This window comes from Pan troglodytes, chromosome 6 (assembly GCF_028858775.2).
Source record: "Pan troglodytes isolate AG18354 chromosome 6, NHGRI_mPanTro3-v2.0_pri, whole genome shotgun sequence".
In the NCBI taxonomy this organism is placed as follows: Eukaryota; Metazoa; Chordata; class Mammalia; order Primates; family Hominidae; genus Pan; species Pan troglodytes.
Genome location: NC_072404.2, coordinates 59,476,479 through 59,548,567, shown reverse-complemented (window position 1 = coordinate 59,548,567; position 72,089 = coordinate 59,476,479). Strand labels below are relative to the sequence as shown.

Here is a 72,089-nt window from a genome sequence, read left to right as displayed (position 1 = left end):
TCTGGATTAGTTTTCATGTTGGTTGCCAGTATCCTGCAGTTTTTTACCAAATAAGCAAATTTTCCTACTTATTAGAACATCAAATTACAAAAAATTCCTTTGTGATTTGAAGCTATCTTTAAATTTTCTTGCCTGTTCTAATACTATGTCTGCTCCATAAGGTTTTAATCATTATTATTTCATAATTCATTTCAATATTGGATAGAGATATTTTCTCATCATAACTCTTGATTTTAGTCCTTCCTTAACTATATTATATTTTAATTTAATTTTGTGACATGTGTAGAAAATTTCTAGAGTAGATACCTGTTCACTATTGATTCTGGTTACATAAGAAATTCTGTGCATTTTTAGTCTTCTTTTATGCCTGTATATAAAATTTTATGGTTTTATTTTAAAAGATCTGCAAATTTTTATGTTTATAATTACATATTATTTATTTTTTTAACAGAAGCAATTTTCCAATGCAAATGCAAATTATATTTAATCTTCATAGTATATGTTCATATATATATGGAAATGCTAAATTAAGGCTGCAGTATAGCAAAAATGACCTAATCTGTTAAACCAAAAATTAATTTTTAAGTTTGTCCCATGTGGTAGAAAATAAGATAGTCAATAAAGTTACAGTGGGTAAATAAAATCAAGTTGTGCCCTCATAGATCTTACAGTCTAACAGGTGAAAGAGATAAAGAAGAAGTAAACAATGAAACATAAACACAAGACCTTATGAAAGAACTACAGCTTTTGTTGCCAACTCTTGAGCATTTTCAACTACTACACACATCCTCCCATTTCACAGCCATGCAGCTGGGTCTTGCAGTGCCCTGATCTGCCCATTGGAGTAGCCAAATTGCTGTCTTGCCCATGCTGCACACTCGTTAATTGAACTGGGAATGTGCCTCCATTTAAATTTACAGTATAGAGCAGAGCAGTGCACTATCATTCAGAAAAACAACAGCATTAGTAAAGATGTTGGAACAAAATGTTCATGATTTGAAGTGCCTAGGAAACTGACCAAATTTTTCAGTAGTGTTGGCTTAGTGTGTGCGGCTACAGAGAATGAGCCAGTGGAGACTGCCATGTTGATATAATCGAATGGATCATGAAAATGCTCATTGAAAATGCTCAACCCTTTTGTATGTGGGTAAGCTCCTCATGTAATTTGATTGGAGAAATAATTCATGATAAATTTTTAGAAGAGTGAAATGGAAAGCAATGCTGTGACTAATACTTTACCAGTATTCATAGTATTGATCTTTACAGTTTATTTAGAATTTTTCTACAGTTTAAAAAATTGAACAGGAAACCAAACACCGCATGTTCTCACTCATAAGTGGGAATTGAACAATAAGAACACTGGACACCGGGAGGGGAACATCACCTACCAGAGCTTGTCGGGGGGTGGTCGGGGGGTGGGGCAATGGGAGGGAGAGCATTAGGACAAATACCTAATGCATGCAGAGCTTAAAACCTAGACAAAGGGTTGATAGGTGCAGCAAACCACCATGGCACATGTATACCTATGTAACAAACCTGTACATTCTGCTCATGTATACCAGAACTTAAAGGAAAATTTAAAAAAAATTGGAAATCAGAACAAATTATTAAAGTAAAAACATATTTTATTTATATATTTAGTGATTAGAAAATTGTAGTTTAAAAGGCATAGTGTTTTGAATAAAATTCCCACTTCTATAAAGGGATATGAAAGTAGGATTTTTTTAATATCATAGAAGTAGTAACAAAACACTATAGTGTCAATGACAAAGCATATCCATTTTAGGTGTTAAAGGTCTTTCTTTGCTATTTCCACCACGTACACTGATAGTTCTTATGTTCTTCCTCTCTGATTCTACTTATGCAATTGATAATAGCACTATAATTTCTCAGCATTTTCAGATCAATAAAAATTAAATTTGTAAGACTTTTATATGTGATAAATGTGTAATCTTTTCTATGTATAAAATATTTTATTTGAAACACAGTGTTCATTGCATTTGAGGACCAACACTAAAGAAAATCCATACTCATATAAATTTTTATGTGCAATAAATCATACATTTCTATCTAAAAATCTATGAGATTAAGAAGACAATTTTCCAATATAGTAATAACCAAAATAAAACAATTTGCTCAATGTTTTGTTCTCATTGACTTTCATTTCTGTGGAATCCATAGAGCACTTTGAATACAATCAATTATAAAAGTAAATAATAGGGCAGCCTGTTAATACCTCTAACACTGTAGAAGTTATAAATAAATATCTTGTGTTCCAAAGCAAAATTGAATATTCTGTTTATTGTGGTACACAAAGCTGTCTAATATATGAAAAGAATCTAAAACAATGCATTAATATGGTGTCTATTTTGTATATCTTATCGGGAGTGTTGATTTATCTAGAGCAGAAAGTGAAATTTCCAATTTTCACTTCCAAGGTCATTCATGTTTAGATGTGCCCTTCCCTTTGAAATAATTTTTCATATCACAGTATAGGTCAGGACAAGGCTTTTAATTTGCAGAGGTGAAACATTTGTTTCTCAACTTAGTAGAAAGTTACATCTAACTGAAACCATTATTAGTGAAAGCATAACCTGAGAAATGAAGCCACATGGGCTCTTCCTGTGAGAGACACCTTAGGCATTTGCCAGAAATAATCAATCCAATCTGTACTTTGAGGCAGATCTTAGGTTTTGCAATGTTTATGGCATATATTTTGAACTGTATTTTTTTCTGAATTTTGTTAAGTGAAACAATGTCTAAGTCACTTATTTCTTTGTTTTTAAATGTTATGTTATTCTGGCTGTACTGTTGTTTGTTTCTGCCTATGCACTCAAAAGCTGCCTTCTATTTTTTAAATTTGTTTAGAAATTATTTATAGTAAAATAATAATAACCACTTATTTGCAAGACTAAGTGAAAAATTAGTCTCACCACCTTTGACTCAAGTCAATTAATTGACAGTGCCAGCCCCTGAAGGGAAGGGTCCCAGCTCACCAGCTTCCAGGCAGCCCAGGTGATCAACAAAACCAGGTTCAGACAGCTTCCCTGTTTGCATCACGACACTTCATTTTCTTCATTGTTAGAATGGTGCCAGTAACCTTACAGCATCATTGAAAAGATTATATGAGTTCATATACAAAGCAGGCAGAACAGTTCCTTGAATGTGGTGAAGTCTATCTGTGTCCATTAGAATTATTACCAATTTATTCTGTGAAACATATCAATCATCCCAGGAAATTGCCCAGTCAGTTTACATATAAAATGGATACAAATACCAGTGCATTTAATGGAATGTATTTTCTATATTTAAAGACAGTGAAACCATTGATCTATCAACCACACAGTAGAATATTTGTTGTAAATAGTAACAGAGACTGCATTTTAGTGAAATGAGTGGGGCTTTAAAGTTCAAGGGACTAGCATTGCATGAAGTTTGTGCCACCTACTACTCAAATGTCTTTGGGCAAGTTACTGAGACTCATTGTGAGTCTCAGTTTTTTAATCTTTAAATTATATAAGACTTACATTCTGAGGCAATTATGATATTATCTAATTTTACCATGATAATGACCTCAGGATATAAGAAGTAGAGAGTACAATGATGGTCACCAGAGGCTGGGAAGCATTGTGGGAGAGAAGGATAAAGATGGGATGGTTAATGGATATGAAATTACAATTAAATAGAAAGAATAAGATGTAAAAAAAAAAGAGAGATAAAACATCTACAAAATAAAATGTAGATGTTTGGTGACTAGAGTTAACAATAATAATTGTTTATTTCAAATAACTAAAGGACTAGAATTGAAATCTTCCTAACACAAAGAAATAATAAATGCTTGAGGAAATAGATACCCAATTGCCCTGATTTTATCATTGCATTTTGTATGCTTGTATCAGAATATCATATTTACTCCATAAATATGTATAACTATTATGCATCCATAATAATTAAAAATTAAAAAATCAAAAATTAGATAATACTTAAATGTTGTCTAACATATTATGGTTACTTACTTAATGCTAATTTCTTCCCCCATCATGCACAAGATGAATAGTCTTCTTATGTGTTAAGTTTATTGAAAACAAAAATTAGAATTTATTTGATTTTAAAATTGCTTAAGAAGCCAGACTCTTTGGCTCTTTAGTTGATTCAGCTGTCTGGTGGAGTTCCTTAGAATTAGAGTAGCATTATTGCTTGTAAATTTTTTATGAGATTGAACTTACTTACATAACAGACGCTGTGGCATAAAACTATAATGCTAATAGTGAATTATGCTCCATTTCAGAGGCATTCAGCAGATATAAGCACTTTTGAGTAAGGTGTTTTGTACTTGATAGCATTCCAGAATATTCAACCAAATCATCTAATGATTTCTGAACTTGTTAATTTTGGGGTCAGAACCACTGCTCGTGAAGCTTGAAGGGGATACCAAGGCACAGACCTTTACTGCACTCTATAGAGAACACTAATCCCCTCTTAAGGAAACATACACACACACACACACACACACACACACACACACACAGCCCAGTTAAAGGCTCACCGGCACGTGTGACAGCAGACTGTCTTCCGGGATGCCCCCTGGAGAAGTGCAAGCTACGATGGAGAATGGAGTCACTAAATGAGCACAGGGTTCTCTGTGGCTGGAGTTGCCCTCAATGCCAGCGCTGCACTGACTGCAGCCTTGAGCAGGTCTCGCCTGCACTGTGGCACAGGTCTCTGGCCTCCAGCCTGGTTTTGATCACATTGCCTTCACGTTGAGCTCATGTGCTGCCAGCCTCCAGCACTTCACTTTTCTTGTAAGACCAAAAGCATGTTCCTTCATGTAGTGGGATCACACAAATTAAAATTTAGGCAAAATAAAATGTAATCTCTAAATCAGGACACCATTGAGAGTAAAATAGGGTACTACCAAAAATCGCTCCAGGACAACAGGAGCATGCTAGGCTGTTGTGAGTAAACCTGGTCAGTGGTAATCTTACGCAGGGGGTTCCAGGACAGAATTGTGCCTACTTGCCCAATTTTATCTTTACTTCTTGCAACTCCTGGTCATTTTCCCATGAGTGTTCTGGACACACTCAAATTTTGTGAAAGAACTATGTGAAAGGAAAATATATCTTGGGGCCCCAAAATTACTAAGGTGAAGGGAAAAGTCAAGCGGAGAACTGCTTAGGGCAAACCTGCCTCCTATTCTATTCAAAGTCATCCTTCTGCTCACCAAGATAAATGCATAATTGCCTGCTTTGGAGAAACTAATCAGAAACTCAAAGAATGCAACTGTTTATCTCTCACCTACCTGTGACCTGGAAGCCCCTGCCCTGCTTCAAGTTGTTCTGCCTTTCCAGACAGAATCAATGTACCTCTTACATATACTGGTTGAAGTCTCATGTGTCCCTAAAATGTATAAAACCAAGCTGTGTCCTGACCACTTTGGATACATGTTGTCAGGACCTGCTGAGGCTGTGTCATGGACATGCCTCCTCAACATTGGCAAAATAAACTTTCTAGAATAACTGAGACCTGTCCCAGATATTGAGGGTTCATATTTTGACAACCATGACGGGATTCTGAGTGGAGGTGCCCCTGACCTTTGACAAATCTCATATCTATGCATGGTACCAGCTTGAGCTATCTTTATGGCTCAAACCAATAAGATAATTTGCTAAGGCCTGGAGGCAACCCCTCCAGAGAATCTCTGATCTCCCCAAATTTTATTGATATCTAAAGTTTATTTTGCTATACAACTCCTTTTTTTTGCAGATTTAGTTGCTTCCAACACAAGAAAGACAATTTTCCTGCCTCCATGATGATGTTGTTGTTTTGTTGTTGTTGTTATGTTTTGTTTTTGTTTTTGTTTTTGTTTTTCTGTTTCTCAGGTGGTAGAGAGTAGTCTTCAGCCTGAGACCTATCCCTAGGTAAGAATTGGGGTTTGTCTTGGCTAAAGTTAAGATTAACAACCAGCTGGTCTTCATTTCTCCTTACGATTAGAGTGCTCAGTAACCGTAGAACTTGTGCGATTGTTTGTTTGTTTTGCTTAACTGTTTGTTGTTGTTTGTTTCTGATTTTGTAGTTGTTTCAGTCTTTTTCCCATTGGGTTTGACCAAGTCTGTTCGATTCAATCAAATCTGAAGGAAAGTTCCAAATAATGGGGAAGAAGGCCTCTGAAGTGGCTAAATTCCCACCACATGCACACACAAAAGGTGGTGTGGTGGGGGGAGAAAAACAGCAGTAAAAGGGAAAAAAATAAAAACAATTTTCGATTTTGACTACTTAAGAGGCTTTATTTATGTAACAAGGCCAGCTTTTTACCTTTTTGCTAGCCATGTCAAACTGAAAGAGCAACAACTATCACCCCACACTGCATTTCCCTACCTAAAGTTCTGCCTTCCTTTTTTTTTCATCATGACAGCCTGGGTTTGATTCCTAAATTAAGCCCTTTCTGGTTTCATATTGATAATCCTGAAATAGCAGCAATTTGTCCTAGCTGACATATGGTAATGAGATAAAACATTTTTTTAGAGAAGCTCAATGGTTAAAACTCAGATTAATTAAAAGCTAACATCCAAAATGTGTGTCTATGTGTGCATGTTTGGATTTAAAAGGCCTTTATGTTTTTGTTTTTGTTTTTTTCTCCTAGGACTTTGTCTTTTTTGAGCAAATTTTTTTTTCTTCTCAGTTGACTAAATTCCATTTTCTTCAATTACTTCTGCTGTCTTTCCTTTCTCTTGCACCCTCTGCTGCATGAGGGAACTAAAATAGTTTAAAGTAGCCTGAGATTTCTTAAAGAAAATGGAGAAGGTGCCAGACTCCCTTTAAGGGACAAATCTCTGTTATTTCTTATGGGACCCCAAGAGTATAAACAGAGAAGTTCATCTCAGCTCTTAAACTGCTTGATTTTGTATTGTGTTACCTGAATTTTTGACTAAAACTGTTACTGTAACAGAGGCTACTCTTGGATTTTTAAGGGAGAGTGTAGTTTAGACACTTAGAAATGTCTTTGTTTAAAAAAAATTTTTAAGTGCACCGTAAAAGCACCACATGGTCTAGCCTCATAATAATTCTTCCCTTTTGGAGACCTAGGATTCAGTGTGGGCTCTGCCCAGAGCTCAGAGATCCAGTTAAAAGATAGGTAGTCCCAATCTAAATAAATTGATCTCATTGTATAATCCTATGATAGATTTCTAATAATTTTATGTTTGATTTGGTATCCATCTTTAATCTCCCTCTAGCATCACTACACTTCTTCTCTCTGTATCTTGAGAGATGCAAATTTTGCTATTTGATTTTTCACCTAAGAGTTGTTGCCTTCAATATGCAGATTTAGGGCTATTAGCTGACAACTGCCAGGGTAATGAAACAAGTTATCAAGAGTTCACTAGTCTAAGATCAGGAAAAAAAAAAAGGTCTTATGAATCTATAAGATGTACTTCTATCAGCATGCCTAAAACATCTATGTATTTATGTGTTGTGTACACAATGTTTCACTACTAAAACTATATAAAAGAGTTCTAATTAATTGGCTTGAAGAAAAATGAAAACACTTAAATCAAATACTTTCTCAGAGAAAAGGAAAGACTAGTCAAATGCTTTTCCAAGTTTATGTAATCTAAGTAAAATCTTTAATAAATAAGCTAGCTTTAAAATTATTGGTAAACTAATATTAGTGATCTATTAAGTATTGTCAGCATACATTTTTATTTGCATTTATTAATTAAGCAATTTCATACTTATCCCTGCCAAATACCATAGGTGTCAAAATTTGGCATAGGGGTTACAAAACTATAAAACCCAGTCCCAAACATAATGATCTATGCTTGTGTAATTTTTGATAAATAATATATTGATATTGGTTTAATAAAAATAGCCAAATCTAAAAAAAATAGCTAAATCTTGGATTATTTAATAAAATAATCATAACTTCTAATCTTGTGGCTTTAGACAGTCTAGTCCCCAGTCAGGAAGCGGGTTTGTTTTGGGAAAGGACTGTTATCTTCTTTGTTTCAAAGTTAAACTACAATTTCTTCCCAAAGTTAGTTCGGTCTACACCTAGGAATTAACAAGGAGAGCTTGGAGGTTACAAGCAAGATGGGGTCAGTTAGTTCAGATCTTTTTCACTAACTCAGTTACAAGTTTGCAGTGGTGGTTTCATAACTTTAATGATTATCACAGTTTTCATAAATAATCTAGGTAAATAATTAAAATAATTTGGTAAATGTATTGAGTAAATACTTGTAGACAAACTTTTCATAATTTAGAATCTAAAGTTATGTTAAATTAAATAATAGCTATTTCATTATTGGAGTATTTTCCAATAAAAGTATATGGTAGGAAAACATTCTTTCTAAAAACAAAGCATCCTTTTTAAAAAGATGAATAATTTTTGTCTACTTCAAAGCTTATTTAAAGGTTGTATATAAAATAAGGTAAAAGTAACCAGGAAATAAGAGATATATAAAAACAGTTATAAAAATAAAGGGGTATTTTTTGGTAAAAAGCTTAAACAGAAATAATTTTATGTGAGAAAGAATCTTATATGGGAATTTAGTCTTAGAATAAAATTACTGGTTGTTTAAGAAGGAGGGATGTTTGGGTCAAACCACAAAGTCCAAGCATATAATGAATGGTCTGTGTCAGTCACAATAAAGGGAGTTATTAAAAACAACCAAAGTTATTCTATAATCAAGTTGTCTATAATTAAATGGAAATTATAGTGGTCTTTCTAGAAATTGGATTTAATGTGAAAAAATTCACTTATAAATTAAATAATTGGTTAGAAAAATAAAATTTTCTTAAGGGATTGATTTACTCTTAATAAATTATAACAGGTTTAATGTTTTATTGAAATAATTTCTATGCCATTATTATAAAGTTTTGGTTTCCTTAGGAAAAAATTAGATTAATTTTTTTTCTTTAGGTTATTACACTCATGTAACTTTCTGTGTGTGCTTTTAAAGTCCTTGTCCCGTTAAGTTACAGGGTTTTGATGCCTGGGTCTAAAAGGACACCAAGTACTGCTAATCTTTACACTGATAGCAGTCAAAGCCTCATCTTCAGTCCCTATAGCAGATGCCAATCCAAGTAAACTGCGTTTCTGAGACACAGGGCCAGAAATTAAAGCTATTTAACTCCTCAAGGTCTTGGGACAATTGTGGAAGAGATGAGTGCATGAGATTGTAAGGACCGATTTTGAGACATAAGTAAGTTCAGTTTCTCTATAAATTAGCCATTAATGTGAAACGCACAATGATGCAAAACCAACATATGAGCCCCTGTGTCAGAATAACAAGGTTTTCTTGAAGCATTAACCAACTCCTTAATAAAAGTTAAAAAAGACTTACAGAAATTATCTCTTATGGTCAAGTTAATTAAAATTGTGTATATTGTTATATAATTTTGAAAAACAAATTTAATTGGCTTTATGCTGTTCTTATTAGGGCTTATTGTTTGGAAAATTGGAAACCCCTCTCAAAAAAAGAGTGTTTTTGCCTTTTCATGAAATCTTTGAGTTATCACTTTGGTTGAATGTATGACTTATTTCACAATAACCTGCAATTCTATTTTGTGATATCAAGTGTTATAAACCTTTGATATTTGACAAACTTTCCAAAATCAAATTACAACTTATGCCTTTTTCTGGCCTAATTGATCATTTAAGATATTAGGTTATCTAAAGTCCAAAAAGTATATATTTGGCTTATTTGGTATAAATATTATAAAGGAAGCATTGCCAAATAGGAAATGGTGTTTGACTTTCTTTGAACTGTATTTGTATAAATATGTTATTGGTATGTGTTCCAAAATTATGGGAAACTCCTGCAATTCTGATATAACTTAGTGTACGTTATCAGTAATACTTATAATTGTTATGTTAACTTATTGCATGCCACATAGGTAACAAATTTCCTTGTCAATTGTGTCTTTGGCAATAGCTGTCCTGAAACTTTTTGCTGGACAAACAATTGTCATCTACAGACAATTGTTGCCTTGTTTTGGTCTTCTTTCGAAGGTGGTTTTATGATCAACTATAAATTCTAACAGGTGTTCTTGAATGCAGGGTTCTGATAACTTTGGAGATTGTAAAATCAGAATAAAAAAAAATTTTCAAGACTCTCATGGAGAGTTGGAATGTCTGTGAATAACATGAAGAACAAGAGTTAACTGCATGGACTGAACTAATTAAAGACTAAAGTAATCTTTTGATTTTTTTGCTTAAGACATTGCTAATTCTTTGTTTTGTTTTTCAGAGTCAAGAAAACTTTTGAGCTACTTACCGCATGTAGCAATTGAGTAAAATATACTTCTGTGAACAGAATTTGGAGCATATTTGTTTCTCTCTACCTGATTTGTCCAGAATTTGTTAACTATTTGTGAGTATTCTTAACTTATGGCAATATAGTTATTTGTGTAAGTGCCAATAAGAATGTTTTCTTTTGCAACAGAACACCATTGGAGAAACTGGTCATTTTCTAAGGCTTTAACTGGATTGATGTGCTTTCCTTTAAGGAATCAAACTTGGCTTACAGAGTCAATAAAAGCTCCTTGGGAAAACTGGCCTCATACCATGTCTGCACAGTCTATGTACAGGGTTCCTGACCTGTGGTAAGCAAAGAATGTCACTTTCTGACAGGTCCAGGAGCCCCAGGTTATGTTGGGACCTCAAGAGGAGAGGAATTTAGCCAACTCATAGGCATTTAATGGTACAAAGCCATGGCTGGCCTCAGCTTTAAAAAAGTCTTATCTGAGATTCCTTCTATGGAACAAAGTTCCATGAAAGCCAATTTAAAAAGCTTACATAAAGCATAATTCTTCTTACCTCATTTTATACAAATAATCAGGCCAAGTGAAATAAAGCAAATCAGTCCTACCATGATTTGTCATAGTAAAAATGGGAAACTGGAGAGAGAAAAATTCTGTTTCAAAAACTGTAATACACCTGCTGTTAAATTCTAGTCTTGCCTAATGTTTCACAATTTTTATTATTTTCTACAGTTTGGATTGAATTTTAATTTTTCCTGGCTACAAGTCTCCAAAATAATGTTTTCAATTTTTTTCTTCTTTCTTTTCCTTTTCCCGTCATTTTTCCTAGTTTGAAATTACTGAAAACTAAGCTGTACTTTCTTAAAGCCCTGCAAACTGAAGCTAGACAACTTCAACTTCAGAAGAAAATAATAAAAACCTATCTATATACATAAGCCACTTTCCTACCTGCCTACTGCTATATTATGGACTTCAGAGTAATGTGGACTATATTGATTTTCCAGGATTGTTCCTTTTGATTGTTGTTTTTCTCCCCTCCTTCCCCTATTTTCTCTTTGTAGGTCATGAGACTTACAACATGCTAAAAGTGAGCTTTCCTGATAACTTGGGGACCTACCCATCTAAATATAAACCATCCTAGCCATGAGTGATCACATGAAGCTTCAGACAAGAGACTCATTTTATTCTAAAATGCTTTCTCCAAAAAAATTTTAAAAAGAAAGAGGGTGAAATGTGAAAGGAAAATAAATCTTGGGGCCTCATAACCACCAAGCTAAGGGGAAAAGTCAAGCTGGGAACTGCTTAGGGCAAACCTGCCTCCCATTCTATTCAAAGTCACCCCTCTGATTACTGAGATAAATGTATATCTGATTGCCTCCTTTGGAGAGGCTAATCAGCAACTCAGAAGAATGCAACTCTTTGTCTCTTGCCTACCTGTGATCTGGAAACCAGTCCTTGCTTCAAGTTGTCCAGCCTTTCCAGATGGAACCAATGTATATCTTACATATATTGATTGATGTCTCATGTCCCCCTAAAATGCATAAAACCAAGCTATGCTCTGACCACCTTGGGCACATGTCATCAGGACTTCCTGAGGCTGTGTCATGGCTGCACATTCTCAACCTTGGCAAAATAAACTTTCTAAATTATCTGAGACCTGTCTCAAATATTTGGAGTTCACAGCTACTTTCTCTCATTTTATCAGGCCTCTAATGAGGCTGAAACATTGTGTCCTCTTAGAGCAAATAATTACTTCTTCGGTCTCATCTAAGATACATTCCTTCAACTCTCATCCAGCTCCCGGGACCACTCACTCTGGGAAGTCCAGGCACACTCCTGCTCAGGGCCTTTGCACTGCTGTGGCCATTTCTGCCTGAGAGCTCTGCTCCTTCATTTCCTTTAGATCTTTACACAACATTGCCTTCTCAGTGAGAACTTTCCAGTTTGCTCCACTGAAAACTGTGATCCTTCCCCTCAGGACACAACATGAAGTGTCCTGCTGTATTTCTCATGTAGTATTTATTTTCAAATAAACCATACTTATAACAACATATGTATTTTTTATTGACTATTGTATTTCCAGCATCTACAATGCTTGGTGCATAGTGCATAATAATGTTTGTGAATAATAAATGTTTGTGAGTTTGAATGTCTCTATGCCTTTGCACATCCCTTTGTCTGTAACATCCCATCCTCCTTTCTTTGTCTGGGTACATCCTATTCCTTCCTTAAAATATCAGCTCAGTTGTAACCTGTTTTAAGAAGCTTTTCCTGCCCTCCAGGTCTCAGTTTTGTAAAGGATTTCAAGGACACCCATTGTCCTGAACTTGTGTCATTACTCATTATAATTGTCCTTTAACCTGCCTCCTTCAGCACTAGACTTGGAGCTCCTTTGAGTCGATGAGTGGCTTTATTGCTGTTTCTCTAATACAGTGCTGCAATCCTGAATAAATTATTAATTACACACATCCCATGTTAGAAAACTCATTACATTTAGAGCCAAACCATTTCATCATTAGATGATTCTAACGATATCTCATATTTGGTCAAAGCTTAGATTAGTTCTTCAACTTTCCCTTTCCTTATATAATAAGTTTCCTGAACTCATCACCACACTGTCCATCATGAGCACTTGTAATTCACTCTGACTATGTGCTTTCATTCTGTGAAATTTTAAAAAATATTTTTCTTAAATAGGGTACAAAGAACAAAATAGCTTGGATGAGGTTTAGTTTTGTCAGCTCATGGAAGTGTAGGTAGATCTTTTATTCTTTCCATACATGACAGAATGAGTCTATGATGTCCTAAAACTGTTGACAGCTTTTTTGAAATTCATATTTTGATCTGAAATGTATATACTAACTACCAACTTCTCTCAGTCTTATTTTATTTTTTGGAATTTTTCAAATTTATATCACAGGCATATTTTATAATCATATTTCCATATATGCTTTCAAGACAGAATATGACAGTTCAGCTACTACTACTTTTACATATATTAATTAAATTTTAAAAGTATAGTCATTTTACTAGTTGTCAACACCAACTTATCGAAAATCTATTATATTTTCCCCTTTGACCAGGGTCTTCAGACTATGCTGAATATTCTGCAACATGGGTGACAATTGACATTGGCAGAGCTTGTAAATCTTGCTAGTTATCGAGAGACTGGAGAGGATCATTTAGAAGCCGACAAATCAATCAGACAGAGCAGGCAAATTTTCTGAAATTTCTCTTCATTTTTGGTCATGAGTTCATGAGAAATATTTTCATAATTAACTGCCAATATTTGCTTTTTCTTACAACAGTAACAAGAAGGACATTTAAGTTATTTTCTGTAAATATTTCTTACTTTTCCACTTTCCAATGATAGGAATTGAACAATTGCTTATTTTATTTAGTCTTGATTTTTCTTTTTGTTTATTCATTACAGCTATATTGAGGTTTAAATTACATACCACAAAATTTGCTCATTGTAAGTGGAAAATGTAATGATATTTAGTAAATTTATACAGCGGTGCTGGAATCACCATAATCCATGATTACAATATTACTATATCCCCCTAAAACTTTCCCCAAGTCCATTTCCAGTCAATCTCAGTTCTCTCATCCAGACCCAGGAATCCACCGTTTTCTATTCTTGTAATATGCCTTTTCTGGATATTTAATGTAAATGGAATAATATAATATGTAGACTTTTGCATTTGCTTTCTTTTACTTAGCACAGATTGGGGCAAACTATGGGTTGTGGGCATGCTGTCTCTTTTTGTAAAGTTTTCATGGTACACGCCATGCTCATGTGTTTATGCATTGTCTATGGCTGCTTTTGTGGAACAATAGAATTGAGTTATTGACAGAGACAATAGGACCTGAAAAGCCTAAAGCATTTGCTATTTGGCCCTTTAAGAAAAAAGTTTTCCAATGCCTGGCTTAGTATAGTTTAGCTTTATCCATGTCATGGACTATGTCAGCAGTTCATTCATGTCATTTATCATGATTACCATTTCACTGCATAGATATACCACATTTTGTTGGTTCATTCATCAGTTGATAGACATTTGGAACGTTGCCATTTTTGGCTATTACGAATAATTCTGCAGTATGTGCTTATATCCAAGTCCTCGTGTGGATACACATATTCTACTGAGTAGATTCCTAGGAGAAAAATTGTAGGAATCTATGATAAGCTCATAGTTTACTTTTTAAGAAACTGCCAAAATGATTAATGATGTTGAACACCTTTTTATGTGCTTATTAACCATGCATATGTCTTCTTTGTTAAAAAAACCCTTTTGTCCATTTTAATATAGAGTTGTCTGTGTTACTGAGATATAAGAGTTCTTAATACATTTAAGCTGCAAGTATTTTATCAGATATACGATTTGGAAATGTTTTTGCCTGGTCTGTAAGTGGTCTTTTTATTTTCTGAATGGTATCTTTGGAAGTACAAAATGTTTTAATTTTATTGAAATATAATTTATTTTTTCTTTTTCTTTTATAGACTGTGTGTTTGCTGTCACGTCTAAAACTCTTTGTTTAACTCAAGGTCATATAGATTTTCTCTTGTGTTTTCTTTTAGAAGCTTTCTATTATTGGATTTTACATTTAGGTCTGTAATGCATTTTGAGTTCTTTTCTGTGTATGGCACGAGGAGGTAAGGATGAAACTTTTCCTCCATCCCCTCCTCCTCATCCTCCTTCTCCTTCTTCTTCTTATTTTTTTATGTAGATATTAAATTGTCTTGCCACCATTTGGTAAAAAGACAATCTTTTCCAAACTGAATTGAATTGGCACTTTTTTCAGAAAGCAATTGACCATGAATGTAGGGGTAAATTTCTTGACTCTGACACTGTTTCACTGATCTAACCTATTCCTTTATGTATATCATAATGTCTTGATTACAACCTTATAGTAATTTTTTAAATTAGGCAATATGAGTCCTACAACTTTGTTCATCTTTTTGAAAATGGTTTAAGCTTCAAGTACTTTCATTTCTGTATAAATTTGTTGGATCAACATTTAATTTCTACAAAAAAGCTCACAGCGACTTTGAAATGGATTCTGTTGAAATTGACAGATAAATTTAGGTAGAAATGGTATTTTAACATATTGTGACTTCCAACCATAAATATAGAATGTGTCTTGATTCATTTAGATTTTTAATTTCTCTCATCATTATTTTGTAGTTTTCAGCATACAAATGTTACACTTCTTTTGTTAAATTTATTCTTAAGTATTTTATTGTCTTTGATACTATTGTGAATGGGTTTTATTTATTTTTATATGTTCATTTTGTATTCTGTGATCTCACAAACTTGTTTGTTAGCTCTAGTTGGCTTTTTGGTGCTTTTATTTGCTTTATTTTTTAATATGTATTATGATAAATTTATACTGGATTTATCATTGGACTTTCTAATATCTGGATTTCCCTGCATATTTATTATAAACAGTTTGAGGCTAGCTTCCTATACCACTGGTCATAGCTATAAAGGATACTTGGACATACTGAATCTTTTCATTTATTTCAGCAAGAAATAAGAGAACATCATGAAAAAAGGACTTTTTTTATTCATGTATGTTTATTGCGGCACCATTCACAATAGCAAAGACTTAGAACCAACCCAAAAGTCCATCAACGATAGCCTGGATTAAGAAAATGTGGCACATATACACCATGGAATACTATGCAGCCATAAAAAGGATGAGTTCCTGTCCTACTTTGTAGGGACATGGATGAAGCTGGAAACCATCATTCTGAGCAAACCATCACAAGGACAGAAAACCAAACACTGCATGTTGTCACTCATAGGCGGGAACTGAACAATAAGACTTGGACACAGGGTGAGGGACATCACACCCCAGGGCCTGTCATGGGGTGGGGGAAGTGGGAGGGATAGCATTAGGAGATACACCTAATGTAAATGACGAGTTAATGAGTGCAGCACACCAACATGGCACATGTATACATATGTAACAAACCTGCATGTTGTGTACATGTACCCTAGAACTGGAAGTATAATATAAAAAATTCTTATTTTCTTAAGCCATCAACTATGCACTGAGTATCCTTTCCTTTTTGTCCCATTTTTTAAAATTGCTCTTATTATTTAAGTTGCTCTGTCTCCTTCATTGGCTCTGTTTGGTTGAACCCTCTTCATATTCTGTTTCTCTTCTTATTTCCCTTCAGGTGTTCTTTTAAATCTCTTTCTATTTAAAAAAAAAAAAGAAAGAAAGAAAAGCAAAATAAAGTCAGATTTGAATAAGGAATAGTAATATCTTTCAAGTGCCTTTTGTCCATGTATTGTTTTATAGTTTTTAGCTTGCTTTCACACATATTATCTGATTTGATTCTTACATAAACCATACGGCAGAAAGCAAGGCATGCCTACTTATTCTCCAACCCAAAGAATGGCAGGAAAAGTCTCAGTAGACAGTGCTCTTGAGAGCTTGGCAAAACCTGGGTAGAAATCAGCACTCTTTCACCTCTATCCAGAGTTCACTCCAGGTATCACAGAGTCCTCACTGGGGTGCAGCACATGAAACTGTATTCTGTCCTAGGATGTGGAAAACTGTCTCTCTGGCTGATACTTTCCTTCCTGATGAGAGTTGCAACTCACACTTCATCATCTGGAGTAATTATTCACAAATCAAAATTGAAATCAATGGTTGAGTCACGCATCCACTGCTGTCATTCCACAGTGAAAAATGTTAACAGTTCTGTTATTGACCATAAAAAAGTACCAACTTTTGGAAAGTACCATGGACTCTCCATAAAAATTCTCCTTGACTTTATAAAGGTTTATGCATTTATTTTTATAAGAGTCAAGTTTAGAAAACAGGCAATGCTTCTAATTTATATTCAACGTAATCATCTGTTATCTATTTAAGCCAGATAACGAAAATGAGATAAATGAAATAGGCACCAATTTATACTAGCTATTAACTTTCCCAGGGGTATGCTATTAGAACTAAAAAAAGGTTTGTTGAGGTTGTCCTTCAGTTTAATTTCACTCCGTAATATCACTAATGACCCCATTAAGGACATTAAAAGTTTCCTTTTCTGATCAATCTTTAGAATATTGAACTCCATAAAGTATCTACTGACTAACCAGCTAAATAATTCAAGGTCACCTTTAAGATGGCATCCTAAAGCTAATTGTGGGTATAAGACTCGTTATATAAATATCATACAGAGGGAGTTATCTCCCTCAGCACCAAGATTACACCAAGCAAATTATTTCACTTGCCTGTTCAACAATCTACTCAGAGGGCAAGTTTAGCCTGCAAAACTTATATTAAATAGGAAAAAAGAGTTGAGGTTATAACTTATTTCAAAATGCAGCATCCCTTATATAATTCGCAATCAGTATTTGTTTGGAGTCTTCTAGTTACAGTATAAAAGTGAGCATGCAAGAAATAAGAAGCCTCTTATGTTTCTTTCCTTGTCCATTTTTTTTCATAATTTTTAGATTAGAGTGAGAAGACTGGGAAGAAAAGGTAAGCTTTGTTTCAGGTGATTTATATCTACCATGTGCTAACACTGACTGCTAAAGTTTGACCATAGCATTAATGGTCAAATTAAAAAAATTAGTTTTTTGTCTCAAAACACAGTCTCTTCGTTTCCCTCTTTCTCTCCTTTTCATGTTTCTTATGTTTATTATCTCTTTTCATTTTGCAAAATCCTAAGTATTGAACAGACTATGGTCAGAAAATATGTATTTCTGTGCTATTATTCACATCCGCAGCTCAACCCTTTCCATATTTCATAACCAGCATATGCCATTATATTGGGCTTGTATTATTTGGGAGAAAAATATATGGAATAGCTATAGAATTGCTCAGTAGTTTAGACCTATAGGAGACCTAAACCAAATAACCAAGGAGTACAGACTTCTTTTTGTTGGGGAGAAAACTGTGGCAGAATATTCTATCAACTTTTTCTAAATATGATTGAACTGGTGGCTTAGATTGGACTTGAAGATATTTCTCCTGTGACTCAGAGTTTCTGGGAAAGTAAAACTGTGAGACTGATATTTGTGTGCAAGAAATGTATTGGGGGTGCTTTTGGGATGAACACATCTTGGGTAATGAAGGAACAAGGAGGACTGGGCAGAGGAGGAAGTAGAAAGCTTTCACGCTCTCACAAGACCTCAGCAGTCACACCGACCCACCCCAGCAGGCTCTGTCTAACTGGAAAGGCACTAGAGCATTGCCTAATGAAAACAAAAGGGATGGCCTTTATCCCCGCTGTTGTTTGGCATCCTATGTGTGCTGCCCCAAAAAGGAGGCATGGTCTTGGGGCAAAGTGGCTGTCTTTAGCAAAGGGAAGTTGCAGAGAGGGTCTCAGCTGAGAGCTGCCTGTGATCAACCTTCTGGGCAATTGGGCTATGAGCACTTTGTCCTCCAGGGGGCGGTGGGAGGCGCACCACCAAGTGCACTGCATTGGAAAGACAGGTCTCTTGTCTTAAGAGTGAGACACTCTTAGCAAGACACTGATGTTAACCATCACATTATAAATAATCCTTTGCTGTATATTTTTCATTAGAAATAAAAACTATGCTGAGTAATGTTATTGGAAGAAAATTAATTAGGTAGCTTGGGAAGATTATTTTTTAAAGTCTATCATATTATCTTGATTTAAAAATTAGATTATACAAAGTGTATGGGGAAATATGGAGGTATAGTTAACTTAATTAATTTTTAAGTGTAATCAGGATGTGCTATATTAGTTTCCTAGGGTTGCCGTAACAAATGGCTACAAACTTAAAATAGCAGAAATGTACTCTCAAAACTCAGAGGGCCAGGAGTCTGAAATCATGGTGTCAGCAGGATTGGTTCCTTTTGTAGGCTTTGGGAGAGTGTCTGTTCCATTGCCTCTGTGGTCATCTGGCCTTTCCTGTGTTTCTCTGTGTATCCTCCTCCTTCTTATAAGGAGGATACCATTCTTTAGATTTAAGGCCCACTTTAAAACAGTATGACCTCACCTTAACTAATTACTTCTGCAGAGACCCTGTTTCTAAATGAGGTCACATTATAAGATCCCACATAGGTATTTATTTCGGGAGGACACTGCTCAGCCCTCTACATATACATTCAGTGTTCTACTTATTATTGCAATTAACAATATTCACCATCAAATGTCAATTTTTTTCATTAATACAAAGTTATATTTTAGGTTCATTTCTGTCTGTATATGCACAATTGCTTTATCATAGATCCTGTCATATGTGTCATCATAGCAGATTCTGAAAATGATTAGACAGAAAACAAACACAAAATTGTGCTCTCAGTATCATTCAAAGGACATCAATATACTGAATCTATTGATCATATTTAAGACACCTTGTATTGCAAACGGGGGGTATAGAAAGCACATAAAATATGTTGAACACCGTCATACATTTGGTATGAAATGAATATGAAAGGCAAAATAAACTTCCATTTAAATTTAATCAAATGATCTCTTTTTTTGCCTTGTAAATAACAGAGGCTTGGAAAATTATTTAAATGAATCATATCTCTTTAAGATATTACACGCAGAAGTTTGATCTCATGTTTTCTTTTTCTGGCTAAGCATTTATTTTATTTTATTTTTTCTCTAGAAGCAGAGATATTCTAATGCATTCCATTGACCTTAGGGTTACCTCATAGTAATTATCTAGACATTCCATAAATGCTTACTTACAGTTGCTTCCGTCTTCACAAAGATCATGTTTTTCTCCATGAAAAAAAATTTTAAATGTAAGGTCCGACCCAGCATTTCTCTCCTTACTTACTCTCATTTCCTCAAGTTCTTCAGAACTGACCTCAATATCTGACCCATGAAGAGTTACTAGGAAACAGATACCTGCCACAGTGTTGACAAGTAATTCAGCCTTGTTAGTCATGGCACAAGTTACTACACCATTAACTCTTAAATATCAAGGACAACTGAAGCTTTAATAGATGGGACACGGGACAGAACTACCTAACAGGTTCAACAGGACTACCTAAGTCAATCAAAACACATTTACTTAGAAATCAAAAGGCCTCTCAAATGTCAAAGAACACATTTTAATCAGAATTTGGCTATAACATGCTACTGTCTGGTCTTCAGGTTTCTTTTTGTTTAGGTGTTCTTGAGTTCCTCCCAAAACTCTCTGCTTAAATGTAAGTGGATGACTTCTTCAAATGGAATCTACAATTTTTCCTTTAGATATTTAAATGTGGAAAGATAGACACATATAGAGATTTAGGTGCTAGATAGATGATTGATGGTTAGATAACCTTTCTATAAAAGTCCATAAAGGTAAAGAAGACAGGTGGACACCAAGACACAGAAGACTAAAATGAGCAACCTGAACTGACATTGTGAGTTAATGCCAGAAAAAATGGTATTCATCATAGTCTGTTTTCTGTTGCTTACAACGGAATACCTGAAACTGGGTAACTTACAAGAAACAAAATTTATTTCCCAAAGGTAGGCAGGTCCAAGATCAAGGGATCACATCTGATGAGGGCCTTCTTGCTGGTGGGGCCCCTCTGCAGAATACCAAGGCCATGCAGAGAATCACATGGTGAGGAGGCTGAACATGTTCGCTCAGGTCTGTCTTCCTCTTCTTATAAAGTCACTATTTCCACTCCCATGATAACCCATTAATTCATTAATCCATTAATACATGGATAGATTAATCCATTCATGGGGGCAGCCCTCATGACCCAGTCACCTCTCAAAGGCCCCACCTCTCAACGCTGCAAAATTGAGAACAACGTTGCAAGACGAGTTTCAGAGGGGATGAACATTCAAACCATAGCACAGTCACTCTTTTTGCACCTTGACATGTACCCTGAGATAAGTAAATGCTACTTATTTCTGGCAGATGAATGTAAAAATGAAGAAGGTTTTATCTGGTAATCCAAATCTGTAAGTCCTGGTAATCAGATCACAAACTCATTTGGGGATGTGGGCTTATCATTCTTATAAAATATATGTTTTTCCAGGAGAGTCCCGTACCCCAGTAAGGGGGCAAATGGACACTAGAATTAAGAGGTTGGGGGGTTGGCTAGTGCAGTCTGAAGTTAAGGGTGAAGTAGAATCCTATCCATGAAAGGGAAGTCAATAGCACTGAGCAAGAAGTATCCAGAGGATGCATAAAAGGGTGTCAAAGGGAAAGAGGTCAGCCAGATTTAAGTAGCTGCTTGGCCCAAAGAGAGTGAAGCCATCTTAGAGAAAGTGATACCTAAGAACGTTACTAAAGACTTCCCACTTCCAGGAGAAGGAGTAATAGAAACCAGATTTACCTTCTCTCCTGAAACAAACAAAATGTGGCAGTGTCTATGAAACAATGGGTTTTAAGACACTGGGCAAAAGGCAGCAAGGATAGAAATCCTGATAGGTGAGAAACAATGAGGTAAGTCTGATTTTTAAAAGAGCTTCCAGGGCAAAATATAAGTATAGTATATCAGTTATCACTTAGGGTTCTACAGAGAGACAGAGCCAATAGGATGAAGAGTGTGTGTGTGTGTGTGTGTTTGTATGTGTGTGTGTGTGTTTTAAGGCAGTAGCTCAAACAGTTGTTGGGGAGGACTGCTGGCAAGTCTGAAATCTGTAGGACAGGCTAGTAAGCAAGAAGCTCAGGAAGGATTTCTTACATTACAGCCTTGAGGCAGAATTCCTTCTTTGAAAACTTTAGTTTTCATCTTCAGTCCTTCATCTGATTGGATGATGCCCACCCACATTATCAACAGTAATCTCCCTTGCTTGAAGTCAAGTTTTTGTAAATGTTAATCACATCTACAGAATATTTTCACAAGAATATCTACACTAGATTTTGACCCAACAACTGGGCACTATAGTCTAGTTGAGTTGACCCATAAAATTAAAATTACCATTGGGGAGCCCATGCATAGCTTGGTGGACTCCTGAGGTTGAGGAGTTAGAGCTGAGAGGCTAGGAAAACCATGCAGTTCGGGTTTGCTGGGCACAGTGTCAGAGAAGAACAAACTGCTCAAGGACAGAACACCAGAGAACTAAAGAGGGTACTTGTGATTATTTAGCAAAGTTCTGATAAGCACATGCTTGTGAGAAGACTACCTGAGGCTAGAGAAAGAACTGCCCCCAAATCTGAGAGGTGACCGTTCTTCAGCCAGGTGGAAACTTCATCGGTCATGGAGCCTGCGGTATAGCATGCAGGAAGCCTTGCTCCAGAAATGGGACTTGACCAGCCCTTGGCCAAGAACTATCCTGGACTTATCTAACAAGTCATAAAAGTAAAACCTGAAAGAATCAAACTGCTCTCAAGCAATGTATCTTTATCCCACTACAAACCATAGGAAAAATTATTTGAATGCAAATGTATGTAGCATATAGAAATGTAAACCTCACCATAACTTGTTTTCAACTAAAAGTTAACAGATATACAAAAAAGTAAAATTATTATTCATAAGAATAATGAAAATTAATACGACTGAAAACTGGGATAGGTTTTAAAATTAACACAGAAGGATGTTAATACAGTTAAAATAACTGTGTTGCAAATATTGAAAATGATAAGTGGAACTATCTGACATATAAAAAGACCCAAATGAAGACAAAGAGAAGAAAATTATCACGTCTGAGATTTTTAAAAATATAATGCACTTCTGGTATTAACAGTAGATTAGACATTGCAGAAAATTAATCAAGTTAAAAATATAGCAATAGAACCTATCCAAAATGACACACAAGGAGAACAAAACAATTCAACTCAAAGTTAAAAATAAAAATAAAAATAAAAAAGAGGGCAACAGAGGGCTGTGAGAAATTAAGCAGTGTAATTACTAGATCAATTTGAACCAAGAGAGCCCCCCCAAATGAAGAAAATATTGATACATAAAATATTTGTAAAAGATTACTGACAATTTTCTAAATTTGATGAAAATTATAAATCCACAGATCACAGACACTGAATAAACTCAAAGAAAAAGCAATATGAAGAAAATGACAGCAACTTAAATCACAATCAAATTGCTCAAAACCAGGGATAAAGAAACAGTATTAAATGTTATCAGGAAAAATAAAACCTGCTATTGCTATGTATGGAGTAATGATAAAAGATAATGCCTGATTTCTCACTGTTAAAAATACAAGAGAGAAAACAATAGAAAAGCATTTTTAATGTACTGAAAGGAAAAAAAAATCCATAAACCTCAAGTTTTATACTTAGCAAAAATGTCTTTCCAAACTAAAAGTGAAATACGTACTTTTTTAGCCAAAGTGATTGAAAGACTTAGTCACAAACGGACTTGCATATCTGAAGTATGAAAGAAAATCTTGTAGAGAGAAGGAAAATGTATAAAATTGAAATAAGAATACAGAAAAAACAATGCAAAACACTGGAAATATGAACTACCTGAGCAAATATACACAATTTGCCATATTTAAAATTTTTAAGATAAAATTGAATGTAAGTATAATTAATAACAATATATTGTAACGTTTATAGCACATGTAAATGTATATGTATGTACAAATATATATAGATATAAGTGTATATATTGTGTGTATGTTGGGTAAAAGTATAACACATGAAGAAATAGCACAAAGAATGTAGATTAAAAATGGGAAGTACATAATTGTAAGTTTCTTATACTATAGGAATTGTTGGGATATAACATGAAAATCTGTGGTAGACTCTGAAAAGTTAAAGATGTATGCTCTAGACACTACAGCAAATGCTAAAATGGTGAAGAGTTGCAGCTAATAAGCCAGCACATTTTAACTGAATTACAAAAAGTAATTAATTAATCAAAAGAAGGAAGAAAATAGAAAATTAAAAACCCAGAACATGTGGGACAATGGAAGTAAAATGAAAAAATAGAAAATAAATATATAGTAAGATGATGGGTTTAAATGTAACTATATCAATAATTGTATTTAATTTAAATGATAAAAATTGTCTATTTGATTATTTAATTTTTACATTTTTATCTGAGGATTTTATTTTGAGAAGTTACCTACAATGTATTTACTAAACAGCATTCTCTCCAACCTCTGTAGATCTTACTTTATCATGTATTTCCTTTTGTAAAACATGACTTTCGCTCTTATTCTGGACTTTATTCTTTATCAAGATTTCTTTCTATTGTATTTTGCTCTATAATATATATTTCTTTTACTACTACGGAGGTATGCATGGGAGTAAAAAACGGCTTCCTTCTACCTTCCTAAGTTCTTTGACTGGACTAAAATTAAATTGCCATGGGACAGATTAATAGGGAAAATATTTTAATTATGTACACATGAGAATCCCATAATATATGAGACTCAAAGAATGGTCAGATGATTGAAGCTTATATAGCATCCTGAGCTGAGAGGCATAGAATTGTGGGGTTCTTGGGGGGTGGTGGTGACACAAGTTATGGAAGGGTGAAGGGAGGAAAGGTATGGGGCACAAAGATTGTCCTGTTATGCAGATTCAAAGTCTCTGCAGCTTTAGGGGGAATAAATGATTGAATGGGCATGGGGTGAAATTCTAATGTTCTCTCCAGTGATCCTTTAATCTTTCCTGGTCGAATGCCGAGGGAGGGTATTCATGACAGTTGAGTTCCTTTGGGAGGACCCTTCTTTGGACAGATGAGCAGAGCCCAGAGAAAGCCTCTGCCTGCACTGCCTGTGTTTGCTGTTTCCAAAGTGCCCTCAGTTCCAAGTAATCAGCAGAGCAAAGCATCATATTTTAGGGTGGCATTTTTGTAACTCTTTCAAATTCTTTTAATCTTCCACCTCCTTCTCCAGTTTTACACCTTTTGTCCTTTCAACTAGGCTTTTGCTCGATACTGGCTACAAAAACTGTTCTCTTGAAAACCCGTAGTAAACATATTAGATACATCCAGTGGCTTTTCCCATTCCTCAGTTTACTGCATTGTATCTTCATTATATGACAGTCTCCAATGCCAGAATATTTCTTTTGAACTCTGCCCTTTCTTTGATTTACATGACGTGGGACATGGGACAGCCAGGTTTCTGTCACTTTTTGAGTATTCCTCTTAGCTCCTTCACCAGACTTCTTAGAAAGTACGTTTTCAACCTTCTTTCTTTGATGCTGTGCTACTTTTTCTGAACCACTCTCTATGTGGAAAATTCTTTACCAGTAACTTACATATTTGTTCTCTCTTTCAAGCACTAGTCTCAATATTAATCACTTCCTATTCGTTTCTATGCTAACTTGATCATAAATCCAGAATGTTCCAGACCTATTAAACCTGTTCCCAATTTTAAATTATGTTTTATATTAACTGTATCATTTTCCAAACTTCACTACTAGATTTTATACTTTTCTATCATCAAATCAATTAATATCAGTTATTATTCCTGAGATCAGTTCTTATACCTGTGCCCATCTCTCAACAATCATATTCATTATGGTAGCAAGTCCAATATATATTAGCTAAACTATTGAAATAGCATTCCAATTTATATACTTGTTTCCATTATTTCTGCCCTCTGGCATATCTAATAAGCAGAAGTCAGATTAATATTTCTATGGCACAATGTTGGCTGTATGATTGCTGTCATCAATGGTATGATCTTCTTCAGCTGATGTGATGAGTAAAGTGTTCTATGACAGCTAGGACAGACCGCAGGAGAAACATATTGAACGTTCAGTTTTGAAAGTTTGAAAAAAAATCTGGAAACTTGGACATGGAACAAGTTCTGATGTCAAAGCAGAAAATATGAGGCAAAGTAAACAAAAATGGATGATTTGTCTAATTACTGGGGAATAGGCTGCATGTACATCGGTGAGGTCATTGTTCTTCATTGTCCTCAAAGGGCTCTGGCCACTTTTCATATTACATCAAAGAAATAAAGTATTTGTTCATTGTATTTGAGCAGTCAAATAAAAACTTCCACTTTGATATCAATCTTTTTGCCAATTCTTTATCACAATACTCCTAATACTCTTACTTGGCTCATTAGAGGGGAGATTATTTTAAGTATATTTTAGAGATTTATATATCCGGCCGATGGGCTTCTGGAATGTTAAATCTTTTATGATTAGTGAGTTTGAAGACATATCATAAGTGTTGAAAGCAGATGTTATCAAAGACAATGTTCAATATAATTTTTGAAATTATTAAAAATAGATTTTATGGTGGTAACTAACAACAAAAATGATAACAATAGTTGGCTTATATTATCCCCTACTATGGTCCAGTCACTATGCAAAAATTTTAATCTGCATTGTACCAAAAATCTTACAAAAATCCATACAGTGGATGACTACTGCCATTCTACAGATAAGCAATCATTTGGACTAAAAGGTTATGTAACTTGCCAAGATCACAGAGTTAAAGTAAAACCAAAATTTAAGCTCAGAGATTAAAGAGATTAAAGGATGTTTTTTGACATTTGGGGCTAGTACAGAAATGCTCCAATAGGCTGTGTTGTATGTATTAGAGGGAAAAACAGGTATACTGCCCCTCTGTGGCTGAGCCCCAGAGTGTGGTGAGGTCCATGCAAAGCAGTGCTCCCCATAGGCCAGGCTTCTTGCACAGGACAGCCTGCCCTTCTGGGCTGGCCCTGCTTATTCTCCACATAGCTTTCTCAGTTCCTACCTAGAAGTACAGCGTGGAAGAGGACAGCCTGGGTCATGGGTCTCAGAAGTTTTAAGCATATATGGAAAATGCGCCCCTGCCAAGAGTGATTGCCGGGCACCCTTGACTGTGTGTCTTATCTGTATTTCAGAGATGCTAAAATGAAAAGCTCTATGGATAAGCAAAACACAAGACATATTGCAAAAAGGCAGGTGAGTATACTGGGGTGTGTATGTGTGTATGTGTGTGTGTGTGTGTGTGTGTGTATTTCTCTCTGAAAAGAAGTGTTTCAGAGGCTATTCTCAAAATCCCTACCAAAGTAGTAGACAAGAATGTCCTTTATTCAGAACAAAGAGAATCAGTGAACAAGATGATTTTTGATGTGCTTTTTAAATTTTTATTTGAATTTGATTGTCCTCTAAGTTCTCGGGGGAAAATAATATGTTCGGAACTTGAAGAGGCAATGTAGATAATCTATTTTTAGATAGTGTGAGGAAACTTCATCTAACAGCAACCTTAACAACCTTTTAAAATTCAGCACTGGAAAAATCTGGCACACTAGGCAAAAGCGTCTTGCTGGTTTTTATGAATTTCTAAAGGTATTTTCAACTAAATTGTCCATTCCTTGATATTTCGAGACTTGTCAAATTAACCAAATTGATTAAAACATTTGTGCAAAAGAAGCATATTTCAAACAATATACTGAAAAGTATTAATGCATGTATTTTACTTGTATATACAGGCAATTTATGTAGTAAAATTATATTTGTCACTTTAATATTATCATTAATTAATATTTTTTATTAATGAAATACACTCATATTCATGGAAATCCATTTTTCTTCCATGTGACACCTAACTCATGACCATCTAGGAATAATATCTATTGTCAATCAAATATGGGAATGGCTGAAAATACGTAGAAACGTAGATTGTTGGTTTTAACAAAAGTTATAGAGAACTCCTGGTCAGCAAGTCCACAAATTCCATGAACGTATTGTTTTGGGCATTTCTCAAAGCTTCCAGCCCAGAACTGCACACACTTTAGCTGCCCAATAATTATTTTGGGGGTTGATAAATGAAAGAGCTAAAACTATTGCTTGAATGGTACTGCAACATACTTCTTAGAGTCTAAGTCAGTCTGTGTAGGGAAAAATCATATTGCCAGATCCAGGTGCCCCCATGTACCTTTTACTGGACATTCACAGGGCTGTGTTCTCGAGGTTCTGCAGGATGAGTCCATGAATCATCTCCCAGGATCACACCTGGCATTCACCTCACCATTTAACCTCTCTACTCTGCTTACCACTCACCCTCAAAGGCCAGCTATTCAAAACTTGGCTTCTGGAAAGTAATACTTTATTCATCTTTTGATTAGGCTCTGCGATATAATTTCCCTCAAAGAACTGGTCCATCAAAGTATTCTGCTAAACAAAAGACTATCTGGAGCTAGGCCACCACCTCGTAGGCTTTATTAGTACTGCTATTTATACTTTAACGTTTTAGCATTGTTTTTCCTTCTTTGCAATCTTATACCCTCCTCAGATTATTTCTCTTACATCGGCCTCCGTTTGTGTTAACAGTGCCAAGATCTAATCTCGTCTGTTATCTAGAACGAAGCTTTGATCTCAGATCCCTTTGACATTATACTGCTTTATAGTGCTGTTCTGAGAAGACTTGGTTGTTATCCCGAAAGACACACAAATGTGGAAGAATGTTAATAATGGAAATGAATCCAGCAGTTTTTCATTCTAGAAATCAGTAGGAAAATTGTATAATTACAGAACAATGAGAATAAAGACAAAATTGGAAGAGAGAGGAAAGGAGATATTTGGGCCATGTGGAGGAAGTTAAAGATCATCAGGATTCCATGACTGATTGGATGGTGAAACTGAATGAGAAGTTGTTGACTACTTCTCCAAAGTTTCAGATTTGAATGATGGGCTGGATGATGGTGTCGATCACAATGTTAGATCCTACAAGGGAAAGAATAAAACAAGTTAATGAGTCCAATTTTAGCCATTTTGAGTTTTGATTCAAGTAGAGGAACTGTAGCTCAGAAGAAAGAGTAGGACTAGGAAGTAAAGGCACATGTGGAGCCGGAAAGACACAGCTCTGGATCCTGGTCTGGTCTCTTCCCAGGCACATGGGGCTGCCCTTAGCAAGATGGCTGGGAGTCAAAGAAGCATACCTAGAGTGAAAGTGGAAGCTGCCAGGTCTTCGGGGCCAGGACTGGAAAATATCAATGTCACTTCCTTGTTCTATTGGTCCAGTAACCTAGACCCTGCCTCTCAATGGGAAAAGGGCCAAAACGTCAGTGGACATAATTTAGAACTCCCAAGTAAACACGCAGTTGTTCTTTCTCTTGATTAAATGTTCAGGTGATAAGCCCATAATGGACTTTTATATTTACACTTACTTAGAATTTCTAAAATGTATCCTGTGGCCTCAGATGTGTTTATCTTCCTAAAATGGCTTTTATAAAATATATTCTAGAGGGTTAGCCAATATATTTCTATTGCAACAGATTCTAGAGAATGTATAATAAAATATAGGAAATACAGAATATAACAGTTTTACTTTTGTGTATTATAACATATTATTCCATGTCTTTCAAAAGACCTCTGGTTTTAAAAAGGTCTACATTTCTAAACATGTGTTTCCATTTTAATCGATACCACTCCCACCATGCCTAATAAATCTCTAATAATGGCGCTTAAAATAACTAAGAAAGTCCTTGTGCTAAGACATAGTTTATGCGAAGTTGAGAATATTGGCAAAGTGAAAGGACTTCTTTCTCTCTTCGACAACAAGGCATCTTTGCCATTTTGTCACTGGTGGGCCACAGCTTGTTCTAGCCTCTTAGATGAACGTTATGTAGGGTCCATTCCCATTCTTCTGTGTGAGATTTCATGTTTTAACATCATAGAAGTGGAAAGAGACCATATGTTAAAGTAGTTAGAATGGGAAGAGAAATGTAATTTCAGTGCGTGGTGTTTGCATTGGAGGAAGCAGTACTGAAAATCTCACCATTCTAGTTTTTTTCTCCTGCAGATTAGAGGCCAGGATCAGAGTTACCTGGGGATTTTCATCATGGAACTGAGTAACAGACACTGCCCACACTGAGCCTTAATTTTGTTCTTGTTAGTAAATAGCCTGCTTGTAGTGGCACTTAGATATAAAATTCCTTAAAGATAAGCAGAACAGTATTACATGAAGATTTTAACAAGTTTTGATTCTTAAAAAGCCCCACAAATAATCTAACATGGTATTCCAAATTCCATTTTGTAAAAGTTTTATATAACGTAGCACAGGCTCATAAGGGCTCATAAAACAGATGCATATTTTAAAGAATAATAAAAGAACATCATGTTCCTGTCCCTCAGGCTGAAAAACATCTCATGCCTCTGCTCTACACATGGTCCTAAGCCTGTCCTGACTCCTGCCATCTTTGTCCCTTTCTCACCATGGTGATCTTGTTCCTGAACTGGCTTTGCTAATAAATCTCTTTATATTATTATTCCCTTTCTCTCTTTGTGTGGAAAATTTCTCCTGTTTTTATATATGTTTTTTTAATTTGGAAACACTCTGTATGTCTTGTATTGTGACTTCTCTCCCAGTATTTAGTACTTGAGATTCAACCATGCTGGTTGAGGTCATCTACGTATTCATTTCCACTGCCTACAATATTCCATTGTATGTTAACATCTCAATGTTGTTATCTGTTCTTCTGTTGATGAGGAGTTGAATTGTTTGGTGCACATATGGGAGAGTTATTCTAGGTTATAAATCCAGTAGTAGGCTTTCTGTGTCATAAAATATGTACACTTTCAAATACTTGATGTTGTAATGGTTAATTTTATGTGGCATCTTGACTGGTCCACAGGGTGCCCAGATATTTGGTCAAACATAGAATGTGTCTCAGAGGGTGTTTCTGGATGAAATTAACATTTGAATCAGTAGATAAATTTGACACAGCAGCTAAAGTGTGTGGGCCTCATCCAATCAATTGAAGGCTTGATTAGAACAAAAGCCTGGATAACAGAGAACTTTGCCTGCCTGAATGCTGAGCTGAGACATCAGTCTTCTCTTGCCCTCAGACTGAATTTACACCTTTAGCTCTTTTTATCTCTCAGGCTTTTGGACTCAGACTGGAACTACACCACTAGCTTTCTTGGGTCTCCAGCTTGCTACTGTATACCTCTGGATTTTTCAGCCTTCATGAGGTGAGCCAATCTCTGAAGAAGCTTGACTAATACACGAGGTAAATTGCAAACTCCTTTGCAACTTTTTCCTACGTGTTCTTAGTTTGCCTTCATGCCTTGATAACCACCAAAAAACCCCACAAAAAACAAAAAAGAAAACAAAAAAAAACCCGAGACGAATAACTCACATATGCCTTCCTAAGAACTCAAGGCAAAATTGACGACATAGTTTATCTTCCCATTGGGAAGATTTTGAGAGTAAACATGAATGTTAAAATGACTAAGATTATGCATATTTCTGAAAATATTTATTGAAAACACATGTTCATTTTGTTGGTGAAACTAGAAAATTGTTCTACTCAAAACTGTTTTCAAAATGAAATTTCTTATTAAGTTAAAATAAATTAAAGGTATCCATTAAATAAAATTTACGTTTACTAAAAACAGAGTATGTGAGTGCCAGTTTACCACATATTCACCACCACTTGATAATGTCAGACTATTTCCTCTCCCCTAATTGGGCAGATGTGGAATGATATATCATCATGAATTTTACTATGAATTTCAAGCTAGCTAATGAGCTCGAGTAGCTCCTCACCACACCACTTAGTTAAATTGTGTTTTGTTTCTGTCTTAAAACATGGGATCAATGATCACATCGTTCAGTCTGAAGAGGCAGCACCCATCACTTGTCTATGAAGAACTTCTCTCCATTTCCTTAATTTGCATTTTCCCTTTTCCTCTGTTCTCTCAGCTGCATCCCTTTCCTTCACCATGCAAACCTCCTAAGGTGTTTGAGGTTACTATTTCATTTCAGCCTTTCCAATAAAACATGCACTGCTTTTTACATGTATTCCAAATTTATGTAAGTAGTATTGACCTTTGTCTCTTCTATTCCCAACTTTTTTCACTCAGCTCTATTTTTTTCCTAAGATTTCTCCATGTTTCTGTGTCTAGAAACAATTTCTTGATCTATAATGCACAAATGGGACTATACACACACACACACACACACACACACATATATATATGTGTATATATATATTTGTTTTTTTTGAGAAGGAGTCTCGCTCCATCACCCAGGCTGGAGAGCAATGGCGTGATCTTGGCTCACTGCAACCTCTGCCTCCCAGGTTCAAGCAATTCTCCCGTCTCAGCCTCCCAAGTAGCTGGGATTACAGGTGCCTGTCAACATGCAGGCTAATTTTTGTATTTTTAGTAGAGATGGGGTTTCACCTTGTTGCTCAGGCTGGTCTTGAACTCCTGACCTCAGGTGATCCACCCATCTCAGCCTCCCAAAGTGCTGGGATTAGAGGCATGAGCCACCGCACCTGGCTAAGACTATATTAAATGAAAAAGCTTCTGCACAGCAAAGGAAATAATTAACAGAGTGAAGAGACAACATGAATGGGAGAAAATATTTGCAAACTATTCATCTGACAAGGGACTAATATCCAGTGTGCAAGGAACCCAAAACACTCAACAGAAATAAATATATATATATACACACATGTATATATACGTGTATATACGTATATATATACACGTATCTGGATTCCAGCAGTTAAGAGCTGCACCTAGCCTCTAATACTTTGGGGCGTCTTTATGTATATTTGAACCCAAAACTGTAACTCCCTTTTTTACTATCAGCTGTGGCATGCAGAGGACAGTTATGATCGAATTTGTTAGTAATTCCGATGCCTGCCTCTCCAAAGCATTCTGAATGGCCTTGGTGAATAATGTGTCCTTTGGGCATTCCCAGACAACACAAAATTTAGGTGAGTTTTCTGGTCTTATGCAATATGCCCATTCCAGAATTCCCATATTTCTCAATTGTCAGCATTTCTTCTAACATTTTCCAAGGGAACTGGAGCATTTCCACATGAATCTATCGTGGCCATCTCTTCTAAAGTCCACTCTAGCAGTAAATTTCCCCTTTGACGTACAGTCAATTTCAAGTCCGTCATTCTCTGCGTCGGCTGATGCTGGGTGTTACTTCTAGCTATGGTCCTGTCAGCTTTGGGAAGAAGTGGGCCATTCTCCAGGAGCACACCTAATGCTTTGTGGGATAGAGGCCTCTGCAGCCATGACCTCCAGCTTGAAGGCAGTCCTAGCTTTCCAGGGAAGAATGGGCTGCTTCTGCAAGCCCTGAGGGCTGCAGGAAAGAGGGTACGCATTTGTAAACTCAATGTCCTCAGGAGAATCTATCCAGGTGTTGTTGTAAAACCCCAAGTTCAAGCTTGTGTAGCCAATGTACAGCTGATGCAAACACACTGACATACAGGTGCTTGGAAAAAAAGATTTATTCAATTTGGCCAAAGCAAGAAGATGGTGGGACGGGGCAAGATCTCACAAATCTACCTTAACAGAAAGAAGAAGTACAGAGTTTTTGTACAGGTAGAGAGTAAGTTTGAGGAGTTTCAGGGAACTCCTGAAAGAGGAAAAATCTGTTCAGTCTCAGATAGCACCTTGAGCAACCAGACTCGTGGATGTCAGTAGCTGGTCACAATTTCCCTAAATGCACTCATCCCTTCTGCAAAGATTTTTCATGACCCTGAAGTCATCTCCTATGCTTAACAAAGAAACAGGACATCAGCAGGGAGCTCACCACCAGCAACTGGTGACCATCGGCAAGCAGTTAAAGGCTGAGGGCAAGAGCTCACAGAGAGACTCTTATTTCTGGCACACAGTCAAGAAGCAAAGTGAGGACCTGAGCGGGTCACAGAGCTTCACCTGTGTCTTACAGTTATCTTTTCCCTTGAATTAGTAAATGTTGCTATTGAGTAAAATCTCTGAGTCCTATGGGTCTGACTTGACATTGTCACTTTCGGTGTTATCTTCATTCTGTTGTAAGAGAAAACTTTCACTAATAGTTAAATGCTGCCAGGTGTAAATTAGTGTCATCAGTTGCTTCAAACAGAAAATAAGCTCAGTTAATTTCAAAATTAGTTCAAAGATTTTTTATCTGATTTATGAAATAAAAGAACTATTTTGGAAATTCATTCATTCAAAGGTACAATATAAGATATTTTACAAAATTTACTTAAAATGTTCAAGAATAAACATCATGGTAGAACAATATTTTTCCTAAATTAAGAAAATGGTGAAGCCTACTTACCTGGCAGGGGAGATAACCATGATCAGGAAGGTGGTTTTCCCAGGGCAAGGCTTATCCATTGCACTCTGGACATGCTGACCCCTGCGATGTCCCCAAATATGGGAAACTTGACTGCATAATTTGTGGTAGTGAGGCACTGCATTCGCAAAAAAAAAAAAAAAAAAATGCACACATATAATTTATAAGTCCAACATGCTCTGTTTTCTTAAGTCAAATAAAATAGAAGCCATAGTTGTTATGAGTAGACCTTGCACAGTACACAGAGCAGTATAGTTTAGGGCCAAGAAAATGGGATTCAGATGGGGAAAAGAGATGTGGGAGTCACCTTGACTAAAACTTTCATTCCCCAAAGTGCCAGTAGCTCTTGTGCACAGGCTTATAGGTCCATAGGTATAATTACCAGTGTTCCCAGAAGGGATCAGCCAGTTCCAAGAGTCACTGCCCTCAGGGAGGCCCAGGGACACAGCTGCCATCATGGTTCTCCCTGTCTAGGTTCAATCTACTGCTCAAGGGTGATATTGACTAGGAGTCATGTGGCCTAGCTGCATATCTGACATACCACTATATCAATTTACCGGGGAGCAGAGTTAGAAAGTTAACTTCAGGTCAAATCATCACATAGAAGAAGGGGTGGGAGGATTTTATGCCTAGAAACAAATAGAAACCTAGAATCATAAAATAGAGATAATGGATGACATATTAAGCTTTTTACACATTGATTAATAATGTTTGCTATTAGATTATATTTAATCAATTAGATTACAAAAGTTTTAGTTCATCCATGAAATAAGCCTATAATTTTTCCTTCTAATACTCTCTTTGGCTGGTCATATTTAAGAGAAATTTTGAAATTTAAAAAATCTATTTACATTTAGAAAAATTTAACCAATATTGTTCTGTTTGGTTTTGTCTAAGTCCTGGTCCTATTCCCATTCTTTGATTATTTTGCAGCGAACTCTACAACTCTGCATATGTAATTCTAGTTTTCTGTAGGCATTACATTATGTGTACCTAAAAGATAGATTCTTTTTGATGAGCATTGCTGTTATATCATTATCATTCCTAAAAATACAACAATAATTCCTCAGCATAACCAAATACCCAGTCAGTGCACATGTTCCCTAAATGCAGGGGGGATGTTTTTCCCTAAAACTCCTCTCAAACTTATGTTAATTACTTTTCACTGGGCCCATACTTGGGTTCTTAAAGCTGAAAAAAATAGTACAACTGAATATCTATTTAAAAATTATTTTTTAAATTTTCTATTTTTGTTTTGGTTCAAACAAATTTTCAAACATTAACCTTGAATTTTATATAAGACTGTAATACCCAGAATGAAAAAACCTGCAACAGGTTTTATCTTTTTGTCCGGAATGCCCTGACGTTGATGAGTTTGATGGGTCTTCGAGTTGTGCTCTTAGAAAGCACTGAGGAGGCACCAGGACAGCGTAAGGACTCAGCTGCCTGAACTCGGAAAGGGAGTTGAGGGAGAGGCCATGCTTTCTTGCAGCCAGGTGGGTGTGGGGAAGAGCAGGGCAGGGTGAGACAGCCCTCTGTGTGAAGCCACATGGGCAGGCTGGGGACTTGGGTAAAGGGGTGGAGATTTGTACGAAGGCAACATTTTGAGTAGTATAAACAAAGTTGCTCTTGTCTAGAAAACTCTAATAGGCACTAATCAGTGGGGAGAAAAGAAGTTTCTTCCAAATGGCCCAGAGTGGCCAGGACTAATGTTGCAGGGAGTTGAAAGGAAGTTTTGTCCATTGTTTCACTTAAACAGAATGTGATGCTAGGGAGACATGCAGAGGCCCTTCTTTGAATATGGTATTCCTGGGTGTTCTGTTAAGATTTATAAACTGATACAGCTATCACCTGACTAGATTATATTTTTCTACACAATGGCAAAAGGTTTTTTTGTTGCAGAATTAAAAGAAAGAGAATTTTAAAGTCTAACTATTCAAACTAAAATTATAAGATACAAACTGTTTCAGTAGCATTATGAAGCAGAAGGATTAATAGGCAGCCCTAAAAATGTGATATGAAAACCTCAGAACTATACCTTAAAACATAATTATGAGCATGCTTGACAGACATTTGAGTTTTGTCTACAAATTTCAGCATGCAACCGTGGCTCGCAGGAAGAACCCAACTACCATGCCCAACAACTCCTCTGCCACAAGAGCCTTGCCTCGGGGGGCACTTTTTCTTTGAAATAGTATGGTTTCTGCCACCAATGAATTTAATATCTAAGAGAATAGAAAACGCAGATATAAATTTTATGTTTACTACCTTAAATACAAAAAAGGATTAGAAACAACTCTTTTAGAAAAAAAACAAAATAACATTTTCATAATTATTCAAAACATCATTCCAGTGCCTGGCTCAGATACATCCAAGAGGGTTCCTTTCAGGAATGTTATTCTCATTGGGATGGCTTCATGTAGTGGGTGAAATGGGTCCATGATTCTGCACTAGTCCTCTTTCCCAAGCCTACCTCAGCAGGTGCCTAGAGCTGCGGGACAACACACTGACGTCAGACAGCTGAGATTCTTGTAGAAGTTGTGATTCTGTGGCATCATGATTCAGTGTAGCTCATTTCAGAATCAGGTGAACATTTGTTAGAGTTCAGCTCAAGTTCAACTCCAGTGATTTATTTAGTATATGTGGATAAAAGAGCTCTCCTATTCTATTGCTTGTCAACATCCCTTTCAAGATGAGCTCACTTCCATCAAAATCAAAATGGATAGCTCAAAATCAGTGGCTTAAAAATCATTATGGATAGTAGAGTCAGGGTAATTATATGAAATTCAGCGGCATCTGCTTAGGAAATAGCAGCCATTAGAGTATATCAGCCAATTGATATTTGAAGCCTCCTTTTTGGGTGGAAGACTCCCAAAGAGAGGATAACCTGAAGTGCCATTTGTTTTTTTCCCCCAATTTAGCAATTAAGGTTAATGTCAAGATTACAAAGAGGCAGGATAGATCACAGGTGAGAGACAGTGGAGTTCTATTCTCCTGCTGTCCATCATGTGTGCCACATTTGCCATGGAGGTGAACCATTTTCAGTCATACATGTCATATTTGTTCAGGTAAGTTATAGTAATGATTCTAATGAAAGTTTTATATATTATAATATGTAACTTTAGAGAATATATAATTATATGTATATATGTCTATAACTTATGTAATTATATATAATATGTGCTTATGCTTACATATGATAATGTAATTCTCTCTATATAGAATATATATATTCTATGTGAGTATATATATACTCCAACTGTTATATATATATATATATATTCTATATATATATTTGAGCTCTCAAAGAATTGCTATACACATACACACACACACACACACTCTCTCTCTCTCTCTCTCTCTCTTTGAGAACTCCAAGAACTGCCATATATATATATATACTCCAACGGCTATATAGCAGTTCTTAGAGTTCTCAAAGGACTCCAAAATAGTTTATGTTAAAAGTTAATGCATTGTTTCTGGCACTGAGAACTACTGGTTTCCAGGGATGCTAGAGCAACTTTCACCAACCCATTTTTTACCCATTAGCAGATAAAAGAGCTCTTTTTTACTATGCTGCTTTAAACAATTATGCACTCCGCAGTACATCACCTATAGATTTTTAAATAAGTGTTTTTTACTTTAGCTTTATGTTGAAATAGCATCTAGTTCATGATTATAGCCAAGATACTGTTCAAAGGTGACTCAGGGTAATAAAAAGTTGGTGCTTAGTATTTGCCAATGATCAGAAGACAGCCTTATGCTAGTCTGAGGAACCAACCATCTCTTTCATCTACAAGGAAAAGAATCTGTAAATGAAAATAGCAGACATGCTTGTTATTTTATGTCCACCTTTGATATAAACAAAATAACAAAATGTTTATGAGTATTAGGCAATATTTGAAAAGGAGAAGTCGTCAAATTTGTCACAAGGTTGGGTAGTCAAGTTCTTAGGAATCTTTGACTGACCATTGATGTCACAATGATATGTCTTGATATTGATGACTTCAAACACAAAATTATTCCACAAAAGTGATGTTAAATAATCGTCGCACCACTGCAGCACTAAAACATTGATAAAGACAGAGAATGAAGGTGGGAAAATGAGGAAGAGTTGAATACAAAATCAAAATACAGAGGTTAGAGAAAACAAGAAAATCATTCTCTTACTTTCATCACGTAAAATGAGGAAACAGTATATAGCAAGCATTTTGCAAAATATGTAGGAAATAAAGCCAATAAAAAAATCCATTGTTAAAAGCTACATTGAGAAAGTGCTTTCAAATGCTCATGCCTCTGATTAGTAATAGGGACCTCCAGCAGGGAGCCACTGGCGCAAACTGAGAGCAGTCTGGGCAGGAGTGCTGACCCAGCTGGATGCAGTGCAGGGGCTCTTTCCTGATATCACTGGGGGGTTCGTGATCTCACCCTTATCGAAGCAAAACTGAAAATTTGTATTAGATGTAGTCTGAGCAGCCTCCATAGGCTATTATGTGTATGCATATGTGCTTGCTATTTTACTAAAATGTGTATGCGACATATGCATGGTAATTCTCAGCAAAACTTTTGCTTTCTTTGAAATCAAAAGCACCATGAGATACCATCCTCACCCAGTCAGAATGGCTATTACTAAAACGTCAAAAATCAGCAGGTGCTGATGAGGCTGTGGAGAAAAGGGAATACTTACACACTGTTGGTGGGAATGTAAATTAGTTCAACCACTGCGGAAAGTAGTTTGGAGATTTCTCAAAGAACTTACAACTGAACTACCATTCAACCCAGCAATCCCATTACTGGGTATATACCCAAAGGAAAATACATCATTCTACCAAAAAGACACCTGTGTGCATATGTTCATCACAATAGTAAAGACGTTCGCAGTAGTAAAGACATGAAATAAACCTAGATGCCCATTAACAGTGGACTGGATAAAGAAAATGTAGTACATATACACCATGAAATATTATGCAGCCATAAAAAAGAACAAGATCATGTCTTTGCACAACATGGATGCAGCTAGAGTGTATTATCCCAAGTGAATTTAAGTAGGAACAGAAAACCGAATACTGCATGTTCTCAATTGTAAGTGGGAGCTAAACATTGAGTACTCATGGGCACCAAGATGGGAATGATAGCTGCTGGGAAACACTCACATGGAGGAGGGGATGGTTGAAAAACTGCCTATCAGTTACTATCCTCACTACCTGGGTGGCAGGATCATTTGTACACCAAACCTCAGTGAGACACAATATGCCCATGTAACGAACCTTGCACATGTACCCCGAACCTAAAAGTTGAAAAAAAATTGCCATCTTTGTAAAATGAGAACTAAATAATCTTTAGTTATATATTTATGAATTTACTAGGGCTGGCCATAACAAAGCTATGCCCAAACAACAGATTGTGTGGCTTTAACAAAAGAAATTAGTTTTCTCACAATTCCAGAGGCTAGAACTCTGAGATGATGTTGATGATTATTCAAGCAGAGGCCTCTGTCCTTTGCCTGAACATGGGAATCATCTTTCTGTATCTTCATATGATCTTCCCTCTGTGTGTGTGTATGTGCTAATCTTCTCTTGTTAAAAGTCATATTGGATTAGGGCCCCATTTTAACCCCATTTAATGACTCCATTTTAACTTACCTATGTCTTTAAACATCTTATGTCCAAATACAGTTTCATTGAGAGATACTAAGGTTTAGGTCTTCAACATATAAACTTTGGCAAGACAACTCAGATCATAACAATAATCTGTATATAACAGACATAATAATTGTATATAACAGATATATCCATATAATCTAATTTCTATACATCAATATTTATAAATTTTATTATCTTTAAGATGCCTATATGTTCATTTTGAAAATAATCTAAGACTCTTCAGTGTGTTTTATAAAGTTTATAAGAAAATAATGACACAAAAATATATTTCTAAAACAATGTCAATGATCTTGAAAAATAATAGATTATGTGAAATAAAGTTTTAGTCTAAAAAGGACAAAATTAGTTGTTATATCTTTGGAAAGATAGAAGGTAGATTGCATAGATTCTATAGATCTATACCAGTCACTTTGATGTAATCATGCCCAATATCTAGCTTTGGTTATTAAAATATATTCACACACACACACACACACACACAAGCACTTTCCATCACTAGGGACAAACATCTATTCTCTAACACAGAGTACATTTAACTTATATTTTTATAATCTTGTAATCAGTACTAGACAGACACACATTTGGTAGACATATCGAATTTCACCAAAGGATTGAATACTATTTCTCTTAAATTAATAAACAAAATGGAAGCATGTATGCTACATACACTGTTAGACTGGTTCATTCTTAGTAAATTCTAAGACAGTAGACTTTAACATGGAGGAGAATTGCACAAGTTGTATTTTGTAATTCTGTCCTTCACCCACAGTTATTATTATCTATGATTCAGCTGAGGGCATTGATAACATTCTATCTTTAAGATTATGAAACAAATGGAATATAATTATTCAAAATAATTTTGAAAGGCAAAACAATAAGATGAATCATATAATGACAATAACTAAAAAGCTTTATTCATTCTAGAAAAAACTAATTCAAAAGTGTGGGATCAAAATACTTACAGGAAATACAGGTGAAAGTAATTTGAGTATACAACATCAATATTTTTCAATAGTGTGATGAGCTTATGGTAATTTAGGTTATGGTACAGAATGAAGATATGTAGATAAGAGCTCTCTGGTTCCTCTTAAATCTTGATCAATCAAACAACAATGGGTATAATACATTTCGTTCCAATTGTAAGACACTGTGAGGAATACATAAAGATTTTTAAATGCAGTTTAAAGAGTGACAAGGGTTCTTGAAACAAACAAAAAATGCTTGGGATTATTTACCCTTGTGATGTGCACATACAAGTGCTACAGCTATTTAATTGATTTATTTTCTGTCAAAATAAGAAGCTTAGAATGACATAGTGGATAAAAATGAAATTCATATTTGTGTTAGCTCAATAAAAAGATTTTCTGAACCGAGTGTTTGATAATGACACATGCCTGTGTCTGTAAGCATTGAAAGAGATCTTTACAATATTGTACAAGAAATTTGAAAAGATTGTATTTAAGTTCCCTTCTAAATGTAGAATGTTATATTAAATTATGATATAGGTCAGAGAAGAGTTCTGATTAATACTTATAGTTTCTTTCTTTAGAGGACTTAATGCATAAACTAAACTCACGTTGAAGCCCTGAACATGCAGGGTGATAATCATCTCAGGTTATTTCCATGACATGTATTTAAAGTTTCTCAAATTATAAACATGTTGTACTTGATATATAAGAATTATACTTTTCAGACATTTTAAACTTGTAAAAAATTTTTGAATAATGCTAGATTCACTGAAGAATTGCAAAGATAGTATGAAGAGTTCCCAGGGACGTTCCCTTAGCTTCCCCTAATGTTAACATTTTACACAACTGTAATCCAAAATTATTAAATTAATGCAAAATTAAAAAATTATCGTTGGCATAATACTATTACCTAAACAGCATCTTTAGATTTTATGAGCTTCCCAATTAATATCCTTTTATTTCTCCAGGATCTGACTTAAGAGACTGCATTGAATTCAATCATCATGTCCCCTTAGTTTCCAGTCTGTGAAAATTTCTCAATCTTCCTGTTTACATAACCTTGAGAATTTTGAAGAGTATGATTCAGGCATTTTGTAGAGTGTCCCTCAATTTGAGTCTCTGAAGTTTTATCATGGCTATATTGGAGCTATAGGTTGTTTTTCAGAGCATCATAGAGATGAAGTGTCTCCATCACATAAAATGTGAGAATATGTGACACCAACACAGCATGACTTATCACACAGCATTCACCTTGGTCACTTGATTAAGGTGTTGTCTGGCATAAAGTTACTATTCTAACTTTCCAGACTATGTCCTTGAAAAGAGAATCACTAAGTCAAACTCACACTCCAGGAAAGAGGAATTAAGCTACACCTCATGGTGTTTGGAAGGAAGTTATTTTCATTTTTTTTTGAATTTTCCTGTAAAGAATTGTGTCTTCTGCCAATATATTTATTTAATCACTTATTTACAGCAATATGAACTTTCATTCTTTGAAATGAATATTTCATTCTTTGAGATCTCTACAACAATACCATTATTATTATTATTCAAATTCAAATTCTAGATTTGTACATTGAGGGATTTGTTTTAGGTTATCTTCTGTGTCCTTTAGATATGCCTCTATAAAGATAGAGGCATTTTCTTTCTTTCTTTCTTTGGTAGCAACAAAGCACATCTTACTTTCTGACAAAACAAGATACTACAAGCTCATCGTGTATTTATCATCCCAACTCTAAAATCAGCTCTTCTTCCAAAATTCCTGTTTCTTTTCATTGGAGGGTGGCATTTAGAAACCAAAATCCGGGCACTAGGCGTGTTCATTGCTGCTGGGGGCTCACTGCTTCTAGGCACTCTTGGCAAACAGAGCTAAGAGATATAGGTATGTATAGTAACCCAGGTATACATTCATATTTGTATTTATTTGTGTGTTATCTAAATATACATTAAGATAAATGAGCTTATACTGATACTTCCAAAGCTAATTCAGCACCATAGGATTGATTTTATTTGTCCATGATGTTTACGAGTAACTTCTTCTTCTGAAAGTGAGAATCCTAGCCCCTGTTATTTATGATTTATTTCCTTATTTCTTCAACTCTAGTATATGTGTAAAATAGTTTCAGAATTGGCAACATATATCCCTGTAAGAAGAAAGTTTGCCAACTAGGGTACAATGTTTTTGTACAGTTTCTGTTATTCTTAGCTTCCTGGTGTTCACTCGAGATATTGTTTTCCAAAGGAACTTAGGTCACTTCCTTTCTCTACGCCCTCTTAAGTGACATATTTAATGCATTTAGGCTAATTTTTTGCAGAGTACATTTTATTCTTGGATCCACTGACATCCTGCTTTTTAAAAAACTGTACACAGTAAAATTTATAATGTACATTTCTATTGGTTTTGACAAACAAATATTATTTGTATATCATACAGAACAGTGTTTTTACTATAAACATTTTCTTTAGAATTAATCCCTTTATTCTCACTAACCGCTGAACTATATTCTGCCTCTATCATTTTGATTTTTTTCTTATTGTCATACAAATGAAATCATGCTATATGTGGCCTTCTGGGTTTAGATTCTTTCACCTAACAAAATGCATTTAAAATTCATTCAAATTGTTGTGTAAATTGATAGTATTTTTCTTTTTCTTTTTGAATACTAAGTATTCCATTGTATGGGTATATGACAGGCTGTTAATTCATTCTGTCTTGAACTTCCCAGCTTCTAGAACTGTAATAAATAAATTTATGTTCTTTACAAACCAGCCAGTTTCTGAAATTGTTGTTATAGCAGCCCAAGTGGACTAAGACAAGTGGTAGACTTACAATGGGTGAGTTTTATGGTATGTGAATTATAGCTCAATAAAGCTGTTAAACATAAAAAGAAAAACAAAGCTAAAAGTGATTTTCTTAAAAATTAATTAAACCAATAATTTTAGTGAGGCAGAACAAGAAAAAGAAAAGGAGAAAACACAAATTACCAATATCAGGATTGAAAAAGAAAATATAACTACATGTCCTACAGATATTAAAAAGGTAAGAAGGATATCTTATTTTTTAGTAATTATGAACCAAGTTGCTACAAATATTCACACAGGCTTATATACATATACGTATACGTATACGTATACATATGCATATACAATAGTACCTACTCATGTTCAATGAATAGGTTATTATTTTTTCATGTGACATTTTCAGAACTTAAATCATTTTCATTCAGCACAAATTTCACTATAAATCCTAATCCATAATGCCAATAGGATCAAATAAAAAATTGGGTGGTCTTTTTCTGTCTAAATCACATTTTATGTTAACAATATTTATATGTAAATTTTGCTAAAATAAATGCCCTCATTTTTTGTTGTTGTATTTGTGTGGTTGCAGCTATGCATATTTTATAAAAATAAATAGAGAAGATAAGGGGCTAGGAAGATTAACTGATTGAGATAGCAGTAAGGATATTTTATGGTTGGTGGAAGAAAATTAAATTAAAATTTGAAAATAGTCCTGAAATGCTCCGTGAGAATAATGGACTAGAATGCAAAAGAAGTACTGGTAACTAATGATGTATTTTTGGATAGATACGATCAAGAAACATTGCTGAGGAATCTGAAACCAGATTTGAGATTTCACCTATAGGGTAAAGAAACTATTTTAGAATACCTGTAAATTCTTGCACTAATATATTTGGATTCTAGGATCACACTTCTTTCTTATAAATCAATTTCTCTCACAATTATTTATACCATTATGGCGGAAGTAATTTGTTCCATACCTAAACAGAATTACATTCTATTTACACTAGAAATCAATCTATGATGGATGATACAGTAATAATGTATTAGAAAGTGCTAAATATTTATCTATTGTACAAGTTTAAATTATCTTTAGCATTATAACAACGACAATAGGGTTATTAAAATTCTTATTCTACAGCTCCCAAAACAATTTATTTAAAATCCTTGAACATTAGGAAAACAATAAATTTTATTTTTCCCACTCTGTCCTTGAAGATCTTAATTGCTATTCATCTATAATAAATGTAAGGAAATGTAAAAGCAAATCAAAATAAAACAAAACAACAAAAACTAGAAGAACTGGTGGACCAAGGAACTCTGAGGGGAGGTTGCCTGAATTTCATTAGCCACTTTGAAACTGCTGAGGAACGAATGAGCCATCACAACAGCCCAGGCAAGGTGCTGCCACATCAGCAGACACAGCATCAGCTGGACAAAAGGAATCACGACATTAAAATTGTAACACAGGCAGGCAATTCCTAATTTCCTTTTTCTAAAAACAAATGATTTTTGAGCTAATACTTACACTACTCACATATTGTTGTTTAAATATTATAGATTCTGCTTCTGGCCCGGGGGCTGGTAATCCCTCAGCTTAGTACTTCTAATTAATACCACATTCTGATTGCTGACAACAGGTTACCCAGTCTGGGTCATAACTATAAAGCCATCCCGGGAACCACCAGGAATGAGTCACATTTTGGCTTCTTTTGTTTATTTTCTGGTTAGTGAAATATCTTGTATTATATAACTGACATGCTACATAAGTGTGCCTGTGTGTGTGTGTGTGTGTGTGTGTGTGTGTACAGTTAGCCATTTATCCTAAATTTAGGCACATTAGACATGCCATCTAGGAGTAATGGTGATTATTTTTATTTAATTCTGCCTCAGAGCCCCAGCATGCTGAGTGAACACAGTAGTCACAGACCTTACCCACCTAGAGTCAATCTACCTCGAAGATCACTTCTGAGTATCTTCTAGAACACATTTCTAACTGGAAGATCCGAGGAGCATAGCAGCTACATTAAAAGAAAGAAGACTCTGGTGTGCTTTCCATAATTGTATATATAAAATGCCTGTTCCCATTATTTTCCTTGTCATCCACCTTGTTCACTCTACAATTCTAAGTTCCATTGCTCCCATGGTGGAGAAGTGGTGTTTCAGTGCAATCGTTAGGATATTGCTCACCATTTAACCAACAAAGCTCAAAACACAGTGGCTTAGTACAATGGAAGTTTATTTCTTTCTTATGAAAAGTATAAAACTGTCATTTCAAAGTAGTGTAAAGTTCTCCATTAAAGGATACCCATAACATCTGGTGGCTCCACTACTTTCCACATAAGGTTTGTGAGGTTGTGCAGTGGTCCTGCATCAGGATGCAGAAGGAGAAAGAGCTGAGACAGGAGGAGATGAGCCAGTTGATGGGGTGGCTTCAAAGGCAGCATCTATCATCCCACTGAATTCCATTGGTCAGAACTCACTGCAGGTCTGAGAACTGTAGTCCCTATATGTATTCAGGTATGAATTGAAATGGGATGGGCATTTTTCCACAATGGTTAGGATAATTTTCACCGCAAATACTTTTCTACATTTTTATAAAGTTGACCGGCACCTGTGTTATTAGCCATAACAAATGGCCATCAATTTTCCCCAGTTTGATAATCAGCACAGCTAGACTCTGTAGAAAGATCTCTTTGCTGTTAAGTGACCACAAATGACTAAATTCACATTGAACTGCACCAGCAGGAGAGGGCTAGCCCTGAATGTGTCAAAGTAGACACTCTCCATATACCTCAGGTTTTATTATCTGCCTGAAGTTAGCATACTGGTTTCCCTAGGAAAGCCTTTAACCATGAATAAATGAGATCCTATGGAGTTTACCATACACAGCAGAAATACTACCCTGACTCCATAATCACTGCACTGAAAAAAAAAATTAAATGCTTGTCTGTATCTCCTTTATCTGCACTTATATCCCCAATAAGATAAAGTTAAAAAAAATCACCCTTGAAATGACCCATTACCCAAGAGAAGATAAAAACAACATATGAAGTAAGATCTAGAATTAGGATTGGACTAGGAACTTTGAAGTTTCCAATAAAGGGGCTCAGTATGTTGCAGAATTGGAGTTGACATTTTCTAAGAAAATTGCATATAAACCTAATCAATGGAGAACCACAAAGTTAGTAATCCACAAGAAAAGAGGTAAAACTTAGAATAATATATACTGGTGCCTATGGAGTTCTCCACAGATGCATCTCTAGAGATGTATATCTTATGTTTGATATATGAAGCTAAGTTTAGCCAATTTAAGTGCATAATAACCTACGCCAAACTAGAATTCATTCTAATCAAACTTTTCCAAGAGATTACGCCTTGAATGATGCTGGAGGCAGTGGAGAAGGATGTAAACAGAACTGTCGGTGTCATTAAGTGCCCTTGGTACCCTGGGTAAAGTGCTATCACTGAGTAGCCCACGTCCCCACGTCAGCCTTGGCGCTGAGGTGGCAAACGTGTCCCCAGATCACAATCTTGTCAGAGCTTCCTCGCATTCCTCTAGCAGAGGTGTGAGTGAGAGGCAGAGCCTCTAAGAGAACTGAGACCCACCCAGGGACTGGAAAACGTCACATCCTTTTTTCTAACCAGCCAGAATAGCCCCTGACCACTGTCTTTGCATGTGTGAAAAAATATTTTGGTACGCTACACATAAAAAGTTGAAAAGGTTCCTGAACGCACTGTACCAATGTTCTTGTCTCTCACCCTGTGCTTTTGGGACAAGTGAGAGGAAGGGTCAGTAGGGTTACAAGGAAGCCTCTTCTCTTCCTGCTACCATGCCTGGACTCACAGATCTCCCCCATTTCCAAACCAGCCCCCAAATAATCTAGATTTTAAATCAAAATATTAAGTCGGCTCTGTAGCTGTCTGACCGAGGTAAAATTTCTCCAGGGTGATTCAAGAGCTCCTCTATCATTCCCTGAGCCTCCACCCTGACAGCGCCTTTTGTGACAATGGCACACCTCTGCCTCAAGTTTTCAGGCGAGTCATGTGTGATCTTTATCTGAGTCAGAAGACCTGGTACCTGGGCCGACTCTGGGATGGTTGTAGAGACGCACAGCCAGTGCAGGGCTCCCGAGCCTCAGGCCTGTATCAAACTTTCTTCTCTTGTCCTGGCCCCAACCCAGCAGGAGTCCACATGCCCTGGACTGCTTGTGCTGTAGGGATCATTTTGAGCTTCATTTCTACAAGCTGGCTTCTTCGCATGAGGATGCGAGGCTTCCTTCCTTTTGCCTCCCTTCCTTCCCTCAATCTAAGACTGAAATCTCTACCTTAAATCCCAGCGACACCCCCAGCTTCTTGAAGGAGAGATGTTATTGAAGGAGATTTCCTTCTTGGATCATGAAAAGCTGTCCTTTGGACCCTCCTCTGCGGTCTGGGGACTCTGGCTGCCTCTTACTCACCCCGTTCAGTGTCCTGAGTTCTGCCTGCTTGACTGAACACCCCTGGCTCTCTCAACCTGATCTAGTCCCTTTTCCTGCACACTATCTCTTGTTGGAAATAACAAGAAAATACTAATTATAAGACAAATTCAAGGTATAATTATTAAACATTTGAATGAACATAAATTAATTGTGAAATTTTGTCAGTTTCAAAAAAAAAACCATAATAACACAGAAAACTAAGACCGTGTTTCTAGAAGTAAAAAGCTCTCAGAGTAGAAATGAATAAAGAAATGAGATTTTTCTAATCATTTTTTCCTATCAGCAGGAATAAGTACTCATATAGGCCCCATCAAGAGCTACCTGGCTTTCTCCGAAACACACTCTGCTGTCCTTGGTGCATTTCACAGCTATGTCCCTGGACCAGCAGTCCAAATTCTCTGTCTGGCAGTAATCCTGGCATTCTGCTAGTGGAGGCAGGTGCAATTTAGAACATTGTCATCATGATAAATACTAAACATACTTAAGAAGAAGATTTTTTAGAATTCTTTGTTTTTGTGACCTTTTAGTTACAGCAAGAGGCAAATTATGGCTGGGTGTGGTGGTGCGTGCCTGTAGTCCCAGCTACTCCAGAGGCTGAGGCAGGAGGATCGCTTGAGTAGGGGAGGTTGAGGTTGAAATAAGCCATGATCACACCACGGCACTCAGCATGGGTGGCAAATCTGGAGACCTTGTCTAGAAAACAAAAGAAAAGGAGTCAAATTAGATGAAATGTCTGATGTATTTAATATACCCTAGATTGTTTTTGTAGGTTCTTACTTTTGTAGGTCCTTTAACTGCCACTGTGAATTAGAACTAAGATGCACATCTATTTTCCTATAGAATAGATGGAATTAGTGCCTGCAAAAGAATGATGCAGAGATGACATTTTGGTGCTTCCTAACAAATAATTGTCCAAGTGGAACTTAGACTTTGACCAATCAAATAATAAAAGGGACAATTGCCTAATTCATCTGCGTAGGCATTATGGAATTGTTGTGGAACAGACATTGTCTGTCTGTGTGAAGCCTCCTGCTCACTAGTTGAAATACTTCTATAAAAGCGATATGCGGCTGGGCACGGTGGCTCATGCCTGCAATCCCAGCACTTTGGGAGGCTGAGGCAGGCAGATCATGAGTTCAAGAGATCGAGACCATCCTGGCCAACATGATGAAATCCCATCTCTACTAAAAAATACAAAAATTAACCAGGCGTGGTGGCACACGCCTGTAGTCCCAGCTACTCAGGAGGCTGAGGCAGGAGAAGTGCTTGAACCCAGGTGGCGGAGACTTCAGTGAGCTGAGATCTCGCCACTGCACTCAAGCCTAGGTGACAGAGCGAGACTCTGTCTCAAAAAAAGAAAAAAAAAAAAGCAATATGCTCAGGAAATCTGACAAAGACCAACACTCTTCAAACAGTCCCTGCTCCTAGATTTCCATCAGCCTGCTGCTGTCACTGCTTCCTGTTCTCATAACTGGAATTCAGCACGGGGAATGCCAACACCACTTGCAGGAAAAACTGTATCCTTTATCCCTCAGCTTCTGCACTGAAAAGTTGGTTTACGTTAGATAAGGAACTGGAACTTCTCAGTGCTTTATATCTTTATTTGTCAGAGGAAAGTATTCATCTTTGCCATTTGCATTACAAGGTATGACATATAAATGAAATTTTAATATTGGCACTTTAAGATTTTCCCCATGGGACTAAAGTCTCTGCTAGCAATTCTTTGTCACCTTTTCTTATATCTAAAACTGAATATTAATTACTTCAAAAATGGCTATAAAATTGTTAGAACTCCTTAAATAATGCAATATATATGTACTACTATATCTTTATAATCCATTTCATCAATAGAATTATTAAATATTCCCAGCACTCTAATAGTCAGATCACAGAAAATATTCAATTTGAATTTGATGTGCCATTGCTACTCCCCTGATATGTGTGTGCTCTGGATTTTTAAGTTCATTTTCTTTTCTTTCCTTTTTTTTTTTTGAGACAGAGTCTCGCTCTGTCACCCAGGCTGGCATGGAATGGTGCAATCTCAGCTCACTGCAACCTCCACCTCCCAGGTTCAAGTGATACTCCTGTCTCAGCCTCCTCAGTAGCTGGGATTACAGGTGCCCACCACCATGCCTGGCTAATTTTTTGTATTTTTAGTAGAGACAGGATGTCACTATGTTGGCCAGGTTGGTCTCGAACTCCTGACCTCATGATCCACCTGCCTTGGCCTCCCAAAGTGCTGGGATTACAGGCGTGAGCCACCACTCCCGGACTTAAATTCATTTTCGCTTTTGTCAAAGGAATCAGTGTTCAGGGCGAGACTATATGAAAGCACATACAAGCACACAGAGCACATGGAGCATGCTTTGAGTCCAGGCCCACAGGTTTAGCTTTACCCTTGTTGTCATTCACCGAGCCTGTTTCACGTGGCCCCGTTTCCAGAATTAAGCCAGTGCATTGCTCTTCCAATGAGTTGTTGGACTGTGAACAACGTTTTGTGAACTCTTAACAGCCTCCAAGGCTGGTTCATTTCACTGTGAACCAGTGAACACTGAAATGAACACGAAACACCAGTGAACACAAAAGAAAGTGAACACTGGCACAATGTTCACTTTCTTTCAGCCAAAATAGGACTCTTGTCTTTCCCGTCTCAAGGAACGGAAGCGTCTCTCCACAGCTTTTACAGTCTGAGTAAAAGCCTTGGTTCCCCACTTGAAACTCAAAATCAGCCAATTTCTGAACATGTTAATTGAATTAGTCAAGGATTAGCTTCTAGAGAAACAGAACGAATATAATAATAATTATGTATATAATTGATTCACATAACTAAATATATATCACATGTATAATATATATTCCACAAAATACAAATATGGAGTATATATATTATTTTAAGGAAATGGCTCATGCATTGACTTGTGTGATTATGTGGCCTGGCAAGTAAACAAATATATTTATAATTTAATTGTGCTAATTGCTACGGGGAAAAATAACAGACTGTTACGAGAAAGAAAAACGATGTTAGAGGAAAAAAGGTGAATGAGCTTTTTCCTTGGTAGATTAAAATACCTCTTTAAAAATACTTCCTGAGTTACAAATGAGAACAACTCAACTGTGCAGAGAATGGGAAAAAAAAATACTTCCAGGGATACTTTTGTACCTGAAAGTCCTAAGGTAATAAAGAGCTTGGAGTGTTCAAGGAATGAAAAGAAGGTAATGAGTTCCGATGAAAGAGGAGAGGGAATCCACTGCCTGGTGAATACACAGGATGTGGTGACGTGAGCGGTGAGAGATAGGAAAGGAATGGCAAGAGGCATCCAGAATTAGCACTGGTTGGATGTCAGCCTTGCCTGCTGAAATTAGGAAAAAAAGAATAGGTTTGTAGGGCTTTGGCAGGACAAGATTGGAATATCAGGTCTCATCTTTCTTTAGCTGCTAGATATTCAAGTACAATGATCAGGGAGGCAATTAGACACAGGGCTTTGGATCTCAGAAGAGAAGTCTACACTGGAGACACTCTGGGAGTAGCATAGATACCATGATAATAGGAGGAACTCAATCCCTCAACTGGAGACAGTATGAGCATGGGCTCCCTCTGCGGGGCCTATCAGTACTATGGGGAAATTGCAGCTACTATCAATCACTTCTCATTAAAGACTTTGAAACATAATTTTAATACCCTAAAATCATTCCAGTTATAGATCTACTGATTTCATTTTGAAAATGAGATGATTAGAGGTCAGCAAGTTCTGGGGTCAAATAAATAAATTTGGGAAAATTAAGTCGTGAAGACACTCTATTTATATTTAGAAACCAATAATATTTAAAACTCGAGTGAATTATGGAGTGCTATGTGCCAAAAGAGCTGTAGATCTCCATTTCACTGAGCCCCATAGTTTTCTTAAAAATACATCAAAATTATCATTTACAAAATTACTTTTTAAAGAACAGTTTCCAACATTTGTGGATTTTTTAAAACCTTTAAATTGAAGTTTAATATAAATACAGAAAAGTCACATATCATTATATATCGCAACATACCAGTAGTATTCTTGATGAATTTTTTCAAACTGAATTTATATAACCAGCAGCAAGTCAAGAAACAAGACATGCCTAGCAACCTGGAAGCTTTCTTGTTTATGTCCCCAGTCACCACAGCTCACCAAGAGCACCCATTAACCTGCTATCTGAGAAGAGACTAGTTTTGCTTCAAACATTTGTTTTTGGTGTATGTATAAAAACAGACTTATTTTAGTAAACATAAGCATTCACAGTTAAACACTAAGAAAATAATTAATAGCCCTAGCAAGTAGAATAAATATTACTCTTCCAACCCTATTGGGTTATAATTTTCATCTATGAGAAGCTTGCTAGACTAAGACTAAAAAAAACCACAAAATATTAATAATTGATTAAAAAACAAAAACAAAAATCTTTTTCCTGTGACGAACCTTGTCACACAAATTACAGTGGTGAATATTAACTATGAGAACTACTGATGTGAAAATTTTTGGAAATTATTACATTATTTATGTTTATCTTTCTAATTGTTTTTAAATGAAAAATAGTGCAGTGGTCAGTTTTTTCAATAATGAAATATACATTATGATATTCTGTCTGGGATATATATAATTCATATGAAGCTGGCATTCCTCAAAGATCTAAAATGAGAACTACCATTCAATCCAGCTATCGCATTACTGGGTATATGCCCAGAGGAATATAAATCATTCTACTATAAAGATACATGGGTGAAAACATTTATTGCAGCACTATTCACAAAAGTGAAGATGCGGAATCAACCTAAATGTCCACCAACGACAGACTAGATAAAGAAAATGCGGTGCATGGAGTACTAAGCAGCCATATAAAAAGGAGATCATGTCTTTTGCAGGAACATGGATGGAGCTGGAGGCTATTAGCAAGCCAACACAGGAACAGAAGACCAAATACCATATATTCTCACTTACAGAGCTAAATAATAAGAACTTGTAAACACAAAGAAGGAAACAAGAGACACTGGGGTCTACTTAAGGAGCAGGAAAGATAACCATTGGGTACTGGACTTAATACCTGGGTGATGAAGTAATCTGTACAACAAACGCCTGTGACACATGTTTACTTATGTAGCAAATCTGTACATGTACTCCCGAAACTAAAATAAAAGTTAAAAAAAATGAAAGAAACAAAAAATAAAATTTCTTTTTACTTTTTTTTTTTTTTTTTTTTTTTGAGAGAGAGTCTTGCTCTGTCATCCAGGCTGGAGTGCAGTGTTTTGCTCATAGCTCACTGCAGCCTCAAACTCCAGGGCTCAAGCAATCCTCCCATCTCAGCCTCCCCAGTAGCTGGGACTATAGGCGCTCCACCTGTAATAGAAACAGGATCTCAGTACGTTGCCTAGGTTGGTCTCAAAATCCTAGGCTCAAGCAATCCTCAGACCTTGGCCTCCTAAAGTAGTGGGCTTGCAGGCGTGATCTACAGCCCGACCCCACTTTTACTTTTATAAAGATGTTCCTAGAATGTCTTGGCTCTGCTTGGCTTTATCTACATTAAAACAAATTCAATTCTAGTACAAATATTTATCTCAGCGTTTCTGGAATAGTTGTCACCTTCCCTGCTCCTATAATTGTGTGAACTTAGACATGTTATTTCATCTCTCTAAGCCCTGTTTCTTCCTCTGTAAAAGGAGTGATAGCACTTGTCTTCAAAAGGCTTTGACAACATTGAAAAATATGTTACAGTGTGTAGTGCAATATAGAAGCTTAAAAATGATTTTACCAAAAATATATTTTTTATATTTATGTAATGTGGTATATGTTTTTTACTTAGAGCCAGGATCTAAGCAGAGCCAAACTAAGCATGATTATATAGTGTACACCAGTGGCAATTGTCTAGTTCATAAATTACCAGAAACACTGTGCCTGTTTTTTTCTACCCTTATATTTTATACACATATATGTATATATACGTAAGAGTGTGTTTGTGTGTGTGTATGTGTGTACGTGTGTGTACCAAAAAACAACCTCAAGAAAGAAACTAACTTCACAAAGACCAAATGTTGGATTTAGCTATTCAAGTGGCTGTTGGAATTCAATCCATTATTATAATTATAGGTTTGTTCACTTAGTGAACTTAGACAATGAGATGTTTTTAATGCGATGTAAAGACACAAGGGCTACTTAACGATGGATGGACTGGAAGGATTCTAAAGCACTCAGTGAAAACTATGCCCATCTTCAGGGAGCCATGGGCAGTGGCCTATAGTCTTAATCAGGTTCCCCTTGCTTTGCTGGCCATGAAACAGTTTATTCCTTAGAAAACATGGAATTCACATTTTTTCAAATTCCCCTTCCTGGTTCCTGGATTTCCTTTACCATATTATTTCCCGGACTTTGAAGGTTACAAGATTTTTTTTTTTTAACCAAGAATCTCCTTCCCGAAGGACCCCATTTTTCATTGACTTGCTTCTGACCCAGAAAGCCTTGAGGTTAATTCTAGTCATTCTCCATCACTCTTATATAACCTCTGGTAAGTCTTTTAGGATTTCTTAACATCTTTCAGCTTAATGGTCATCTGTATGAGAGGGAAAATAAAATCCCCTAGGCTTTGGTGAGAATTAAAGTGAGTTAGTATAAAAGGCGTCTTGCCCTGTTCCCGTGCACAGGAAGAACCTGGTTTAGATTAATTTCCTACTACTCATGTTTCTTCCTCTCTTCTCAAATGAAAACAAGTATCAATTTAGAAACTTCTTCCGGTGTACCTCTTAGCTTGTGTTATTTGTATATATAATTTTAAAATGTGGTTTGGGTAAGAGATTAATGGGTGATGTACAAGCAGTTTCATAGTCAGGAATTAGAAGCTCGACTGTGTCTTTTATGCTTCAGGGGCAGATTCACCATGAAGTCAATAAAGCCTGATCTTCATCAGCCTTTCCTTGTGGGCCCATCAGAGGCATTGGAACCAAAGCAACTTCATCTTAAATAGAGGCTGGGTAAATTAAGCCTGAAATCTACTGGGCTGCATTCCCAGATGGTTAGGCATTCTAAGTCGTAGGATGAGATAGGAGGTTGGCACAAGATACAGGTCATAAAGACCCTGCTGATAAAACAGGTAGCAGTAAAGAAGCTGGCAAAAGCCCACCAAAACCAAGATGACTATGAGAGTGACCTCTGGTCATCCTCACTGCTACACTCCCACCAGCACCATCACAGTTTACAAATGCCATGGCAAAGTTCGGAAGTTACCTTATGTGGTCTAAAAGGGGGAGGCATAAATAACCCACCTCTTATTTAGCATATAATCAAGAAGTAACCATAGAAATGGGCAACCAGCAGCCCTCTGGGCTGCTCTGCCTATGGAGTAGCCATTCTTTTATTCGTTTACTTTCTTAACAAACTTGCTTTCACTTTACTCCATGGACTTGCCCTGAATTCTTTCTTGTGCGAGATTCAAGAACCCTGTCTTGGGGTCTGGATCTGGACCCCTTTCTGGTAACAAGCAGGGGCCCCTTTCCCATCTTTGCACACAATTCCATGTTCATAGTTCATCTTCTACTTAAGAGGACCTCCAAAATAGCAGACTTTGTGGGCCCCGCTAGAACTAGGCTCCCCTGTGACTGGCTTGCTTGCCAAGATGCCCTTCACTGCTCTGATTAGGGTGCCCACTTCTTTCCTGCTCCAGCCCTGTGGTCTGACTGGGCCATGAATCAGACCCAGACTGGGGCTGACCTTTCTGCCCCACCCCTAAATACACACTTCTCAAAATGTACCTAGAATATACAAGTCCCTCCCTGTCTGAATGTGGTCCTGGAGAGGAAAGGGACAGGTCTCTGGTGGAGCAGCAAAGGCACGATGGAGCCATTGGGTCTGATAAAGAAAAACTTCAACAGAATTAAATTTGAAGGAGTTTAATTGAGCAATGAACAATTTTTGAATCAGGCAGCCCCCAGAATCACAGCAGATTCACAGAGACTCCAGGGGTGCCTCGTGACTGGAACAAATTTATAGACAAAAAAGTAAAGTGGCATATAAGAATCAGAAATGAGGTACAGAAACAGTGAGACTGGTCACAGCTCTGCAGTGGCCTTATTTGAAGGCAGTTTGAACATTCAGCACTCTATGAGTGGTTGAAGTATGGCCTCTGGGATTGGCCAACACTCAGCCACTGTTACAGGTGCATATACTACTAACTTAGGTTTTCAACTTTGTCTGACTATTAAGCTAGGTTACAGTTCATCCACAAGGACTCAAATAATAGAAGTACGGAGTCCTTTTCAGGCCATATTTAGTTGGCTTTAACAGGTTCTACTGACTGGTTGCATTCAACCTCTAACATTTCGTCATCCCCAAGACCAGCTTCTCTGCGTCCTTTCCATCAATGTTATTGTCCAGGTTCCAATGCCCAGCGGCACCATTCGTCATCGTAACAAGGGTTGGAATCAGAATCGTATGGCTGATAGGAAGCCATCAGCAGAAACCCTGTAATATTCAACTCCTATTTCTTCTGAATTTAAGATATCGATATGTATAGCAGCATTGATTTTCCTCTGGCTGAGTGAGGCCAAATTGCCCACATTTCTATTTCTACATTTTCCCATTAATAAACCTGCAGAACATTTAAAGTTCATGCAAATATTCTAAGTGACCATATGGATACAGAGAGTCATTCCTTTTCCATGTTTCACTGGCTTAATATTCACAACTGGAGGGAATGAAATCATAGCACATTAATAGAAAACATGGAAACAGTTATGTACAGTGTTACTCAGAAGATCTTAGTGAGTAGTCAAATCGACACCGAGAGCTGTCTGCAAAACCGCCTCCACCTGCGGAGCCTGGCTCCTGGCTGGAAACCTATGCATGGTGTCTGGGCCTGCCCTTGGTCAACGGAAGCCTCACCTGCCGGCCTCACCTGCTGGCCTCATCCGCATGGCCTCACCTGCGTGGCCTCAACTGCCGGCCTCGCCTGAGGCACCTGGGCACCTGGCTCAGTGCAGGCCAGCATCATCGTCTGAAGGAAGCTGCAGTCAAGGCCTCCGGACCAGGCTGGCTATGGTCTTTGCACATTTACATTCCCAACCCTTCATTTCTAAGGCTTTTTAGCTGAGATTTTGGTCAAAAGTCTTCTTCAAGTTCCTCTGCTGAGACCTCCTTTTGCCACAAGGATGGAGAAAAATTGGAGACGCTTTTCCCACTCTGAGCCCTCCCCCAGCAATTTCCATTCTTAACCCTCTTCCCTCACCCTTCTCCTTTATTCCAGGGCCCAGAAAACCGCAAGAACCTTTTGTTTGGGGCTCCCTTGATGGTGAGAAGACGGCCACATCTGTGCAGAGCTGCCTGAACCTGGACTAGGACTCCACTCCATGGGAAGCGGGGAGCAAGGAGTCACTGCTTCCTCGGCTTGAGTTCTGGCTTCCTGGGCCCATAGAGGGAGGAAAGGTGTGCCTATGTTTGTCCTGTTGCTGTAACTGACCACCTGCCCCTGCGGGCTCAGCCCTCTCCAGTTCAGCGAATCCTAACACCACCAAGCTGTCCTTTCTCTTCTGATAACTTGGCTATTCCAAGACGTCGTTTATCAAAATTATGGACTTGCCCAGGTGTAAATTAGTAGGAAAGCAAGCGTCTAGGTTTACTTCTAATCTATTTGTTTTATAAAACTCGTAGTCTTTTTTTAAGTTCAAAGTACCCTAAATTATTTTTTCCTGGTAAATATAGTCTCTTGAACATCTAAATTTTCTCTCAGAAGGGAAATCTAAGTGAAGTCATTAAATGGAAATAAAACAAAAAAGAGAGTTCCAGGGAATATAAATAAATTAATTAAAAATTATTATTCTGGCTTTAAAGAAATGATTCCTCTGACAAAGCTCATTTAAATTAATACTATTGTTATTAATGAGGTCGTTTATTCATAAAATAAATATGCTGAAAATAAAAACATAACATTTTGTGTAGTCAAATTTGAACAATACAAATAAAACAATGAAATTTGAAGTATTACTTTCATTTGTGGCCAGGGAAAGGATTGACAATTTATTGGTAATATAATGCTTCAGTTAATTTTATACAAACGGGATAGCCTGGAGATTAAAAGCCAGGACTCAAAAATCAAAGTGCCTCTGTACAAGTCCCAGCTCTGCCCTGTCCTAGCTACGTGAGTTGGAGTCCTCCTACAGCCCACCCCATCTCTCTGTCTAGAGCACAAAGTCATTCCGCTTTCCTGGTCAGGTGCGTATGAGCAATAGGTTAGTTACAGTTTATGCAAGTGCTGAAATCATTTGTTTAATAAATTAACTACTTTATTTGGAGCAAAAACTTTTTGTCTTTCTGTACAGAGATGGGATTCAGGACAGGCTACTCCAAAATATGAACCTTGGCATTTGAGAAAACAGCAAAAGCAAGAAGGTCACTCTCAGCCTTCCCTCACCCTTTCTTCCCTGAAGCAGATCTTAAAGCCTGAATTCCAGGGGTGCTGTCCCTGTAGCTGGAGGGAAGGAATGAATCTGAACAAACAGGACTTGCTAAGTTCCCCCAATTTGTTGCCATCAGATCCTGCCTTTTTATCCAATCATACTACTCTATGACTTCTTAATCAAACCTAGCATGAAAAATATACAGGTTTGTTCATTTTTTGAGTCTTTCTTTCTGAAGGTTCTGTTTCATCTAAAACATGTCAAATAAACATGCATGCTTTTGTCTTGTGAATCTGTCTTTTGTTATAGGTGTGTCTGCCATGAATCTTGAGGTGGGTGAGGAATAAAGATACCTCATGACAGAAACATGCTTGAGTCTAGTTTTCTGGTATTTTGTGTTCTCCAGAGGAGACACTGGGTGCTCCAAAGTCAAGTTCACGCAACTGCATGGATTACTCTGATGACTTCAACTTTTGTTTATGCAAATATTTACAATTTATGTTTGATGTCCAATTCTTTTTTTTTTTTTTTTTGAGATGGAGTCTCACTGTCGCCCAGGCGGGAGCACAGTGGTGCAATCTCAGCTTACTGCAACCTCTGCTTCCTGAGTTCAAGCAATTCTCCTGCCTCAGCCTCCTGAGTAGCTGGGGTTACAGGTGTATGCCACCACACCCAGCTAATTTTTGTATTTTTAGTAGAGACGGGGTTTCACTATGTTTGCCAAGCCAGTCTTGAACTCCTGACCTCAGTTGATCTGCCTGCCTAGTCTTCCCAAAGTGCTGGGATTACAGGCGCAAACCACCACACCCAGCCTGAGGTCCTATTATTGACTGTAGTTTATGTGTTCATGTATACAATACATGATCTTGTATTTCTAAACGATTTCACCTTCTTTGTGAGTGAAAAGGGGTGCTTTTAATCATACTTCACTGGGATAACTGGTACAACTCAGATTATTTACAGGTGTTTTTATTTGGCCCACGCTGTCTTTCCGTTTAAGTATGACACTTGTTCTTTGATGTATTTTCCTTTTGGGTTGACATGCATGCTATGGCAGACGCTGTCAGTGTCTTACCTATATGCCCTCGTTGTGTACCTCCTTTGCCAGCAGGGCACACACACAGCCAACACCTGTAATCCTGCTTGATCTTTTTCTTTCTGCAGAAACACCTAAAAAATAAGTTTTATACCCATTCGAAGTCACTCTCCACTCTCACTGTTTCCCCAACCCCGGATATCCACTAATCTACTTTTTGGCTTCATGGATTTGACTATTCTGGACATTTTATATAAATGGAATCATACAACATATGGCCTTATTTGTCTGTTTTCTTTTTTAACTTAACAATGTTTTCAAGGTTCATCCATGGTGTAGAAAGCACTGGGACTTTATTTCTTATGGCTCGATATTATTCCTTAATGTTTCTGAGGTATACCACATTTTGTTTATCTGTTTATAAATTGATAAGACATTTTGGTTAGGCTTTCTGCTGTTTGGCTATTATTAATAATGCTACAACACACACACACACACACACACACATATATATATATATGTTTTTGCACAAACATGTTTTTAATTCTTTTCAGTGTATAACTAGGGGGTGGAATTTTAAACCCTATGGATAGGTTTATCTTTTTGATGAACTGCAAAACTGTTTTCCATAGTTGCTAAACTATTTTGGATTTTTTACCAGTAACGCATGTGCATTTCAGTTTCTTCATATCTATTATATATATTTATCTATTTGTAAATATTTTCTCCCATACCATGGGTTGTCTTTTTATGTTCCTGATAGTATTCTTTGATGGAATAAAGATTTTAATTTAGATAAAATTCAATTTATGTGTTTATTCGTTGGTCACTTGTGGTTCTATTGTCATATCTAAGAAATCTTTGCTTAGTCCAACGTCACAAAGATTTATAGTTATATGTTCTAAAGCTTTATAGTTTTAGCTTGTACATTTAGGTCTTTGATTGACTTTGAATTAATTTTTGAATATGATGTAAAGTAGGAGTCCAAATCCATTTTTTTTACATGTAGATATTTATTTGTCCCGACAGCATTTGTGGAAAAGATGATTCTTTCCTCACTGAATGTACTTGGTAACCTCAAAATCACACATGTAAGCTTTTATCTCTGGGATCTATTCTATTTCATTGTTTTGCGTATCTATTCCTATATGACTATCACAGTGTATTTATTACTGTAACTTTGTAGTAAATTTTGATATTAGGAATTGTGAGTTCTCCAACTATGTTCTTTATTTTTTCAATATTGCTTGGATTATTTTGGGCCCCTTACTCTTCCACATGGATTTAAGGAACAGCTTATCCATTTCTGCAAAATGGCAGTTAGAATTTTGCTAGAAATTGCATTGAATCTGGGGAGTATTACCATGTTAACAAGATTATCTTCCAATCCATGAACATAGGTGCCTTTCCATTTATTTAGATTGTCTTTGATTTCCTTCAACAGTGTTTTATAGTTTTGATAAGATTCATATTTATTCAGTTAAATGTATTCCTAAGTATTATGTTCTTTTTATTACTATTTTAAATGGAGTTTATTTTCTTAACTTCATTTAAGGTTGTTCATTGCTATTGTATAGAAACACAACTAATTTTTATATTGGCCTAGTATCTTACAACTTTAATGGATTCATCTATTAGCTGTAGGAGTTGAGAGTTTAGAGTTATGTACTCTTTCTCTACTAATTTTAATGTGGTCTAATCTGTCAGTGATCTAAACAATCACACAATAAAGAGATATATTTAGTTTATATTTCTGGGCCTATTTATTAGTATTTTACTTAACTTTTACCAGGGCCTTCCCTACTTCTTTTGCTTCTGATCTTTACATTGCATATTTTTTCCTGTTCTGAGTTCATCCTCAGGAAAAAATAATTGATACAAATCTTTGCTAAACCCATTTATGCCTAGTGTTGCATTATTGGAACGCTAAGACTGTGGGAGTTATTTATATCCTACCGTTCAAGGTCATTGCCAAGGTCTCAACACAAAAATTCAAAAAATTGTAACCTCAGGCATAAATGGCTTAATAGGAAAATAATCCTCATTGGCCTAATCCTCATTGGCCTATTCCCAACCTGACATGATTCTTTTCAGTTGGTCACCAAATATGACCATTTTTTGTCATTGAAACAATTCAACAAGTTTTTCCAACTTGGTTAGTTCATTCACTGAATAAAGTTTGAAATTAAGATTTGGATTTTTCATAAGGGTATTGGTAAAGAAGGCTGTAATGACTTTTTAAATTATATGTATATATATACATTCTTATACTTATTTTATCTAATGTGCATAAATGTCTTAACACCTACTAACATTGAACTTACTATTAACTGAAGAACATTGAACAGAAATGTAAGTAGATTTAAATATTAATTGTTTTTTCCAATTATTTATTCACAGTCTCCATTTTGATTCCACTATTTTTCTTTTTAAACTAAATGATCTAAAAGAGCTTAAATTTTAATGAAATATATAAATGAATGAGTTATTTAGCAAGATTTTGTCAATAATATGCCTTTCACATATTAATTTTGCTTTGATTAATATAGTAATAATAAATCATCAAATAGCACTTAATTTTACACATTGTCTTCCCAAGCATTGTTTTATTTAATTTTCTCAAAGTTTTGCAAAATAAATATTACACTAATTTTAAATGTATAAAATAAAGGTCTCAAAAGATGATTATTTTTTAAATCACATAGACTAAATCTTTTTTTTTCCATATGTGCTTTAGTTTGCAACGTACAAACAAGACCAGGCTCGCACAGGAACTGTGGAATAAGAGTTGAACATCATACAAAGAGACAAACTTTCAAGCTTTTCTCTTGAGAAAAAAAAGGAACTGTTATTTATTGACAATATATGATACGGTGGCAAACTTGTTCTACTCACGCATTGAGTGAACATTCACTAATACCATGTGGTATAAATATAAATGTACATTTGCAAAGATAAGGCATAAATTACTTGTTCAAAAGGTATAAGAGTGAGAAAGACCAAGAGTGGGAATTTAAAATAATATGGGCTTGCCGTCAAAGCCTGGTTTTTGTTTTTTATTGTATCAGGAATGGCACATAAGAATTGAAAATCCTAATTATACCATAGTTCTTTTCTAGAAACCACTGCATTTTGAAGATCACTATTTGCCAGAGACTAGCATAATACACCGATAGAAATATTGTCAAGTGACAAGTAAGAAAAATAATTTGGAAGGAATATATAACTAAACATACCTTATCTGTTTAGCAAAAATTAAATGACATATTTTAAAATTTTATATTACTAAGTTGTTTGTGAAAACTTCATATTTCTAAATCAGAGAACATATTAACATGTTGGAGAATTATAAAGATAGAAACTAATTGTTTGTCTTTAAATAAATGTTTAAATACATAATGTGTTTTCTGCTATAGTATATATATCAGGTTTTTTGGCAGTAGTTTTATTTTATTTTATTTTCTATCAGGTTTATTGAGGTATAATTTACCTGCAGTAAAATACAACCATTTTAATTTGTAGCTCTGTATGTTTTGATAAAGTACACATCCATGTAATGACCACCATAATCAAGATAATAGCCCAGCTCCATCACCAAAAAAGAATTCCCTGGTGGCCTTTTGTTGTCATCTTCCTGCCCACATTAAATAATCACCGATTTGTTGTAATTGAGTTGTGAGATTTTGTTTATTCTGAATACAAATCTCTTACTGGAAATGTGTTTTGCATACATTTTCCTTAGTTTTTATCGTCTCTTTTAATTTTTAATAACGCTTCTTAAAAATCAGAAAATCTTAATTTTATTGAAGTAGAGTTGGCCAGACACAGTATCTCATGCCTATAATCCCAGCACTATGGCAGGCCAAGGTGGGCAGATCACCTGAGGTCAGGAGTTCAAGACCAGCCTGGCCAACATGGTGAAACCCCGTGTCTATTAAGAATATGAAAAAATTAGCCGGTCGTGGCAGCAGGCACCTGTAATCCCAGCTACTTGGGAGGCTGAGACAGAATTGCTTGAACCTGGGAGGCAGGGGTTGCAGTGAGCTGAGACCACACCATTGCCCTCCAGCCTGGGCAACAAGAGTGAAACTCCATCTCAAAAATAAATAAATAAATGAACAAACAAATAAAGTACAGTTTATCAAATATTTTATTTCAGTGATCACGCTTTTGGGATTACAACTAAGAAATGTGTTTCTTTTTTTTTTTTTTTTACTTTTTTTTTTTTATTATACTTTAAGTTTTAGGGTACATGTGCACATTGTGCAGGTTAGTTACATATGTATACATGTGCCATGCTGGTGTGCTGCACCCGCTAACTCGTCATCTAGCATTAGGTATATCTCCCAATGCTATCCCTCCCTCCTCCCCCCACCCCACCACAGTCCCCAGAGTGTGATATTCCCCTTCCTGTGTCCATGTGATCTCATTGTTCAATTCCCACCTATGAGTGAGAATATGCGGTGTTTGGTTTTTTGTTCTTGCGATAGTTTACTGAGAATGATGATTTCCAATTTCATCCATGTCCCTACAAAGGACACGAACTCATCATTTTTTACGGCTGCATAGTATTCCATGGTGCATATGTGCCACATTTTCTTAATCCAGTCTATCATTGTTGGACATTTGGGTTGGTTCCAAGTCTTTGCTATTGTGAATAATGCCGCAATAAACATACGTGTGCATGTGTCTTTATAGCAGCATGTTTCTAAACCAAGGCCAAAAATATTTTATCCTGTTTTCCTCTTGAAATTTTATAATTTTATGTTTTATATTTAGGTATATGATCCATTTCAAGTTAATTTTTATATTAAGTATGTAGTGTGAATCAAGGTAGGAATGTTCAAAGGATCAAGCATATTTTTTGAAAAGACTGTCTCCTATCCATTGAATTGCCCTTGTACCTTTGTTGAAAACCAATTAGCCATATATGAATGCCTCTATTTTTGGACTCTGTTATTTTCCATTGATTGATATGGAGATACCATTTTGTAAATACCAACTCTGCATGCATTCTCAGGATAAATCACATTTGGGCATGATATTATGTGTATGTGTGTGTATATATATATATATATATATATATATATATATATTTGAGCAATTGTCAATTTCTCCTTTCAGTTTTTTCAGTTTTTGACTCATGTATCACGCAGCTCTGTTGTTAGGTGCGTACACATTTAGGACTGCAGTGTCTTGATAAATTGATGTCTTTATCATTAGGTCCTTTTATTATCCTTTTATATTTCTAATAAATTTTCTGGTTCTGAAGTCTATTTTATCTCAATGAGGCTCTTGTCTCTTGGCTAGCATTTACTGGGCCTTTTTTTTTTGTTTTTTCTTTGAGATGGAGTCTCACTCTGTTGCCCAGGCTGGAGTGCAGTGCAGTGGCGCAATCTCGGCTCACTGCAACCTCCACCTCCTGGGTTCAAACAATTCTCCTGCCTCAGCCTCTGGAGTAGCTGGGATTACAGGTGCATGCCACCACGCCCCGCTTATTTTTGTATTTTTAGTAAAGACAGGGTTTCACCTTGTTAACCAGGATGGTCTCGATCTCCTGACCTTGTGATCTGCCTGCCTCAGCCTCCCACAGTGCTGGGATTACAGGCGTGAGCCACTGCACTCGGCCAGCATTTTTATTTTTCTCATCCTTTTAACTTATCCGTGTCTTTATGTTTAAAATAGACTTTAAAAATACATCACTAGGCCTTTTTTCTTAAACCCATTTGACAATTTCTGTTTTTAAATTGATACATTTGGATCATTTATTTAATACAAATTTTGGTTTACTGGATAAATATTGATCATGATGTTGTTTTGCATATTTTTTATCTCGTTTCCTTTTTTGCCTGCTTCTTGATCAGGTAAATTTTATCATTCCATTTCATCTTCACTACTAGCTATTATTTATTATTTACGCCTCTTTATTTTAGAGTTTTTCATTATTTTCTTGGGATTTACATTGGTCAATCTAAAATAATCAGAAAGGTCAGAATCTGATTTAAGGAAATTAGTTCCAGCACAAAATTTGAGGAAGAGCCACCTGCCTGAGGAGCATGGATTCCAAAGAATGCAAGTCAGTGCTCCAAACTGTAGAAGTCTGGGACTGCTTATATAGGCAAAGCTTAGGGGAGTTTAACAGAATTTCATCTTTCTTTGCAAGGCATAATGCATAGTTACAAAAATCTGACTAGTTGAGGTGGTCTTTTTGTTTCTGGAACCTATAACATTCTACACTGAAGATACAACTGTCATGGCCTCTTGGGTGCCACCTGGTCTGAGAAAGTTACAGAATGATAAAGCAGGCAGTTAATCCACAGCAAAGGTCCATGATAAGAAGGGGGCTGTCTAGTCTCTGGCCTCTCATAGGCATTTATGGGAACCAGAGCAATGAGAGAGTTTAATCTTAGAAGTAGAACTGCAAACATGCTACTGACTCAGTCTCCAGAGCTTAACTTTCCCCTTAGCATAATACATTTAGAGGGTTCTGAAATTTTATTTTATTTTACACACTATAAACACTAACGAATCATAGTCAACCTTCATGTAATATTATGCTGCTCCACAACAGTATGAGAATCTTATTCTCTTACATTTCCAATTCCTGTATTTATGCTATTTTGTTGTACGTTTCACCTCTGTTTATGTTAAAAAACAAAAAGCTGTCCTGGCACGGTGGCTCACGCCTGTAATCCCAACACTTTGGGAGACCAAGGCGAGTGGATCACCTGAGGTCAGGAGTTTGAGAGCAGCCTGGCCAACACAGTGAAACCCCGTCTTTACCGAAAAATACAAAAATTAGCCAGATGTGGTGGCAGGCACCTGTAATCCCAGCTACTCAGGAGGCTGAGGCAGGAGAATCGCTTTAATCTGGAGGCAGAGGTTGCAGTAAACTGAGATAGTGCCACTGCACTCCAGCCTAGGTGACAGTGAGACTTTGTCTCAAAAAATAAATAAAAAATAAAATAAAACCCCAAAAGCTTTGCTATTATTTTTACTTCAGGCACTTCTATTTTGAGTTATCTAAAATAAGAAAACTGTTTTCATGTTTACATATACTTTAACAGTTTTTCAAAAGTCTGTATCTTTTGTGTAGATCCTAGCTTCTCTCAGCTACCATTTCTGCTTAAATAACCGCTTTAAGAGTTCTTATAGTGTAAGTCTACTGGTAATACATTCTTTCAGCTTTTGGTTCACTTAATAACATATGTATTTTTAATTTACTTAAAAGTATTTGACACTTGTTTGTTTTTTTTGTTTTGTTTTTCTTTTAGCTTTGTGTTGTCTTCTATGGTAGGTGGTTTGTTCTTTTCCCTTTCCCTGCCTCAATTAGTCTTTACATATGCCCCGAAGGATATGGTGTTCCCTGCCTTCGCGGAGTTACTTCAGCCCTCTCCTTTTTTTTTTTGTTTTTTTTTTTGAGATGGAGTCTCGCTCCGTCTCATGGGCTGGAATGCAGTGGCACAATGTCGGCTCACTGCAACCTCCATCTCCCACGTTCAAGTGATTCTCCTGCCCCAGCCTCCCAAGTAGCTGGGATTACAGGCGCCTGCCACCACACTCAGCTAATGTCTGTATTTTTAGTAGAGACGGGGTTTCACCACGTTGGCCAGGCTGGTCTCGAACTCCTGACCTCAGGTGATCCACCCGCTTCGGCCTCCCAAAGTGCTGGGATTACAGGCGTCAGCCACTGGGTCTGGCCCAACCCTCTACTCTTTAGGGGAGAAGGGCCCAGGCAGAGCTGGATTCCACTCCATAGCAGTGGCCACTCCCTCTCTCAGGCTGTACCACTGAGGGGTCTTTCTCAGGTCTCCCACCTCACCTTTTAAATCTATTCTGGTTATCTATTGCTGCATCCTAAATAATCCACATTTAGCAGCTAAAACACACAGATGATCTCATCATTTGAAGGTGTGCAGGCAACGGCTTCACTGGGCCTGTGATAAGGGACCTCTCACAAGGTGCATGCAGGATTCTGGCTGGGGCTACAGATTTTGTGGGGGATTGATCTGCCTCAGAGCTCACTTGAGAGTTGTTAGCAGGGTTCAATTCCTTAAGGCTGTTGTGCTGAAGGCCTCAGTTCCCTGCTGGCAATTGGGCATTGGCTGCCATTAGTCCTTTGTCAGGTGGGTCACCCCGACTTGTGGACCTTGAGGACCAGGACATAAGAAGAGCTGGAGACAGAGAGTTCTGGCAAGCAGGACAGAAGTAATCTTTCTTTACAACCCAATCTTAAATGGACATTCCATCACTTTTCCTGTGCTCTAACAATCAGAAGCAAGTCCCCAGGTCCAGCACACACGAAAGGAGCAAAGATTACACAAGGCAGTGAATACCAGGAGGGGGAATCACTGACAGTCACTTTAGAAGCTGCCTGCCACACTGCAATTTCTGTCCCTCAGTGATTCACATTTCTTATAAATGCACCATGCATTCACTTCCTCCTGAGGGCTTTAGAAGTCTCATTTCATGATAGTGGCGGTTCAAAGCCCATAATCCCATTATTTAAATCAACTCCACATCTTGGAGCTGGTCCATAAAGAAAACTCTACACAAGCAAGCAAATTTCCTTTGTATCTGTGGCCGCTAGAGTTACTCTATTTTCATCCTGAGCTATATTTGCTCTTTAGGAACCCACCAACTCTTTTAGCTACATTCTTCCTACCTGCATGTAGCTGTCATCCTTGCCTTCTTTCTGTGCTCTGCCACAGGTCATCCAATGTTTGCAGCCCATCTCTGTTATTGTAGGAGGCACCTCTCTTTCCTTCATTTTAAACTATTTAATTGCCCTGCACTTCAGCTCTCTGATGGGTTCAGAAAGTCATGACCCTGAATATCACTCGTTTTTAAATGTAATTTTAATAAAGACACATTTTCCAGATGCCTACACCATCAGCAGAAGCTGGAAGTTCTGTCTGTAATTTTTTGACCTTATAACTCAGTATATTTAAAAAGTTAAATATATGATACATCTAGCTCCCTGCATTTGTGGTTTTGACCTTCATTCTTTAGTGTCCTGATGTAGTTTCTCCAACATCCTCACATAAGATTAAACATTACACTAAAACATGACTCAAATCTGGAGACGACATTTCCCAAGATAGTTGATGCTTTCAACAGACTTTGTTAATAAGTGTCTTTGAAACACAGTCTCATTATAGAAATAAGTATATTAATGTACAAATGCAAAACTAGTTAATATATTTCTTTTTACTATTCCTGGAAAAATTATGTCGGGAACACATTTTTTAAAATTATACTTTAAGTTCTAGGGTACATGTGCACAACCTGCAGGTTTGTTACATATGTATACATGTGCCATGTTGGTGTGCTGCACCCATTAACTCATCATTTACATTAGGTACATCTAATGCTATCCCTCCCCACTCCCCCCATCCCACAACAAGCCCCAGTGTGTGATGTTCCCCTTCCTGTGTCCAAGTGTTCTCATTGTTCAATTCCCACCTATGAGTGAGAACATGCAGTGTTTGGTTTTTTGTCCTTGCGATAATTTGCTGAGAATGATGGTTTCCAGCTTCATCCGTGTACCTACAAAGGACATGAACTCATCATTTTTTATGGCTGCATAGTATTCCATGGTGTATATGTGCCACATTTTCTTAATCCAGTCTATCACTGATAGACATTTGGGTTGGTTCCAAGTCTTTGCTGTTGTGAATAGTGCCACAATAAACATACGTGTGCATGTGTCTTTATAGCAGCATGATTTATAATCCTTTGGGTATATACCCAGTAATGGGATGACTGGGTTATGGTATTTCTAGTTCTAGATCCTTGAGGAATCGCCACACTGTCTTCCACAATGGTTGAACTAGGTTACACTCCCACCAACAGTGTAAAAGGGGAACACATTTTTAAAAATTTCAATTTATGCTTTATTTTATTGAGTGTCTTTTAAAAATTTAGTTTGACCTTATTTCTTGAGTATGGCTAAACTGATAAGTATGTACAGTATATCCTTTCAAGGATGTCATTGCCTCAGAATCATAGTGATGCAGCAACTGTGAGACTATCTAGCATACCTTAAAACTGAGGGTGATGAGAAAACAGTCTGCAAAATATGCAATAACATTTGGTGAAATACCGTTTACAAAGAAAAAATCGATGAGAGTAGAATGAATAATAAATGTATGTCAGTTTATTGAACACACTAAGAAAATATGACTTTTGTGAACTGACAATTTTTGTAACCAGCATGAACTCTTACCCCACTGTCTTGAAAAGGGAATACTATCTTTTAAGTTGTCCCCTGATAAGTATTTAGTAATATGAACAAAATATGAAGAACTTGAATAACCTGGAAAGGTGAAAACCTGTTACGTGCTGTAAAAGGTGATCTATATTTCAGTGACTTGGATGCTTGGATGCTTGGAGGTGGGTGGAGACAACTGTGCTCCCCAGCTTTTATTTATTTATTTATTTATTTATTTATTTATTTATTTATTCATTCATTCATTTATTTTTATTTTTGAGACAGAATTTCTCTCTGTTGCCCAGGCTAGAGTGCAGTGGCATGATCTTTGATCACTGCAACCTCCACCTCCTGAGTTCAAGTGATTCTCACGCCTCAAGCCTCCCGAGTAGCTGGGACTACAGGCCCACACCACCACACCTGGCTAATTTTTAAATTTTTTAGTAGAGACAGGGTTTCGCCATGTTGGTCAGGCTAATCTCAAACTCCTGACCTCAGGGGATCCAGCCACCTTGGCTTCCCAGTGTGCTGGGATTATAGGCGTGAGCCACCGTGCCTGGCCCTCCCCAGCTTTTAGCTCCTGAAGCACCTGGGTGTAAGACCTCCTAGTCATCCACAGCACGTTCTCCCATTCTACCACTTGGTTCAGACTAGTAGTTCTGAGAGTTCTTGTTTTCTTACCTGTTTCTAGTGCACTTCTGGATAAGGATACACTCTATCATTTGGTTCAGTGTCAGGACTGTTGTTGAGGCTTCCTTCTTCCTGTTTATAACCTGCAGCTACTAGCACAAATGAGGGGTGCTGGCATTTGCACAGAGGTGTATACTAATGTTTTTGTCCATTTCACACTGCTGATAAGACATACTGGAGACCGTGTAATTTATAAAGAAAAAGAGGTTTAATGTACTCACAGTTCCACGTGGCTGAGGAGGCCTCACAATCGTGGCAGAAGGCAAAAGGTACATGTTACATGACAGCAGACAAGAGAGAATAACAGAACTTCTGCAGGAACACTCCCCTTTGAAACCATCAGATTTCCTGAGGCTTATTCACTATCATGAGAACAGCATAGAAAAGATCCGCCCCCATGATTCAATTACCTTCCACCGAGTCCCTCTCATGAGACGTAGGAATTGTGGGAACTGTGATTCAACATGAGATTTGGATGTTTGCTGCAACAGCTTGCTGTAATTTGGTAGAATTCCAGTAAATATTGTTCATTGCTTAGTATCACTCATCTCATCCGTAGGTCATAGTGTCTTGGTTGTTTCAAACTAAAATAACACTTCAACAATCATTTAGGTCCATTTATAAAGTATTGTCTAGGATCATTTAGAAAATCATCTAGGGCCACTTAGAAGTCTATTTATCCCCAGTGAATACGTCATAGTCACATATTACCCTACATGTCAGACTCCACTGTAGTTCCTATGCATTGTCTAGGCATCTAAGATCTTTCTCCAAATTGGTGTTTACAGGCAAAGGGTCTTCCTGTGACTATGCATAGGACTCATCCCGTAACTGGAGTTCCACAGTGTCCCATGAAAATTTTATTTGGGTGAAATATCTTAGGTCCTTTATTCATTTGTTAGATCAGTAAAAACTTATAAAAGAAATGTTCTGCTATATAAGCATTTTAGTTTTCATTGAGAAACACACTAAATATCCATGATTGACAGAATTCATTTAAAAACATACATTCAATCGATATTTAGAAGTCTACCATTGTAATGTGTAATTTTTTTTTTTTTTTTGAGACAAAGTCTTGCACTATCGCCCAGGCTGGAGTGCAGTGGTGCAATCTTGGCTCACTGCAAGCTCCGCCTCCTGGATTCATGCCATTCTCCTGCCTCAGCCTCCCGAGTAGCTGGGACTACAGGCGCCCACCACCATGCCTGGCTAATTTTTTTGTATTTTTAGTAGAGACGGGGTTTCACCATGTTAGCCAGGATGGTTTCCATCTCCTGACCTCACTATCCACCCACCTCAGCCTCCCAAAGTGCTGGGATTACAGGCGTGAGCCACCGCGCCCAGCCTGTACTGTGTAATTCTTAAAATGCTGTTTATGACATGTACAAAGTTTAAATATTGCAACAATACTCTGAGCATTGTGCTAGATATGTTGAGATAGTTTGAAAATGGAAGAGAGTTACAGTAAAAATTCATATACATTTAAAGGAAAATACAACTATGAATATCTTGGATTCAGGAATCCAATAAGCTTTTGGAGGTAATATTCACACTCCCTTCTCTCATTTATTTTAAATAAAACCTGCTAGAAACTGTTAGTAGAAGAATACTTTTTTTTCAAAAGGAATTGAATTATAATTGGGCAACCCTTTCAAATGTACAAAAATTTACTGATA

At 36.6% G+C, this 72,089-nt stretch overlaps 1 long non-coding RNA gene and 1 pseudogene across 1 annotated transcript; both read left to right on the top strand.

Annotated features, from left to right (window-relative positions):
• The first annotated feature begins 26,753 nt into the window (after window positions 1-26,753).
• Window positions 26,754-58,910, top strand: LOC107976070 (uncharacterized). Its single transcript, XR_001719711.1, has 3 exons — window positions 26,754-27,023; window positions 30,948-31,037; window positions 57,325-58,910. It is a non-coding gene; the product is annotated as an uncharacterized LOC107976070 (long non-coding RNA).
• Window positions 34,127-34,278, top strand: LOC112209958 (U1 spliceosomal RNA; annotated as a pseudogene).
• Window positions 58,911-72,089: the final 13,179 nt, after the last annotated feature.